The following is a 72,089-nucleotide window of genomic DNA, read 5'->3' as shown; positions in this document are numbered from 1 at the left end:
GTCAAACCTTTGATGTCGTGATTTGATTCTATGCAAAGTAGTGTATCTGTAATTTAAAGTTCTTTGTCCCATTTGGAGGGAACAGAACTTATTGTATGTAATTGTAATTTTGTGTGAATAATTTTTTGTAGAAGTGTCAATATGTGAAAATGTTCTGTTTTATTTAATGTATTTGTTTGCTGTTATGTAAATTGCTGATCCTCACTTAGGGTTCTTAGTTAGTTTGTATGTAAATGGTGTAGTGGTTCCCCTCTGGAACGGAAATGTGTAGCGCGCGCAAATTGTGGTTGGCATAGGTGGGAAAGGTGGAACTGATAGTCAGTCGGAGACGAGCAGTCAGTCGGAGACGAGCCAGCAGTCGGAGACGAGCAGTCAGTCGGAGACGATCTAAGAGTCCGTGCACTGCCATTGTAAAGGTGCGTATTGTGCTGATTCAGAGACAGGCTTTTCCTGCTTCTTTCCAATGCCTCGGATGGGTGGATAAATAGCTGGAACTATTCTGGAATTTGTATTTATCATCGCCACCAAGAAATGACAGAGTCCAGCAATTCTACCTGCAATTCCACCTACCAACATGCAGTTGCCACCACATTGCGCAATCATTGTATCGGAATACTGCATTGATGTACAGTGAAGGATCAGCCTAATGGATTTGTTAATGTGCTGAAATATAAGGTAATTCATATCGGAATTTATGTACCTACCTTGATTTTACTCCTCATCATAACACCTCTCAGGGTCCTCTCCGTTTGAAGTAAAGTGATTACCGAGTGTCCTTACTGAAAGTACATTGAAGCCTAGAGCTCTGTTAATTAATGCCTCTTGAACTTAGTAAAGAGAAAGTTAAAATCAATAATGCTTGCTGAAATAATTTACCTAGTAAAACTGCTTACTAAAGTGCTGTTACCAACTTCAAACTTTAGGCTGAGTCTTATAAAGTAAATGATCACGTTGTTGTCTGTGGTAAATTCTAAAAGGTGAGTCAGTTTCTTGCAATTTTGTCAACATTGTGTTTCGTTGTAGTAAAAGTGAGAAAGCTGCAGTTGTGAAACGTTACATTCTCATGTTTGCCAAGTGTTTGTCTCTCTTGTGTATTAGAAGTGCGCGTTAATAATAATGTTATAAAGACCATTCACTTTGTGTATACCCTGAACGTAATAGTGTGTTTCGGTATCTGTTATAATTTTGAAAATAGTTCCTACTGCTCTAACTGTTAGCTTCAATCTTAAAACATATGTGCATCAGAGTTCATTGCACTGGCGTGTTACTAAGTCTAGGTTGTGTTTGTTGTGTTGTCCATTATAGTTACTTATACCTACTTTCATAAACGAGAATGTTAATCTTTCTCTTGCCTAATTAGGCTGGCGACCGTTTCCCTTATTCTAGGAATAGTATGTTGTTGTTGTTGTGGTCTTCAGTCCTGAGACTGGTTTGATGCAGCTCTCCATGCTACTCTATCCTGTGCAAGCTTCTTCATCTCCCAGTATCTACTGCAACCTACATCCTTCTGAATCTGCTTAGTGTATTCATCTCTTGGTCTCCCTCTACGATTTTTACCCTCCACACTGCCCTCCAATGCTAAATTTGTGATCCCTTGATGCCTCAAAACATGTCCTACCAACCGATCCCTTCTTCTAGTCAAGTTGTGCCACAAACTTCTCTTCTCCCCAATCCTATTCAATACCTCCTCATTAGTTACGTGATCTACCCACCTTATCTTCAGCATTCTTCTGTAGCACCACATTTCGAAAGCTTCTATTCTCTTCTTGTCCAAACTAGTTATCGTCCATGTTTCACTTCCATACATGGCTACACTCCATACAAATACTTTCAGAAACGACTTCCTGACACTTAAATCTACACTCGATGTTAACAGATTCCTCTTCTTGAGAAACGCTTTCCTTGCCATTGCCAGTCTACATTTTATATCCTCTCTACTTCGACCATCATCGGTTATTTTACTCCCTAAATAGCAAAACTCCTTTACTACTTTAAGTGTCTCATTTCCTAATCTAATTCCCTCAGCATCACCCGACTTAATTTGACTACATTCCATTATCCTCGTTTTGCTTTTGTTGATGTTCATCTTATATCCTCCTTTCACGACACTGTCCATTCCGTTCAACTGCTCTTCCAAGTCCTTTGCTGTCTCTGACAGAATTACAATGTCATCGGCGAACTTCAAAGTTTTTACTTCTTCTCCATGAATTTTAATACCTACTCCGAATTTTTCTTTTGTTTCCTTTACTGCTTGCTCAATATACAGATTGAATAACATCGGGGAGAGGCTACAACCCTGTCTTACTCCTTTCCCAACCACTGCTTCTCTTTCATGCCCCTCGACTCTTATAACTGCCATCTGGTTTCTGTACAAACTGTAAATAGCCTTTCGCTCCCTGTATTTTACCCCTGCCACCTTCAGAATTTGAAAGAGACTATTCCAGTTAACATTGTCAAAAGCTTTCTCTAAGTCTACAAATGCCAGAAACGTAGGTTTGCCTTTTCTTAATCTTTCTTCTAAGATAACTCGTAAGGTCAGTATTGCCTCACGTGTTCCAACATTTCTACGGAATCCAAACTGATCTTCCCCGAGGTCAGCTTCTACCAGTTTTTCCATTCGTCTGTATAGAATTCGCGTTAGTATTTTGCAGCTGTGACTTATTAAACTGATAGTTCGGTAATTTTCACATCTGTCAACACCTGCTTTCTTTGGGATTGGAATTATTATATTCTTCTTGAAGTCTGAGGGTATTTCGCCTGTCTCATACATCGTGCTCACCAGATGGTAGAGTTTTGTCATGACTGGCTCTCCCGAGGCCATCAGTAGTTCAAATGGAATGTTGTCTACTCCCGGGGCCTTGTTTCGACTCAGGTCTTTCAGTGCTCTGTCAAACTCTTCACGCAGTATCTTATCTCCCATTTCGTCTTCATCTACATCCTCTTCCATTTCCATAATATTATCCTCAAGTACATCGCCCTTGTATAAACCCTCTATATACTCCTTCCACCTTTCTGCCTTCCCTTCTTTGCTTAGAACTGGGTTGCCATCTGAGCTCTTGATATTCATACAAGTGGTTCTCTTCTCTCCAAAGGTCTCTTTAATTTTCCTGTAAGCAGTATCTATCTTACCCCTAGCGAGACAAGCCTCTACATCCTTACATTTGTCCTCTAGCCATCCCTGCTTAGCCATTTTGCACTTCCTGTCGATCTCATTTTTGAGATGTTTGTATTCCTTTTTGCCTGCTTCACTTACTGCATTTTTATATTTTCTCCTTTCATCAATTAAATTCAATATTTCTTCTGTTACCCAAGGATTTCTATTAGCCCTCGTCTTTTTACCTACTTGATCCTCTGCTGCCTTCACTACTTCATCCCTCAGAGCTACCCATTCTTCTTCTACTGTATTTCTTTCCCCCATTCCTGTCAATTGTTCCCTTATGCTCTCCCTGAAACTCTCTACAACCTCTGGTTCTTTCAGTTTATCCAGGTCCCATCTCCTTAAATTCCCACCTTTTTGCAGTTTCTTCAGTTTCAATCTGCAGTTCATAACCAATAGATTGTGGTCAGAATCCACATCTGCCCCAGGAAATGTCTTACAATTTAAAACCTGGTTCCTAAATCTCTGTCTTACCATTATATAATCTATCTGATACCTGCTAGTATCTCCAGGATTCTTCCAGGTATACAACCTTCTTTTATGATTCTTGAACCAAGTGTTGGCTATGATTAAGTTATGCTCTGTGCAAAATTCTACAAGGCGGCTTCCTCTTTCATTCCTTCCCCCCAATCCATATTCACCTACTATGTTTCCTTCTCTCCCTTTTCCTACTGACGAATTCCAGTCACCCATGACTATTAAATTTTCGTCTCCTTTCACTACCTGAATAATTTCTTTTATCTCGTCATACATTTCATCTATTTCTTCATCATCTGCAGAGGTAGTTGGCATATAAACTTGTACTACTGTAGTAGGCATGGGCTTTGTGTCTATCTTGGCCACAATAATGCGTTCACTACGCTGTTTGTAGTAGCTAACTCGCACTCCTATTTTTTTATTCATTATTAAACCTACTCCTGCATTACCCCTATTTGATTTTGTATTTATAACCCTGTAATCACCTGACCAAAAGTCTTGTCCCTCCTGCCACCGAACTTCACTAATTCCCACTATATCTAACTTTAACCTATCCATTTCCCTTTTTAAATTTTCTAACCTACCTGCCCGATTAAGGGATCTGACATTCCACGCTCCGATCCGTAGAACGCCAGTTTTCTTTCTGCTGATAACGACGTCCTCCTGAGCAGTCCCCGCCCGGAGATCCGAATGGGGGACTATTTTACCTCCGGAATATTTTACCCAAGAGGACGCCATCATCATTTAATCATACAGTAGAGCTGCATGTCCTCGGGAAAAATTACGGCTGTAGATTCCCCTTGCTTTCAGCCGTTCGCAGTACCAGCACAGCAAGGCCGTTTTGGTTAATGTTACAAGGCCAGATCAGTCAATCATCCAGACTGTTGCCCCTGCAACTACTGAAAAGGCTGCTGCCCCTCTTCAGGAACCACATGTTTGTCTGGCCTCTCAACAGATACCCCTCCGTTGTGGTTGCACCTACGGTACGGCCATCTGTATCGCTGAGGCACGCAAGCCTCCCCACCAGCGGCAAGGTCCATGGTTCATGGGGGGGAGGAATAGTATAGCTAGGCAAAATTTTGTTTGTCACTATTCCAATATTTACGTAATTCTGACTTTCATATCCGATAAGCCACTTCCGTTAGGAATGACACGGTCAATTTAACAAAATTCCTCTCAGAGGGTAACACTGTTCTGTTGCTTTGTGCCATAGTTGCTTTCACAAAATTGTTTTATGTCACAATCTACTTCTAGCGTTGAGGTTATGGTACAGTGGTAGCAGACAAGGGAGTGTTATAACATCACACACATCCATGCCCGAGGCAGGATTCGAACCTGTATCGAACTTATATACATTTACATACATCATTTATGGCACATAAAATCTCCCGCATGTGACAGCGTCGCTCTGCCTCTGCTGAAACTCTGACTGTGTAGCGTCCCTTCGCGTGTGGCGAAACCTAACTGCGCAACGTCTCTTCACGTCTGCTAAAGATATAAGTGGGCTGCTTCTGTGTTGGCAGCGCTGTGTACCGCTTTGAGTTAGATCTCTGACTGCGCTTTCTTTGTAAGAGACTCTGTGGCTGGTTGGACTCGTTGTTGGAAGTTAATCGCTAGTAGTGTTGGGCAGTTGGAAGTTAGTCGCCAGCAGTGATGTAATTACTGTTGGGCAGTTGGAGGTGAACGGCCAGCAGTGATGGATGTTAGATGTGAGAAGTTAGCACTGATGGAGGGTAGATGTCTGAAGTGTTACGGTACGCTAACGATCGGTACATGTTCGACTTGGAGACTGAATATTATTCGTGATTATATACATTTGTACTAGATGTCAATGAGGATTTATATTCGTGTCTGAACTGGGTGTCACATTATTAAGGTAAAAAAAATACGTTATTTGGTTTGCAACAAAACCTTTGCTTTGCTAACCACACGCCTATTAGCAGTTAGTGGCATTAATAGTTAGAATCCTTTATTTAGCTGGCAGTATTGACGCTCGCTGTATTGCAGTAGTTCGCGTAGTGAAGATTTTTGTGAGGTAAGTGCTAAATGAAATGTATAGGTTACTGTTTGTTAGGATTTCTTTTTAATCAGGTCCATTCTGTTTTTTTTTTTTTTTTTTTTTTTTTTTTTTTTTTTTTTTTTTTTTTTTTAGTCAGATTGCCTTGCGCTAGGATATTGTGAGTGTCTCAGTCATTCAGCAATTTAAGTAGAGCCACACTCATTTAAAGAAGGAAGTTTCAACAACTCATCAACTACCATGGCTTCTAGCTCATTGCGTCGTTGCATCTGGATACTTACGAAAATTAAGCTTCAATACCCTTCTCTGCATCAGGACAACTACGGTCAATGATATGTCCAGTGTACCTCTTCTTTCTAGCTTCTGCACCATCTTCTTGATCCTTTCTGTCACTAGTGTTGCTTATGCCGTATAAAACTTCTCCTTTAACGGTATGTTTACTTTGCTTCATAGGATTATCTCACGTTAATACTATCTTTCCTTCGTTATACCCGACTGGAGACTAAATACTACGTCTCGGTTCTATTTTCTGTTACTTTTTATTCGTTAAATATTTTAATGTGCAAAATATGATATTTTCCTATTGTTTTATGACTCTGTAATATTCCCAATTCCGCGATGTTATAGTGTACAATATTTTGTACTCGGTAAGGTCTGCAAATTGTATAGAAAATTTTCCTATTCAAATACTAGTTCATCTCTGATCTTTTCCCGGAACTCAGTAAAACTTTATCTAAGCGTGATGATTTTCTCTCTTCTGCATTACTGACGGAACATTGTTGTTGATAATTCTTCCGGGTTATATGGTCGTGGTCCATGGAATTCTTCTATTCCTAACGTTTCGTCCAATAGTACGTTGGACATCCTCAGAGGTATGGCTGGTCCTGCAGGACTCCCGTTAAAGTAGGGGCGATCTTGGTTCAGGCGAGACATCTACTGAAGTACTTGTAGACGCTTTATATTTCTAAGGCATTTTTATCCCTAGTCAAAAATGTTGAAATCAGGCTTGACGAACTGTTATATTCGCAGAAGAACAAATACGAAAAATTTAAACAAGTGGAAAGCAACGTTTCTTCCAATACTACGTTGGACATCCTCAGAGGTATGGCTGGTCCTGCAGGACTCAGCAGAACCAGCCATAACTCTGAGGATGTCCAACGTAGTATTGGACGAAACGTTAGGAATAGAAGAATTCCATGCACCACGGCCATATAACCCGGAAGAATTATCAACAACAGTACCATATGGTCGTGAGAGCCTTCATTGTATGACGGAACATTGTTCTTCTCTTACATTATAGGAAACCTTAACTAGCGCGACCGTGCTACACTCACCATGTTCCTGATATTCCCAGCTCACATCCTTCCTTTAGTTCTTCTTTCATAAGCCATGTATTTTCTCGTCTATGCTCTGCACTAGCGATATCACAAAAGCCACTTGATGTATGATTCTGACTGGGTGACAATGAGTCCCATGGCTGTGGAAAAAAGTTTTATTCTATCGTACTAGAGGAAAAAGCTGAACACATTTTTCTATTCAAGAAAACGATTTCATAAAGATATTCAACGCGACAAAATGAAAACACAGACCAACTTACTGGAAGCTGTTTATTGAAGTTCCTAAAAAAGAGAGGATAGATGACTCGGATTTAACGTCCCGTTTAAGACGAGGTCAGAAGAGAAGCGGCATAAGCTCGAACTGGGGAAGCAAATCGGCGGTGTCCTTTGGAAAGGAACCATTCCGCCATCTGTGTTAGTTATCTTGGATAGAGAGCCATCGTTACATATAGAAGTAAATTCAGCAAGAAACAGGGAAGACTGTCGGGGAATTTATTGTTCATGTTGTACATTAATTTCATTCCAGACAGTTTTATTAGCAGATTCAGACCTCAGGGAGAAGGCCATTTATCTATAATCATCTAATATCTGAAAATAATCTGCATAAATATTCGGTGAGATCTTGAGAGTAGTTGAAAGTAGTGTAATTACTGACTACTTCCAAGAAGGTTTAGAAATATGAACTTGTGCACTTCACAAGAGGCAAATAATAGTAGCCTATGAGTGCAACACCGATAAGTAACAACTGGTATTACTGAACCAAAACAAATGGCTGTTTGTAACAAGTTGTGAGGATATGAAATACAACGATCGCATGGGCTCAGTCGTAGCTACAGTATAAGAAAAGTGCAGCCAAAGTAGAAAGGAGATTACTTACAAACCAACATCGATCCTATAACAATGCTCGAATGTGCGTGATCCGTACCAAAAAGGACTAACTGGGAATACTGAATGTATACAAAGAAGGACGTCACGACTGTTCACAGGTTTATTTGAATCGCGGGAGAGTGGCACAAAAATGCTGAAAAACCAGAATTGACGGACGCTTGAAAATGAAATCCAAGTGTCCCGCGAAAGCAGACTTAGACCATTTCAGTAGCAAGTGTTGAGGGCGAAATCTTGGAATGTACTACAACTCCAAAGGATCTGGAGGTACTACATCAGACGAATTACAAGTTTTTACTGGTGTCTGAATATTTGATCCCTTCAGTGGTCTGTTCTTCTAGGGTCGAACAACCTAAGATTTAAATTTTCTCTCTATTACGACACTTTCAGGTGGATCAACATCATACTCCCATCCAACAAACGGGCGTGGCGGATGATACTTCTGGCCCACTAAATGGTAGCTCCTTTCCTGTTCCACTCGCGAACGCGCGTGGGAGGAATAATTGTTAGTAAATCTCTGCATTAGCTTTCATTTCTCGAATTTTATTGAAGTGGTCATTTCGCGAGATGTATGTGGGAGGAAGTAATACGTTGTCCGACGCTTCCTGGGAAGTGCTCGCTCGAAATTTCAGCAGTAAGCCACTGCCTTATACACAGCTCCGGCGATTTGGACTCTCGTTCTGGTCCTCTTTCCCCCTCTGTGAATCTGTTTTCCTACGTCGGTTTTAATGGATATTTTGATTCAGTTTTAGATCTTATGTAAGGCTGAATGGGTCTAGCTGTAACCTATACATTAATTTTCTGCTAGTGCCTCAGATACTGCTCGTGGTACCAATTTGTGCCATTTCGCAGGTCCGATGTTCCGAACCTACTGTAACTATCTGTTCATATCTTGAATAGTATCCGCTTGGCTGCTCTTGTAAGAAATTTGTTTAACGACCGGTTTCGTAGCTGAGAATCCACATCATAATGTTAGGTACATTAAAACATGAGACATGGACGGGGCAGAACATTCCTTGTCTATGAATAAAAAGATGCAACTATCGATTCGTCAGACTAATTGTGTCATTTGTTAATAGACAAAGAATATTCATCCCGTTAAAGTAGGGGTGTTCTTGGTTCAGGCGAGACATTTACTGAAGTGCTTGTAGACGCTTAAAAAGGCATTTTTATCCCTAGTCAAAAATGTTGAAATCAGGCTTGACGAACTGCTAAATTCGCAGAAGAACAAATACGAAAAATTTAAACAAGTGGAAAGCTAACTCAACCTCGTGCGACTCACGAAATACAGAACAAGTGCAGATCATCAACCAGTGAAAAAAAATTTTAAAAAAATAAATAAAGAAAGAAAACACTAAAATTGCACACTGGCTTTGTTCGGGCGTACTTCTGCTCTTACTTAAAAAGTATGGATCAAGTGCTCCAACTACTTTCATCGTTTACCTCCTTTTCGCGCCCGGGTTCCTGGGTTCGAATCCCGGCGGGGTCAGGGATTTTCTCTGCCTCGTAATGGCTGGGTCTTGTGTGATGTCCTTAGGTTAGTTAGGTTTAAGTAGTTCTAACTTCTAGGGGACTGATGACCATAGATGTTAAGTCCCATAGTGCTCAGAGCCATTTTTTGAACCTTATTTTTCCTTCAGTGTGGGGAGTCTTGATCAAAGCCATCCCTAAGTATTAGACTGAGTTATCCCATCTTGTCGCTACTTCTAGTTGCTTGCGCATTATTGGCCTCCTCATTGAGTATATATATCTGAATGTTATTGTTATTTGGTTTTCCGACTAATTACATTGCACACAGAGGCATTTCAGCTGTATTCCTCCATCGATCCGTTCGCGGATGGTGCTGTAAGAACACTAATATGTGAGCGGTAGCTCAGCGTGCTTGGTGTTTGGTCAAAGGGTTGGCTGCCCCCTGTAGTTAAAAGAAAATAAATAAAAATAAAAATAAAAACTCAGTGAATGGATCAACGATGAACTCGGACGGGTGTCATGGGACGGCCTCCCCGAACAATAATGAGCAAAATGAGATCACAAAAAAGTTACTAATACATGTTTGTGCGGTGGCGTTCGACCTGGGATAAACCGGTTCGAATCCTGGCGGTGTAAAACATTTTCACCACCGGTTTTTGGTCGGCAAGGAAAGGAGCGGTAGTGGCATGAAGTTTCTGATCAGCCGACTTCGCGCCAGTGTCCTGGTTTAAATACCAAACCTCTGCTCCAAGCTGGATTATGGGAGCTTCGTACACTCCTCTGCACGGCCATCCATCTTACGCCGCCTCAACTCCATACAACATCGGGGTTTACGTCTTGCGATCGCAGCGTTTTATACTAGTCCCGTCGAGAGTCTTCATGCTGACGCTGGTGAATTGCGACTCACCTACCGGCGCGATATACTGCTTTGTCGGTGTGCCTGTCGGCTACTGTCAATGCCCGAACACCCGTCTTATCGTTCCTTTTTTGACGACTCCCTCGACCGTCAATACGGGTTGTATGTCTCTGCCCTGCTACCCCCTGGAGTTCGCTTTCGTCGCCTCCTTCAACACCTTAATTTTTCACTCCCTGCAACCTTTAGAGTGGGCGAGAGCCACACGCCACCTTGGCTCCAGGCTCCGGTTCGCGTTCACCTTGACCTCAGCTCGCCCCCCAAAGGTGGTTACCCCCAGTTCGGTCTACCACTCCCGTTTTGTCGAACTTCGTTCGAAGTTCATTAATATGACCTTCATTTATACAGATGGCTTTAAGACCAATGACGGGGTCGGGTGTTCTTTTATTGTCGGGGCACAAAGTTTCAAATACCGGCTCCATGGCCATTGTTCGGTCTTCACAGCTGAGCTCTTTGCCCTCTACCAGGCTGTTCTTTACATATGCCGCCACCGACATTCTGCTTATGTCATCTGCTCCGATTCCCTGAGCGCCATTCGGAGTCTCAGTGATCCGTATCCGGTTCACCCTTTGGTGCACCGGATCCAACGCTCTCTTCAGCAGCTGGTGGACGTCGGTTCTCCGGTTAACTTTATGTGGGTTCCTGGCCATGTCGGTATCCCTGGGAACGAAGCTACAGATGCCGCGGCCAAGGCTGCGGTCCTCCAGCCTCGGACAGCTTCTTGTTGTGTCCCTTTGTCAGATTGTAGAAGGGTCATTTGTCGGCGCATTTTATCGCTGTGGCATGCCGATTGGGCTGCACTTACGGACAACAAGCTTCGGGCCTTGAAACCTCTTCCCGTGGCTTGGACGTCCTCCTCCCGCCCTTCTCGGCGGGAGGAGGTCGTTTTGCCCCGGTTACGAATTGGACACTGCCGGTTCAGCCATCGCCATCTGCTGACGGCTGCGCCGGCGCCGTTCTGCCCATGTGGGCAAATGCTGACGGTCCACCACATTTTAATGTCCTGCCCGGATTTTAACACACTGCGTCTTGATCTTGGCCTGCCATCTACTCTAGATGCCATTTTAGCGGATGACCCACGAGCAACTGCTCGCGTTCTTCGTTTTATCAACTTGACCAACCTCTCTAAGGACCTTTGATTATGCTGGTCTTTTTTTAATCCTATGCCTGTCAGTCTGTCTTTTATCGTGTTTTCCCTTTTAGTTGCTGTTTTAAACTTGTGCCTCGCGGTGCATTCCTAACGTAGTCTGGGCGCTAATAACCATTGAAGTTGTGCGCCCTAAAACCATAAAAAAAAACCTCTCTGCAGGGTCTCATGTTAAGTGAGGGCACGTCACACTATTCTTGGTGACCAGTCCGTCAGGAGGGGACGTTAAGCTTGGCGGCCCCCTTGGGACAGCCCGCGAGCAACAGGCCAAGTGTTGGCACCGGGTTTCAGCCTCTCCCTTCTCTCATCATCATCATCACCGTCATCACCATCAGCATACAACACAAACCTTACACTACACTCCACACACACACAGTACATAACTTAATATTAGAAATACTGTAATGGAGCATGTCATAAATAAATAAACAAAAAATGTGTAGTACAACGAGAAGTGTCGTTGCCGCACACATCACAGTGAATTGCTGATGGATGGAGAGGGAAAGCAGAGGAAAAATAAATCGGGGTGGCCAGACGGGAAATCGAACCTCACCCCCTCTCCACACCCACCACCCTCCTCTGAATGCGATCTGGGGCCCTATTCTGTATCGTTCATACCGATCGGTGTAGTATGTTAGTCTCGGAAGTGACGTCATTTTCGGTTCTTTATCGAAATATCCTATCCAGTAAGCTTCTGAGACTTGTTACTGAACGGTCCTCCCACCGATTTTGCGATAATTGCAACGAGAGGTTTTGGAATTCTGTCTGGCCCTGTCGATCGGTGAGCAGTGGTTTATGTACACCTATTATTTGTTATTTTGAACATATTTAGCGGTTTTAGCTTTGGATTTAGTATTTGTGTTACTAAAGAATCACCAGAGGACGCATCTGGTTCGAAAGTGAGTTCATAATGTGGTGTCACCGCCAGACACCACACTTTCTAGGTGGTAGCTTTTAAATCGGCCGCGGTCCGCTAGTATACGACGGACCCGCGTGTCACCACTGTCAGTAATTGCAGACCGAGCGCCACTACACGGCAGGTCTAGAGAGACGTACTAGCACTCGCCCCAGTTGTACAGCCGACGTTGCTAGCCATGGTTCACTGAGAATTACGCTCTCATTTGCCGAGACGATAGTAGCATAGCCTTCAGCTACATTTGCTACGACCTAGCAAGGCGCCATTACCAGTATAGATATTGAGATTCTATTAATGTATCATCAAGAGCGATGTTCTACAAATGTGGATTAAAGTTAAGTATTCCAGAAGCTACGTACTTTTCTTTATAGCATTCATTACGTATCCTGTTTCAGACCTCACGCCAGCCTGCGTGAGTTTAAGCGCGTGCCTTTCGGCTTCCTCGCATTGTGTCTAGGCTGTCTTGTCTAGACACAACACATAATAGACTATTTTCCTTTGTTAGATATATGGTTAGGTTAGGTTGTTACTGTGAATGATGACATCCAAAAAAAAAAAAGACGTTTTCGGTCAATATTCTCTCAAAATACGTGTTATTTTTATGCAAATAAGAGTTTGCAGATCATTAAATATCAAGACATCGGCACTGCTTACGTATATTACACGAGTGTGAACTGACGTTCTTAGTGCCTTTGTCTACTTTTTCCCACAAATAGGTTAGTTAGTAATTGTCTAAAAGTGTTTAGAACTTTCAAGTAACAATGGGAAGCAATTATGTGAAGCCTGATATTGGAAACCTTCCAAACTATCACACATTTATGACCTTCGCAGCACCGTTTGGCAACCAAGTCAGCCTACGTTCCTCTATACAATAACTGAGTGAACGGACCAACAAAGCACCTGAATGGATGCCATCGGACGTCCGCCCCGAAAAAATTAAACGAACAATATGGAACAAAATGAGATTTTTTTTACAAAAAAAAAGTGATTAGCGCGCGGGAATGCGATACGAAAGGGCAAGGGTTCGCGCATGGCTGGAAGCAAAAAAATTTTTTTTTCCACTTCATACATGCAACACATTCTGAGACATTGTTATTCGTGTAAGTTAAGATTTTTCTGCAATATTCGTTATTACTTACATGTACGAGCATACTTCCTCAGTAATGATTTCGTGATTTCTGTGTGTTTAAAATACGAAATATGAAATTGCTGGAGACGAAATTGCGGTGAGTGAAACAACCGACAGTGACCTTTATATATTTTTCCGAATATGTAGCGATTTCTGAGCATGCGTTTAGACAGGAATCTGAGAACACAACTTAAATTACTGGGAATGTAACTAGCAGCAGTCATCTTCATAATCTTGCTTGTCACACGTATTTATCTGCGATCGAACCCTCAACCACAGTAGACAGAGATTTTTAGACTGTAGCACCATATACGAAACATTTTCATTCATGAGAAGCATGTTATAAACAAGAGCTCTCGAAAATGCGTTTTTTTTTCAATTTTGTTTTTAAGACCCAAATCATTGACGTGTCATATAGGGAAGTGGGCTACGTAATCATTTGGATCTCTAGGAGCGAGTTATAATCACATTCTGTTCGTCTTCTAATTCTTTGAAACTCTCAGAATCAATTTATCGTGTGTTTTTATAGATGTATTAGTACAATGTTGTACTATACACTATTCCTAACTAATTTTCCGAAACGTAAAATCCAAAACACGATGTCAGTGTGAATGAGAATGACATAATGCTGCATTTACGACGATCTGCAGATTACAGTCAAATACGCTATCGTTATTACGCTTGCACGGAAACATGTGGTCAGAGGAACTGTAAAAATTCTTATGCATTTCAGCTGAGAATCATGGAAATGGCTATACTGCGCCTGATACTGTTGAGGAGGAGGCAAGGGCGATGAAGGCGGGCACGTCAGCTCGATGGAATGCTGGCGTCATGTGTTATGGCGACGTAAACTCAATTTTCGGTAGCGCGATTTTGTCGCCTGCTAGCCGCTTTGTGTTCGTGGTAGACTTGGCCACTGTTTCTATGTTTCGATACAGTGTATCGATACCTGGAACTGTTTCAGTGTTTCGGAACGGCTATGGTGTTTCATTCCGCCCCTGTCTCGGATCTCGAGCCAAACACAGAAACTGTATCGTTGTTTCAAAATAAGATTGTTGCAGTCCACCTGCGCCTGGAACGGACTAATTGTATCGAAACAGTGATGTTTCATTCCGCTCTGTGCCGGACGAGATTCGGGCTCGGCACAGGTACTGAAACACAACATACCACTTCATGAAACACTTTCAAGAGTGTCGAAATCTTTTGACAATCAATAGCATGAAGCTTAAGATATCCGAAAATAAAGCTACGTTTCTAGCTGACTGTCCTATTCCGAAATGGCGTAACATCTGCTTTATAAACACTAGCCAAACAATAAAACAACGCATACTATTCACATTCAAAATAATAAATATGTGAAAATCATTCAGTTAAATTACACTTTTTTTATAACATACGCTTTTCTGTTAGTGTACAGTAATCATATTAAGAAACGCAAGTAAGACTTCAACATTTTAAATAAAAAAAAGGCGTAGAGTGACAGTTATTAGACATGTACATAAATTTGATGTAGGTATAATTGCAAGCAATCTGTTTGACATATCACTGATAGTGTAATGGTGAACGGGAAGCATCGTAAATTTATAGTTACGGTTCGAAACACCTTGAAACACAAAATTTTTTTCTGTTATATTTTGTTATTTATTCGAATTATTTGGCGTTATTTGTGAGTCTATAGTCACTGTGTCTATTATCCACAATGATTCCCTTTGTGTGCATGGATATTAGCAGGATGGGTATATAAGCCATACTAATGGAATGTGGGAATCCCAGTAGCATATCTGTTGTTTCAGCAGTTTGCGCCCACCTCCAGTTCTGTTCGTGGTGGTTCTTCTGTCTTCAGCTAAGGTTTTCCTCAGCCAATTGAAAAGTATGAAAGTCATGTGACACAAAAGCAGCGCATTTGCTGCAGGAAATACGAAACTGCCAAGACGCCTAAGTGATAGTTTCATACTTTCTGCGATATGATTAGCGCTTTCGCACCTCACTTGTGTTTATATGGACATACTTATACAGTAGTCATTCAAGATGATAAAATGTGTAGGTTTATTAGATTACAAAACACAAACTGTTTCACTGTTTCGAAACACCGTATCGAAACATTACATTATACTGTTTCATTTGTTTCGAAACATTTACGTGTTTCAGTTTGCCCATCTCTAGTTCGTGGCGCTGTGCGCGCTGCAGTGCGCATGCGCGGATCTGCGGCTGCTTACTTCTGATTGGCTTGCGCGACACGAACCGACAGCTGCGCTTCGGTTCTCTGCACCCGAACGGCATTGCTACCGAAATGCATACTGAATAACGCAGGGACTCTAATTCGAGTACTAGACCGTTCGGTGCTCCTGAGTAGCGAAACGATCGGCACAATGGCGGGAAGATACAGAATAGGCCCCCTGAGCTCTGCGTCACCTCGCTCCATATTTGAACGCTAAGCACGCGCTAGCGCAGATCCCAGCAGACTTGCGAAGAGACGCAGATAAGCTGGTCAGCGGCCGCTGGGCGGTCGATGGGGTGCCAGGGACTTTTCGCCACCCGGCCCGGCACCTGGTAACTGCTCGTGCGACACGGCGGCGAGCAGCACAATGCGTGCGTGAGCGACGTGCCGCGATTCCAGGGACACCGGCCCACTGGGCGCTGCCAAAGCGGCTAACGGTGCCCGCCGAGAACAATACGGCTGCTGGAAGATGGGCGCCGCCCACACAATGAGTGCGCCGTTCGGAATGCGCTGTGACAACAGCCCCCCGTCTCGCGATCTCAGCGCGTGGCTAGCGCCGTCTGAGGGCGTGGGAACGGCGGCCGAGGTCCATGCGCTTCCCCTCTGTTCCCCTGCGTCCCGCCGTACAGTAGAGAAATCTCACGTTTGAAACACGTCAGTGTGATGCCTCGATGACTCGGTACTTGAGTTATCCAGACACGACTCAATGACACGCCGCTAAAGCTACACTTCTACCGCTGATTTCTTAATAGTGAGCTCCACTTGGTACGTTACCAGTGAGGTTATACTAAAATGGTAAGGTGCATGCCATGCGACTAAGCTACATAATTTATGTCTCAACTGTGGACTAGCGAATACATTAATACACCGAAATAGGAGCAAGAGTTCACAGCATAATATGGAACGATACACATGGCGATTCAATTAGGCTATTCACCTCAGACATTTCCGAACCGTTTAAAATATCGTAATTCTGTTTTCTTCTAGATGAAATGTGAGAAAGTTCTCACTAAACTAAGTATACTCTCTTTGCAATTCAGAGGTGTAGATATCAACTTAGCTTCTTCAATTGGAACCATAGTAATTTCTGCTGCTAGCGTTGTGCTTCTAAAAGAGACGAATTCACGAATTCACTCTTCAGAATCAGATTGAGAAGGCTGTAGTATGCAATAGTTATTATAAAATGAAGAGGCTCACACGGAACAGAGTAACATGGAGAGCTGCATCAAACCAGTTCGGAATGAAGATCACAACAGACAGTGCACTCTTGTTACAGTTTCACGTTGAACTATTCGTACATAAAACGGCCGCTGAAAACACGATTTACATTTTAGGGTCGATACATACAGAACTGTCGCCAAAGAGCTCTCTCAAAAACGGACTTAAATTTCTTACAAAACGTTCATACTCATGACTGAAATATAATGTTTTACAGTGTGCAAAATTAATAAAAGGAATTCATTCCTTTTACTGTCAGGTGATTGGGTAAATAGTGGAGTTACTGAATAAAATGAAGCAAAGATCGAAAGATCTGGGGGTTCGATCTCTGGTCAGGTTTAGGATTTTTATCTGCTGTTAGTTGATTCTTTCATGTCTGTCAATGTAATGTTGATAATGTGAAATATAAGAGCCCTCCACCGTGGTTTGGGGTCCACGTTGAAAGATAGGTCCCCAGGTAACTGGTTGGTTAATTTAGTTTGAAGAGTGGAGGGAGGCAAAGGGGGTATAGCTTCCAATAGGAACCTGCATAGTAAACCACCTAAACTAATGTGGCTTTTAAATCACTTCTCTTTTAGTGACAACGCTGCCTTTCTGGTGTGTGATCTTACCACTTGCACTTGTGTTAATCTGGTCTGCACTATGTCTTTGCACGTGCTGTATTTGACTCATTACTCTGAAACGCGGGAAGAAATATTGTCGTATGTGTAGCTGAAGAAACTGGGAATGTATAAAATGAGTGGAAATCACGCTATTAAATACTTAATATTTATTACAAGGGCAGTTCAATAAGTAATGCAACACATTTTTTTTCTCGGCCAATTTTGGTTGAAAAAACCGGAAATTTCTTGTGGAATATTTTCAAACATTTCCGCTTCGTCTCGTATAGTTTCATTGACTTCCGACAGGTGGCAGCGCTGTACGGAGCTGTTAAAATGGCGTCTGTAACGGATGTGCGTTGCAAACAATGGGCAGTGATCGAGTTTCTTTTGGTGGAAAACCAGGGCATCTCAGATATTCATAGGCGCTTGCAGAATGTCTACGGTGATCTGGCAGTGGACAAAAGCACGGTGAGTCGTTGGGCAAAGCGTGTGTCATCATCGCCGCAAGGTCAAGCAAGACTGTCTGATCTCCCGCGTGCGGGCCGGCCGTGCACAGCTGTGACTCCTGCAATGGCGGAGCGTGTGAACACACTCGTTCGAGATGATCGACGGATCACCATCAAACAACTCAGTGCTCAACTTGACATCTCTGTTGGTAGTGCTGTCACAATTGTTCACCAGTTGGGATATTCAAAGGTTTGTTCCCGCTGGGTCCCTCGTTGTCTAACCGAACACCATAAAGAGCAAAGGAGAACCATCTGTGCGGAATTGCTTGCTCGTCATGTGGCTGAGGGTGACAATTTCTTGTCAAATATTGTTACAGGCGATGAAACATGGGTTCATCACTTCGAACCTGAAACAAAACGGCAATCAATGGAGTGGCGCCACACCCACTGCCCTACCAAGAAAAAGTTTAAAGCCATACCCTCAGCTGGTAAAGTCACGGTTACAGTCTTCTGGGACGCTGAAGGGGTTATTCTGTTCGATGTCCTTCCCCATGGTCAAACGATCAACTCGGAAGTGTATTGTGCTACTCTTCAGAAATTGAAGGAACGACTTCAGCGTGTTCGTAGGCACAAAAATCTGAACGAACTTCTCCTTCTTCATGACAACGCAAGACCTCACACAAGTCTTCGCACCCGAGAGGAGCTCACAAAACTTCAGTGGACTGTTCTTCCTCATGCACCCTACAGCCCCGATCTCGCACCGTCGGATTTCCATATGTTTGGCCCAATGAAGGACGCAATCCGTGGAATGCACTACGCGGATGATGAAGAAGTTATTGATGCAGTACGACGTTGGCTCCGACATCGACCAGTGGAATGGTACCGTGCAGGCATACAGGCCCTCATTTCAAAGTGGCGTAAGGCCGTAGCATTGAATGGAGATTACGTTGAAAAATAGTGTTGTGTAGCTAAAAGAGTGGGGAATAACCTGGTGTATTTCAATGCTGAATAAAACAACCCCTGTTTCAGAAAAAAAATGTGTTGCATTACTTATTGAACTGCCCTCGTATATGAGCTTTGAAAGTAGTATGGCGTGACGTAAAATGAACCGCAATGGCCACAACAAAAACGAAACAACCCAAGAAGTTATAGAGCAGTTTTCCAAATCGGGGCATAAAAGCCACCACATATGATTTTTCAGAAACAGGACCCAAGTAAAAGACAATCTTAATATGTGAAGTCCTGTTTGTGTGTTGCATTAGCAAGTACGTTCAGCTGCGTATTGTGACGTCTCAGGCGTTGGCTAGAGTCCTAATTATCCGTTGAGCTGGATACAGTGAGGTGTTAGGCGTCGAGTAGAGCTTCTGTCGGCCCCAGAACTGTCCCTTGCTGCATGTTGCAGCACAGCAATCGAGACACACAAGAAGGAGGTTTCAATGGTCGCCAAGATATAGTGTAATTCCTTTCTGGAGCCGTCGAGGCAGATTTATTACTGGAAGAAATGTATTTCGAATTGTGAATACTATTAGTCTGCTGCTGCACAATTTATTAGTGACAAATGAAAATTTGTGACCAAGCGAAACTCGAACCCGGATACCCCACTTTTCGCGAGCGGTCGCCTTAGCAGATGCCGCTATCCGAGTACCCCTCGAGGACCGACCCTGATCTCCATATGTCTCTCAGTGTCTACGTCCCGCACTCACAAAGTTACTGTCACATCCTCACAGGGAGAGACTTCATTGTCACTGTCGCGGCCTCTTTAGGCACGCAATACTGGGGTAAAGTTGCGGTAATCATACCACAGCCTAAGTTGTACTTCACTAATATCTTGTCCCACATTTATAAAATGCGACATCTGGTGGAGTAAAATTGATCTCAATAGTCGTGCCAGTAAGCAAAACAAGTGAACCGACCGCTGGCTGTCGTGACAGAAAAGTAATTAACAAATAAGTTCGGCTGACTGTTTGTTATTACACTCATTTGTAAGCAATTTCAGAGAAGAATGTTATGATAATGTAATTAGTTTGTATCATGTCCATTTTCTTGGTACTCTGCCAGTCATTTAAGCATAATCAAACGGTAGAAAATGTTGAGGTTATGCCTGCAGATCTGGTTGGAAACGGTAGAGATCTCAGTGCCCAAGTCGTACGTGTAGGAAAGTCATCAATCGTACCGGTACAACTTGGGCGGTGACGCAAATTACATATCAACTAAAAGAGTTTTAGAATGAGATTTTCACTCTGCAGCGGAGTGTGCGCTGATATGAAACTTCCTGGCAGATTAAAACTGTGTGCTGGACCGAGACTCGAGCTCGGGACCTTTGCCTTTCGCGGGCAAGTGCTCTACCAACTGATCTACCCATGCACGACTCACGCCCGGTCCTCCCAGCTTTTTATCTGCCAGTACCTCGTCTTCTACCTTCCAAACTTTACGGAAGCTCTCCTGCAAACCTTGTTTCAGCTGATCATTACGACGGCGCGAGTTTAGAATAAGTGGAAGGAGGATATGGACGAAGCTTTTCTGAAACATCGGGATGGTGAAACTGGAATTAATGAAGCATGAAGATACAATATACCAAACCCGACACTGCGTGGTCATTTGAAGGGCTCAAATAAAACTTCAGAATTTGGAAGACCTAATGAAATGACAGCGGAGATGGAAGACGAATTAGCACAGCATATCATTAATTTAGAGCCTAGTTTTTTCAGCGTAACTATTACTGAATTACGGAAACCTGCCTACCAACTGGCTGAGAAATATCACATGCCGCATCGCTTCAATCAAGAAAGATATCCGATAAAAATGGTGTTACAGGCTTCTTGAAAGATCATTTGACTTGGTCCTTGCGAGTTCCCGAAGCAGAATCGATAGCACGAAGGAACGGTTTTAATGAAGAGCGTGTTAATGAGGTTTTTTTTACTTGAGGAAATACCAGATAAATATAAGTTAACCTGGATGAAATCGCAATATCCACAGTTCAAAAACCATCTAAAATAATTGCCCGACAAGGCAAACAGTAAGTGGCGCAATAAAGGAGAAAGGAGTCTTGCAATGACGTGTGCATGTGCAATGAATGCAGCTGGCGAATTCATACTTCAGATGTTAATATTTAAGCACAGCAGAATGAATGGTGTCTTAAATAGGGGAGCCCCACCAAACATAGCTTTTGGATGCTAGATTAATGCATGGATAACATCAGAACTGTTTGTCCGATGACTAGAACATTTCATAAAACATACAAAAGTAGAAAGGAGAGGCCAAAAACCAAGTTTGCTTTTACTGGATGGACGTAGCACAAACACCAATCATTTAGAGGCAATGCAGCGGACTCTTTATTGTGGTACAATCACGCTATCGTTTCCTGCTCACTCGACTCATCTACTACAGCCATTGGATAAATCATTCTTCAAACGCTAAGACACGGCTACAGTGAAGCGGAATCTTGTGGCTACATTCAAATCAAGGTAGGTCATAAAAAAGCTAACATTGCGGAACTGAATAATGCATACACAAGATCCTTTTGTATGGACGTAGCACTAAACCGTTTGTAGCCCCCTAACAGATAAAATTCCGAAACCTCCCTACAGTAAAAGTATAATTATTTATATCACTAACATTCAGCGTAACCTCCCAATAAATAAATTCCGTAACCTACCAATAATACAATGTGACTAACCTCCTAATCAAAAAATCTGACTCACATACAACCTTTCATTTATTGACTGACTGTGAATCTAAACTGGTACGTTTTAACATCAGCAGTGCTGCGTCATGGCCCTGAAAGATCATACTGAATAAATTGAAAATTCTTACTTCAATTAAGTCGCCGGATAGCGCATATATATCCTCTCCTGTATGAAACTAAACTTTCCTGGCACAGCCCTGTGCAATGCTGGCCGATAGATTTGTCATGTATAATAAGAAACAACTGATTTTTATTTACAATAATCAGGATAACCATGAATTGGAGAAATTAGTAAATTCTTTAAATTGAGATGAATAATTGTCAAAAGCTAATTTTTTATGAGAAAGATTATTATTAAGAGATTTTTTAAACATTTTACATGGGACCTGATATAACAACAGAAAATATGCTGCTTTTATCTTGTACTACAAGGCTCAGGCTCCGCCATCGCTCCCCACGAGCGGCCCAGCCAACTCCACACACACGACTGCTCGCTACTACTACTCCTACTACTATAGACACTGCTCTTACTACATGCAACACTGCTCTCTGGTCTGAGATTCTCTTATAGCTTACTTATCGCAGGCAGCGCGTGAGCAATTGATCGAAATTACATCTGCTCGAGTGCGCTAGCAACAAATTCTTTAATCATGGACCTCTTACATAACCCTCCACCAGGGGAGGGGGGGGGGGGAAATTAGCAGCGATGGTGAGTCAATTGGACTTCCATGAGCAACAATTTTTTCTATAATCTATTTAGTTTACTAAGTCTGCAGTCAGAGAATATATATATATATATATATATATATATATATATATATATATATATATATAATATAACATTACTGATAAATAATATAAGTACAGAACATATTAAGAAATGAAATAGAGTGCACATGCACTAAGTACAAAATATATTAACAAATGACATAAAGTGCTGTATAAGTCTTTACCATTTTACAAGAACTAGGAAAGGAATGGGAAGGATAGCATCATGGTTGTAGCACAGTGAGTTGCATGTAGCTGTGCTGAAAGTCCATATCTTTCTACAGAAGCACAACACCAAGTGAGACAATCTGAATTTCTCTTCCCTGAAGTGTTTAATAGTGTAGCCAAGATACTGAAATATTTTATTAATATTGTATGTTATCATTTTGGTAGTACATTAGGTACACCAAACGGTAGAACCATTATTATGTCTCCATCGTTCAAGTTGGTGGACAGCTTGATATATCAACACCACATTCTTGTAGAATCCATACTCTTACATCAATGTAGAATTAGTGCAAAAACCAAATATAGTGCTCCATGATCATGAGGATGGACAGGAGATATGGATATTGCTGTAATTGCTGGTAATTAGGTCAGAAAGTGAAGGACATTAAGTCTTATGTTAGTCATCATTCAGAATTACACTAGTGTATCAACCAATTTGAATAATTATTGGCGCTCATTGGCCATTGGAGTATTACAGAACATCACTCATAAGTCATCTTATTACAGTAATTATAGGCATCGCATTTATGCATAAGTCATCTCATTATAATAATCATTGGCATACCATTTATGCAGGATTACAAAACATCATTCATAACTCATCTCATTACAGTAATTATTGCCATCATGTCATCTCATTACAGTAATCATTGGCATTCAGTTATGCATAAGTTATCTCATTCCAGTAATCATCAGTATTATTGAGAAGTCATCATTCAAAACAGGAGTTATTGGGTGTAGCATCAAGCTGCTAGTGTTTATATATGATATCATGCAAGTGACATAATACATGATTAAAATGTAACACATTGTAACTATTACTCAAGGTCTGTAGTCCCATAATATATAGACATAAGGGAATCAGTACATCAGGAAAATTTGTATTATATTTAGGACTAGTAATATACCTTAAACTGGTAGTATTATTTAGTTGTATACTGGTAATAGTTGGGACTGATAATAAAAAAGTTTTTGTGCAAGCAATGCATTGCGTTTGGGTCGATAATTAAATGCTGGGTCATGAAAATATTTGCTTTTGACTTATTGCTGGAAATAAGAATTAATAACATCATTCGTCATGAGTCAGCTGTAGCAAGGTTATGAAACAAGGACAGTATATGTGACCACATTTATAAATGATAGACACAACTGGGTACAAAAATGCAAGTATTAGAACAGGTTTCATAATTAATTGCTTATAGCATATTAATATCATGAAAAGCTTCTCCTTGAAAAAATACAAAATAGATTATTGACCCGAAACAAGAAATGTATATTGTGCTGAAAAGTAGTAAACTTCGAATTAACAGGTAATGAAACGTGTACTTAATATGTATGTACTCTAGCTGTCTTTCCCAAAACATTCAGTCTATGTGACATAAGACATACAGTCAAAAGGAACAGCAACAAATATGTAAATAACTACATAGCATTTCTTAACTAACAGAAAATATATAAACTTCATCATTATCCTCATCTGCAAAGAAAAACGATATTATTAATATTACCATATTCTTCATATGACTATTCATCATCACTTATTATCATCTGCAAAGAAAAACTTCATTATTCATATTACCATATTCTTCATATAACTATTCATCATCATTTATTATCATCTGCAAAAAACAGACACTTCATTATTCATATTCATATTACCATTTCCTTCATACAACTAGTCATTGTCATTCATTATTTCATATAGTATAGAGTTTCTTACTTCTAGCATATTTCATCACTAAAATTAACATGTGTAGTTCTGTCTGACAGCCTGCAATAATCGCCTCGTATTCTGAAAGAAAAATAATTAGTCAAGACTGCTATCGTATGATGTGTATAGTATATTGTTGTTAATGCTTGTTAAATCTGATCTATTTACTCTTCATGACAGGTTATTGCAGTTTCTTTCGTTCATTCCGAAGGTGAAATTCCCATTTCACAGTAAACCACTGTGGTTTGTTTAATTTATTTCTTACACATGGTATTGCTTTCTGAAAACGTTGAATATGGAATAATACCTTGCATTTAAATCACATACCCATTAAATGAAAATTTATTTCTAGTGATATAACTAAGCATACAGTATAGCATGACAGAAAACGTATTAGCTCAAAACCATTGACAATTTTCAAGTGCAAAAATGTACACACAGTATCATAATGTAGTAGCAAAAAATGTAGAATAGTCAAGATATTGAGGTATCATAAGGAAAAAAGTCAAAGTCAAGTGGTGTTTGTTATTTGTTAAGGATTTCATAGTGCATACAGACAAAATTCTACTTTTGTTAGGAAAACAATCATACATACACAAAAAATGGAAAATGTGCTCTGTCTGATGTATAACAACAAAAAAAGCGACCTGCTAACCTTACCTTACAGGGCACTTGCCAAGAAAAAATATGTTCATCATCAGTAAGTGGTCATATAAATATCTGGAAATGGCATTACAGTGTGATAAATCATGAAGTATGTTCATTCAATAAATGGTTTAATATTGGAAATATGGTGAGTGCCCTTGCTTTTTCTTGTTCTCAAAGTTTCGACATGTACTACATTGGGGTGAGGAATGCTGCGAATTCTATATGGACCTACGTAGAGAAGCTCAAATTTACTGCATCTACTTTTTCCTGTGTTGGATAAATAATGTGTGCGTACTAATATCTTCTGACCAATGTGAAAGTCACGGCGTGTACAAACATGTTTTTGCTGTCTTCTCTGGCGCTCTGCGGCACGTTTGATATTGTTGAGCGCAATGTCAATTATTTCATGATGGCGTAGTCGGCGAGATGTAAGATAAAATACTAATTCTTTAATTTTGTTGGGTGGTTCAACATTTTAATAATCGGAGATAGCATAGTAGATTCATTTGTTATGGAGTTAATTACATCCTGGAATGAGAGTATGTGTGTATCCCAATCAATATGTTTTTTATGACAGTATATTCTACATAGTTTACCGATTTCTTTCATTAGTCGTTCACAAGGGTTCGAAGAAGCGTGATACTTGGATATATAGATCGGAGAAATGTTTCTAGCTCGTAACATACGTGTCCATATTACAGATCGAAATTGTGGTCCATTGTCGGAAATTACTTTCAATACATTTCCTACATGAAACAGAAAATGTTTTACAAATGCATCCGAAATAGATTAATCAGTAGCTTTGCGTAACGGAGTGAAGGTAACAAATTTCGAAGTGAGTTCAACAGCGACAAAGATGCAACAAAAACCTCTATTAGATCTGGGAATCGGACCAAAAATATCTACAGCGTCCGTGTGTCTCAATTTAAAGAGTGCAATGGGATGTAACGGAGGAATATGTGTAGTTGTGTCTGATTTAGCTTTCTGGCAGATTTTATACGACGCTAAAACTCGTCGAATACGTTTCTCCATGTTGGCAAAATAACAGTTCTATCTCAGCATAAGAAAACTTTTTCTGGCTCCATAATGTGCGTAACTTAAATGAGTACACCAAATTAATTTGTTAACAAGTTCGTCTGGAATACAAAACAACCAATTGTGGCTGTCAGGGTGAGAGCGGCGAAACAGAATGTTCTTGCGTACAGTATAATGGTTTCTAATGGTAACGTTATTCCTATCTTGCTAAAGGTGTTTAATTTCTTTCCATACGTTGTCTTTGCTCTGCTCTTGTGCCATGTCTCGTAATGACAACGAAATTAAATTTTCAAATGCAACTTGTTGAATATCCATGACGCTAGAATTTGCTTGGCAGAGATTTGTTGCGATAATGTTGCTGATTGTTGCGTCTGCTACAATATTTTCTTTACGGATATTCGGAATAGGATAATGTTTAGCTTTAAATGTGTCGTGCTGTTTAACTTTAAAGTCATACATAAAACCGGTCATAGTACCAGGGATGTAGTTAAAAACTGGAGCTTGCTGTAAAAGAATTTTGCGTTGTTGCGTACGTTCGTCGTCTGTATTTGCACTGCTTCGTTTTACTTTATCAGAAATCATTTGCATAACGTCATAGTCGGCTTTGTCTGGTGTATTATAGTTGCGTACGTACGTATCTGTGAACAATGTGGAATCACAGCCCGTGTTACGCGATGTAGAAAAGACCTCTGTTCGATTATTTGCCTGTTCATCTGCAGATAAAGAGTGCTGAAATTCTAATGCCAGTTGTACATTTTCATCCTTTAACATTAAATAGGAATTTTTAAAGTCAATAATTGCGTCGTGTTGTTCCAAAAAATTCGTACCTAAAATAACGTCTGTTGTCAATAAGGGAACAACCCAAAAATTTGAGAGGAATGTCTGACCTGCAATACAAAATGATAAGTGTGTCTGTAATTTTACATCTACTCCGTTACCAGATACAGCTCCTTTTACTTTAGTTTTGCCTAATGGTAACGTAGGATAGGTTTTCTCTTTGTTACATTCGTTGAAAGTTTCTTCATGTATAACTGACGTAGGTGATCCAAAATCGATTACTGCTGAAAATGTGGATGCTCCAATCTTTACTTCAATTACAGGGTGAGAAATGTTTTTTTTGTATAATTGGTTTCTCATGCTAAAGTGTGTCACGGATGTCGTCAAAAGTAATAGCATTTTCGTGAACAAGATATTGTGTGTCAAAAGTATTGTTTACGTTGCTGGAAGATGCAACCTGTACTATATCTAGTCAAATTCTTTCTGACGTACTGTCATTTGCGGGAGGATGCTGTGGCATTTCGACTATTTGTACTGTTCCGTTATTTCTTCTTGACGTATTAGGTTCGGGATGATACCGACCGTCTGGTTCATTCATGATAATCTGTTGTGGTTGATTCTGCTGCTGGTAAGACCTACTGTTATTAAACGTAGGCTGAAAACTGTGCTCTTTACTTTTACGTCTGTCATAATAATCGTTGCTATACGGCGCATTGCGATAGGAGTTCAAATGATGTGTTTTCTGTACGTAGTAATTTCCTTGTTGCGGTGCGTTACTATTTGATGGAGCCGACGCTATACGTGGAGGCGGCGAAACATTAAAGCTTGGTTGACCTTGTACATTACATTGTTGGCTAGGTATGCTAACCGACCGGTTTTATTGCTGTTGTGGGGAAAAACCTCTATTTTTACCAAAATGAGTTTGCGATTGCTGAAAATTTTTTACATACAAATGATTAAAATTTTGTCTGTTATTAAAGTTCTGGTGGTTGTCATTTCTGGAGCGTATAATGAAAACTGCCACTTTCGGTAAAACTTGTCATATCAGGTTTTCTTTACTCATTTCTAATCCTAGGTAGGTCGACAGTTGAAGAGTTGTTTTGATAGATGTAAAGGATAGTGAAAGAGTAGACAGCAGTGCAGAAAACTAAAGAAGAAATAGCACTACTACGGCTCGGGGCCCTGTGCACGCTACGGCACGCTACGTGCTGCAAATAAATTTTAGTTTCTGCATTACAGGCCAAGCCGGTGGAAATGCGAAAACAAATTGTTGTATCCATTCCAAAGGGTGAATCTGTGGTCTGTCATTATTAAGTACCTTTAATTTCCTAACGGATAGAAAGTGCTTATAATCAAAATTACCGCCTCTGAATGTCTGAACTGGTTAAGGATTGTATGATAATCAGTTTGTCTGTGTCTCTTCGGAATCTAAGTCACGTACTCTCTGTAAATTACCTAAATTATACTGGCTGTGTGAGTGTGAGACATGTTCGGAATGTGCCGTATGCTGCGTCGTGTTAGAGGCTGAAGTATTTTTCATCTCCGTCACTTCGTGCTGCAGAGATGACAATTTTCTACGTAATATATTATTGGACGAACCTATCCCACTGATTGTCTGCTGTAAATTTTGGAATTCGGGTGTTTGATTAAACGAAACTGCTGACGTATCGTCTGATTTGGTGTCATTGTTATTTTCGATAACGTCAATACGACTGGCCAATTCATCATATTTTTCAGTCAGTGCTTTTACATGATCGTCATTTTTAGTGTCACAAGCATTAATTTGTTTTTGCATTTTACGTGTGGCTTTGTTTAATGGCATCAGGATCTTGTATTAAATCCAATTGTTCAAGTCTGTTGGTCACTGTCTGAGAGTCTACTGTGTGCGTATCTGTTTTTGTTTTAAGATCGGAGATTTCATCATGCAATTCGGTGTTCAACTGCTTGATTTTGTCTGATATTGTAGCAATATTGTTGTCTACGTATATGTTTTTGCTTTCATAAACAATTTACGCTTATCTTCCTGTCTCTGTGCAGTCATTGTTTCCATGATTTGTTTCTTTATTTTGTTTTGTTCCTGTATGAATTTACGGTAACATGTTTCACTGTTTTGTAGGTGGTGATTAAAACGTTCCTCAATTTGGCAGTTCTGTTCGTCAAATTTCTTGTCTACTTTCGCATCTAGTGTGCGTGAAAGTTCAGCTGACATTAATTTATACTCGTTGCGTAACTGTGTTGCGTTTTCTGAACATTGTTTAGCAACTGCACTAATTTCATCTCTAAGTAATTTTGTTGTAGCTGCATGTGTATTACATATTTCTTGTGCAACGGACCTAGTTTCTTTACTACTATTCCTAGCACTAGCCTTAATTTCTTCACGTAACTGTTTTTTAGTTTCGTTACGTTGCTCGGCAACGGCTGTAATCTGTTCAATAAGTTGTTCAGTACCGGTGTCAAGTTTTTCATTAATCTGAGATTTTCATTAAGTTTTCCATAATTGTTGTCTTGTTTTTCATTAAGTTGTTTGAAATTGTTGTTTTGTTTTTCATTCGACTTTTGAGATTGCATTAAGTTCTTGTTTGACATTTTCATTAAATTGTAGCAATAATGGCATAACTTGATCCATACCAAAATTAGCTGCTGTATCCTCTGTGCTGTGTGATGGTGTCTCTACGTTTGTCACGTTCTATGTAACCATTTGGTTATTCTTTGATTCTTGAAAAGGTTTGGCAGTTGGATATGCACTGTTGGTCACTACACCGGAATCAAATAAATCTGACGTACTTCGTTAGGAACATTTATCTGTTCGCTATGTAAATTTTGCAAATCAGGCGTGTCAAACTGGACAGTGTTCACTGACGGAACGTGCCGCGTCATCAATTGTTAAATTTACTGTGGACATAATTGAATTTCTTTGCTCATCATTTAGATTAGAATCATTACTGGTGGTCGGTACGCACTGATTATCTGTAATTGGAGGAATATCATTATGAAACTGAGAGTCGTTACTATTATTATCTGTCAAATTATTGAATTCCTCTTTTTCACTCACTGCGCACCGCGATGTACTGTTAGCAGTTTTTCGCGGAATTTTTACAAGTCGAAGGTAAGCACAAAATCAAACAAAGACAAAGCAAAAATGGAACAAATACAATAACAACAAAGAGCAATAAATTGCTGATGATCTGTGAAAGAAAGAGTGACAAATTAGTAAATGCGTTGCGCCAGATGCAAACTACATTTAACAATAGTGTAAATAAGAGCAGATATATGACTACTTCTCAGACATTCACAAAAATACGATCGTGGCCGGTTGTCGACAAGTATAACCTCCCAACAGATAAAATTCCGAAACCTCCCTACAGTATAAATATAATTATTTATATCATTCACATTCAGCGTAACCTCCCAATAAATAAATTCCGTAACCTACCAATAATACAATGTGACTAACCTCCTAATAAAAAAAATCTGACTCACATACAACCTTTCAATTATTGACTGGCTGTGAATCTAAACTGGTAAATTTTAACGTCAGCAGTGCTGCGTCATGGCCCTGAAAGATCATACTGAATAAATTGAAAATTGTTACTTCAATTAAGTCGCCGGATAGCGCATATATATCCTCTCCTATATGAAACTAAACTTTTCTGGCACAGCCCTGTGCAATGCTGGGCGATAGATTTGTCATGTATAAAAAGAAACAACTGATTTTTCTTTACAATAATCAGGATAACCATGGATTGGAGAAATTAGTACCGGCCCAGCCAACTCCACACACACGACTGCTCACTACTACTACTCCTGCTACTACAGACACTGCTCTTACTACATGCAACACTGCTCTCTGGTCTGAGATTCTCTTATAGCTTACTTATCGCAGGCAGCGCGTGGGCAATCCATCGAAATTACATCTGCTCGAGTGCGCTAGCAACAAATTCTTTAATCATGGACCTCTTACACGTTTTGATGCAACAGGCTCCTGCCCATGGTATAGAAATGCCCCAAAGAAGAGGTCATTTTAGCTACTAGTGAAGATTCTGTAGATTAATAAAATCAAAAAACGGCAGATGGAATTAAAGTAACAACGATAAAACCTGGAAGGTCGCCTAACGTTCTAACAGCATTCAATGATCAGTCTGGTCATTCTATAATGTGTCAAGGAGGCGAACCCGAAAACAATATTGATTCTGTTGCCTATATTGACAGTCAACAAATAAAGTCTTACTTGAACGCTTTATGTATCCTGTGTATAATAACAGTTACAAGGGAAATACGAAACGACCTAAGTAACATCACTTCATTACGGAAAGGAAATGGAAGCCAAGCATAAAACAAATAAAAAGAAGAAGCCTGTGCACAGATCTATGAAAAAGAGAAAGACAGTCCAAAACTTCAAATAAGAACAAAAAACGAAATGATGAAGTTAGTTAACTGTGTAAGGAAGATCGAAAAGGAGAGATGATTTAGTGTATGGAATGTAAATGTTAAGTACATGACCTTTACTGTGGTGTGGAAAAATTAAGCTTAAGAAATACTTCTATGATATCTGTGTTCAAACCAAGTGATTTTCAATTTTCCAATTTAAGCAACTCAGTTCATTTAAATAACTATGGAAATAACGTTACGTTTATAGTTTGTAATTTGTTGTTAGGATGTCTCATTATTACAGGGATTCATTATGTCGTCGCTGGTTTATTTCCTAAGTACGACTTAGACTATAGGCGATACGGCTTAGGAAACCAGGCGCCTTAATCATACTGAGGGTGCAGGTTTGAAAAAGGATAAAAATTCAATCTGAAGAACGATTTTTGTATTTGTGTTGAAGCTAGTTGATAGCTTAACAAAAAAAAAATCAGCGTATGCAAAACAAAAAATGCAGTCATTCTCCAATAAGGGGTACGAACTGAGCAACCTTACCCAATCTGCAATGTGTGTATTTAACGATGTACATTGCACAGCACTTCGTTAAACTCAGAAACTTCAAATAGTTTATGAGAAACTAAATTAAGTGTGTGAGCGGTGTTGTTCAGCATCAAGCCTTGAGTTCATGTTGAAATTACAGAATTTAGACTCTTTCGCCTGGTCAAGGTATTCAAGCCCGAGAAACACTATATTAGATCTATAGGTCACAACAAAGTTGGAATACAGTGCGGTACCTTGTCTCACCCCGTCAGTTACCAGAATGTATGTAAAAAGCTGCATGCAAAAGCGTGAGGACGTTTACCTCCGAATGCAAGTTCATTTGAAATTAAACAGTATTTCACACACAAATACAACGGAGAGCCAAAGAAACTGGTACACCTGGCTAGTACCGTGTAGGACCCCCGCGAGCACGCAGAACTGCGCAGCACGGCGTGTCATGGAGTCGGCTAATGTCTGACGTAGAGCTGGAGGTAACTGACTAAATAAATCCTGCAGGGTTGTCCATAAATCCGTAAGAGTACAAGGGAGTGGAGATCCCCTTTGAAAAGCACGTTGCTCTATAATGCTCTTGTCTGGCGTGTTCGGTGGCCAGCGGAAATGTTTAGTCTCAGAATAGTGTTCCTGGAGTCACTCTGTAGCAGTTCTGAACATGTGGGGTGTCGCATTGTCCTGCTGAAATTTCCCAAGTCCGTCGTAATGGACATGAATGGATTCAGATGGTCAGGCAGAATGCTTACGCACGTGTCACTTGTCAGAGTCGTATCTAGACGTATCAGGGGTCACACAACAGTACACGCACCCCACCATTACAGAGCCTCCTCCACTTTGAACAGTCCCCTGCTGACATGCAGGGTCCATGGATTCATAAGGTTTTCTCCACACCCCTATACGTCCATCCGCTCAATACAATGTGAAACGCGACTCGTCCGACCTGGCAACATGTTCCAGTCATGACCAGTCCAATATCGGTGACGACGGGCCCAGGCGAGGCGTAAAGTTTTGTGTCGTACAGTCATCAAGAGTACACGAGTGGGCCCTCGGCTGCGAAAGCCAATATCGATGATGTTTCATTGAATGGTTTGCACGCTGACATTTGCTGATGGCCCAGCATTGAAATCTGGAGCAATTTGCGGATGGGTTGCACTTCTGTCACGCTGAATGATTCTCTTCAGTTGTCGTTGGTCCTGTTCTTGCAGGATCTTTTTCCGGACGCAGCGATGTTGGAAATTTGATGTCTTACCGGATTCCTGATATTCACGGTACATTCGTGAAATGGTCGTACGGGAAAATCCCCGCTTCAGCACTGCCTCGGAGATCCTGTGTCCCATCGGTCGTGCACCGACTGTAACACTACGTTCAAACTCACATAACCTGCCATTGTAGCAGCAGTAAGCGATGTAACAACTGAGCCAGACACTTGTTGTCTTATACAGTAGTCGCCGACCGCAGTGACTTATTCTGCCTGTTTACGTATCTCTGTGTTTGAATACGCATGCGTACACTAGCATCTTTGCGCTTCAGTGTATATTATTCCTATCACGTTCCTAGAACACTTTTACCGAAGAGAAGCTAAAGATTTTTACTGTATGGAAAGAATGCAATTTGTGTCTTACTACGAATACCGAGCGAGGTGGTGCAGTGGTTAGCACATTGGACTCGCATTCGGGAAGACTACGGTTCAATCCCGCGTCCGGCCATCCTGATTTAGGTTTTCCATAGTTTCCCTAAATCGCTCCAGGCAAATGCCGGGATGGTTCCTTTCAAAGGGCACGGCCAACTTCCTTCCCCGTCCATCCCTAATCCGATAAGACCGGTGACCTAACTGTTTGATATCTTCCCCCAAATAACCCAACCCACTTCCAACCCCTATTACTACGAATAAAAATCTTGGCAGTATTTAGAAAAAATAAAAAATAAACTGAATTTCTCTCGTCATAGTTGGTGAAACAGCATAAAAATATTATTTATTAGGTACATTTAATCACACACTATACACTTCAGCAGAACTGTCATGTCACCGAATGGAACGCCTCTTAAGTGTACTGTTTTACGGAAAGACCAGTCCAGCACTTTCTCTCACTTCTACCTCAAAACTGTTTGGATACTATCGTGGGGCAATGAGAAATCATTATTTCACTTTAAGCATCACATTGCGTTGCATTTGTTGTACTAAGTTTTTGATTATTTATAGTTTCACATTTAACTCTGGTTATATTATCTTTCATACTAACACACTGCTTGTCAAAAAAAGTGAAGAATTCAGAAGACTTAGTCGGATGTCAATGTAAGTTCGTTCATGTGGACACCATTGGCAGCTACCGTTAACACCACAACACAAACGGCTGCTTCTGGAGATGCGTGGTGACCGGGAAGCATGGACTACTTGAACCGTAAAATTACTACTGGTTCACCAAAGGTTATTAATCTCAATCAATACACGAAATGTAAAGTGGAAGTAGGTGCCCAGGAATAACTGGTGAAATTACACGTGGTGCAAGACTTTACGATATTTTAAGAAAAGACCAACTATCATTTAACAAATAATTCACAATTTACGATAGGAAAGGACTTTTAAATTATTAAATTATTATAAAAAATTTCACGCCAGTAAAAGGCAAGTACAGGCGAGCAATTAACGTATACAACGCGACGCTGTATAATATTTCAAGCTCAGCTAAATTACAGGTGAATTTCACTCAATTCATTAAATGGCGCAGAATCTAACTTGTCTGCAACATCTAAAGACAATCCTGTTTACAAAAGTTCTCAAAATAGAAAAACCAAAATGCATGTGTCATGCACATGGAGGGGGGGGGGACACACAGTTATTAACATTGACATTTCCAAAGTATATAAAAAGACAAATTTTACAAATTTCTGCCAGTTAATTTACGGCAAACACACACGCTCGCCAGGTAGGGCTTGCGGACTTTTACAACGTTCTCCTTTCATAGCAACAATTTCTTCCCATAATGAAATGGCAAAGTTTTGCATGGCAAGAAAACACACTGATAGCCAACTACCTGTATAAAACACTTAAGTACATTGAGTAAAAGCCTTAAAAGGTATTGAATTGGAAAACACACAACAATTTTTTGGTGACTAGAAACAATATAAAAAATCCACTACAGCGTACATTAACAACCTTGCTTATTGTAGCCAAATATACATAAACACAAATTTACGTAAGTTACAGCTTCCAGATGAGGAGGAGTTCGTTATGCAATTGGCTAGTTCTTACCAAGAGGCAAAATGAATTTTTCTTCTTTATTAGAGTACCTTTTACACGTGAATCTAGTAATACTAGTTACGGCAGGCGAGAGAATGGATCAGGTGTTAGTGCCTTGCATTTTAAACAGTACAGCCATTGGTGCCTTAGACTTTCACAGACATAGCAGAGGCTAACAGTCGAATAAACCCGTAGGTAAGCTGGGAGGGGAAAGAAGCAATTCGAACCACAGATTTACTCTGACCCCCCCCCCCCCCCTTTCGTCCTCAAAAGGGGACAAACGGACCACCCATTCTAATATTACCACCTTCCCGCCGGTGGGCAGACGAGAATGAATGGCGGGAAACCCCTAAAAGGTACGGCTGGTATAATTAACAGGAATAGGTACATTGAATTCAATTAAACCTCATAAAATCTGTTAACAAACAATACATAACTTCTGGTGCGTGACGATTCCCAGGACTGAACCAACGCAGCACCTCCGCTCTGCCGAGCCGCCCGCTGCCAGCCGTTTCAACGGACGCAGGAAGGCGCGCCGATTTTCTGAAGCTCCTCGCCGGTCGACAGCATACTGCCCAACTGCAGATTAGGCCCCGCTATCCCCTCGCTGAGGAAGACTCCTTTCGCGACGAGCAGTTAACGCCCCATACCACGGAGCCGCTGCTCGCGTCCCATAAGCCGTCGGCACACGGACCGTGCTGTCGAACGTTAACGTTGAGCGTGCCAAGTTCAACGTGCTCCTGAACGCTCAGGAACGATGCGACTTGTGCATACGGTACGTGGGCCCCAACGTGGTATACGCGATCGCAACGCACTCCAGCGGCAGTTGAGGGATGTTTCTAGTTCGTAAAACACACTGTTTACTCAACGGGCGCGTGTAAAATTCCCACGTTATCTCTATTAAAACGCACATTTCCTCCATCGTCCACGAAAAGGAAAGTACCATATTCAATCAATAAAGTTCCATGACAAACAGTGCGGTACAAAAAGTGGTTCAAATGGCTCTGAGCACTATAGGACTTAACATCTATGGTCATCAGTCCCCTAGAACTTAGAACTACTTAAACCTAACTAACCTAAGGACATCACACAACACCCAGTCATCACGAGGCAGAGAAAATCCCTGACCCCGCGGAGTGCGGTACAAATTCAGAATACTTCTCCGCGTAGGGTAAACATTATTTCATCATTCCCACATTTTAGTAAAACCCTAAGGTCATATTACTTGATCACTGTTCCTACCTAGTGGCAGAATCTTTTCGACATGTGAATTACGAAGCGCCGGCCACAGTGGCCGAGCGGTTCTAGGCGCTACAGTCTGAAACCGCGCTCTGCTACGGTCACAAGTTCGAATCCTGCCTCGGGCATGGATGTGTGTGATGTCCTTAGGTTAGTTAGGTTTAAGTAGTTCTAAGTTCTAGGGGACTGATGACCTCAGAAGTTAAGTCCCATAGTGCTCAGAGCCATTTCAATCATTTGAACCAATTACGAAGCGTAAAAGAAAAAGGAGCAAAATATCTTTATACAAGTAGCGCAAGCTGTCCTGTAGATTAAGCTAATCGAACAAAGTCGCCCCTCAAAAAAAGGTTAACATAATATCAAATATTATAGTATATACTTATATTAAACTAATAATAAAGTGTCAGAACCTAGTAAAAACGCGAATGTTAAGAAAAAAATTTGGAAGCATTAAGACGCGAACCACTTCCCCAACAAACAACTCCATACAGCCACTCATTACGCTTTTTTTTTTTTTATCGTTGTGTTTGGTCGTTGCGGACGTCACCTGACATCCGTTCAAGTTAGGTTTCTTGATCGTTTTTTTATTACAGAGATCAACCAGCTCTCTGACCGAACACGCTGAGCTACCGTGCCGGCGTTCAAATAGCCTACTCCCATAATAGGCAAGTTACAGTAATTGTTTTGCCACGAGTATGATGTTTCTCATTATTTTATTGGAACGAATCACACAGTTAACAACGGTTTTTTCCAGTGATTCTCAATTTGCTGGTGCTCAGAAACGGCATATATACATATAGGCTTGAAATGAATGCCAATATGGCGCCTCACAACTCTGTACTGAAGGGCGACGGCGTGCGTGTGACGTAGATGGCGTTGTGCCATCACATTGGTCGACACTCAGACGCAAGCTCAGAGTATCTGAGATGCGAGATATTGCCCTGCACGTTCGGAAAGACTCCCGAGCGTGCTATTCCACGCTATGACGTCAGAAACTCGGCACGCTCAACGTTCGGATGCTCGGTCCGTGTGCCGACGGCTTTACGCTGATGCCGCGGTCTGCGTGCTGTCCCTCTAGCACCGGCAGAGAAGTCGCTTCTAGATTCCCCGACTGCCAACTCTCCACGAGAGCCCATACAGCCACCTCTTAAGCCATGGAGGTAAGAATAGAGGGAGACGCCGTAACGTCACAGCTGTGAAGCTATGTGAATCCGCCATCTCAATCCGACCAAAACATTGCTGCTGTAAGCTTGCGTGCATAGGCTTGTCGCTCGCTGTTGGAAGGATTTTGCGCTATTATGGTGACTTGTGTGGTGTTCGGATGTACGAATCGTTCTGATTGTGATGCGAAATCGAAGGGTATACCATTTCATGTGTAAGTTGTCTCGTTAAGTGTGGTTTTACAACTTCATTGTGAATGAACGTGTGTTACATCGGTACTTGTACTATAGCGTGTTTTTCTCCTGTATGATTTTAGATTTCCTAAAACTGAAAGTCCGAAAGCTCTGTGGGAGAATGCCGTGAGGAGGAAGAATTGGCGTGCGTCTAAATGGAGCACTATTTGTTCTCTGCATTTCCGAGAAGAGGACATAGACCGAACTTCCCTTTCAACAGTAAGGCTCCGAGAAAATGCTGTACCATCAGTTTTCCCTACACACCCAAAACATTTGCAAAAGGTATGTTAATTCAAAGAAATAAATTCTTAGTTTTCAAGTTCACGTTTGAGTATAATACGTACGTATCGTCGGTAATCGAAGTGTTGAGTAACTCACTTTGTCTTTATCATGTACCAAATTAAATGCTAACACTACAGTAACTGGCGTAAAGTATAGGCCTAAACAGGACACTGTGTAGATTTGCCATTCTATGTACCGTATTTCAGTAAATATTGGTGGTAATGAACAGTGTTTCCCAGTAGTGTAACGTAACTGAAATGTCCCAGTACGTATTACAAACAAGATGTATTTATGGGGCTTTGGAGGGAGGGTATAGCTAACTTAGTTTTCAGTTTCTATTATTTAGTTTGTGATACACGTTTATTACTGAATTAACAAAATTGTATCGTTTACATTGAAGGCTAGCTATTCGTAATATTACATTAAAAACTAATTTTAATCAGAAGAAACGCGGAATTTCGCCTTTACGAGATTTTATTTTAAACAAAAACTTTGAAACAACCAATCTGATGACGTTACAAGCGTATATGGTGCAATTAGCGACTGTAATACACGCAGCGCTATAGCACACTGGCAATGTTTTGGTCAGAGTGTCATGGCAGCGAGCCACGCCCCCATGGCTTAAAAACGTATTACTGCTAGGGTACGCAGCGCCATCTCCCCTTATTCTTGCCTCCATGTCTTAAACGCACGTTAACAGCCCACTTTTCCCCTTTCCCGCTAGAGGGAGACACCGAGGCCTTGAATTGCGACAACGGCGCCACCGCTAGAGAACGGGGGGCGACTGCTTCACGCGCTGCGGCGCGCTTTTCAAAGGTAACTTCACCACGGCGCAATGCTGATTACAGGCGCTGCACTACCGCGGGTGACCATCACTAGCAGGTGACCTGGGAAGAACTGTCATTCTCCAAACTTTTTGGCGAGCCACAGCGGGGTTACTCCTCCCACCACGGTATTGGGTACCGTCAGCTGTGACTTCCGGTCACGGCTGGCAGTGATGAGGCAACTCCGATAGTACAGGGTGATTCAAAAAGAATACCACAACTTTAAAAATGTGTATTTAATGAAAGAAACATAATATAACCTTCTGTTATACATCATTACAAAGAGTATTTAAAAAGGTTTTTTTTTTCACTCAAAAACAAGTTCAGGGATGTTCAATATGGCCCCCTCCAGACACTCGAGCAATATCAACCCGATACTCCAACTCGTTCCACACTCTCTATAGCATATCAGGCGTAACAGTTTGGATAGCTGCTGTTATTTCTCGTTTAAAATCATCAATGGTGGCTGGGAGAGGTGGCCGAAACACCATATCCTTAACATACCCCCATAAGAAAAAATCGCAGGGGGTAAGATCAGGGCTTCTTGGAGGCCAGTGATGAAGTGCTCTGTCACGGGCTGCCTGGCGGCCGATCCATCGCCTCGGGTAGTTGACGTTCAGGTAGTTACGGACAGATAAGTGCCTATGTGGTGGCGCTCCGTCCTGCTGAAATATGAATTGTTGTGCTTCTTGTTCGAGCTGAGGGAACAGCCAATTCTCTAACATCTCCAGATACTGTAGTCCAGTTACAGTAGCACCTTCGAAGAAAAAGGGACCAAAAACTTTATTGGCTGAAATGGCACAGAAAACGTTCACCTTAGGCGAGTCACGTTCATACTGAGTTGTTTCCCGCGGATTCTCAATGCCCCATATACAGACATTGTGACGGTTGACTTTCCCGTTAGTGTGGAAAGTTGCTTCATCACTAAACACAATCTTCAACTGACGCTGACGCCTAGTCAACAGCGCCTCAAGCGAACAAATGTACAACTAAATGAAACTTTATAGCTCCCTTAATTCGCCGACAGATAGTGCTTAGCTCTGCCTTTTGTCGTTGCAGAGTTTTAAATTCCTAAAGTTGTGGTATTCTTTTTGAATCACCCTGCACAGTTGTACACCAAAGACGTCCCGCGTACTCATGTGTTATCTCCCATACAACAGCATCGTGGTGCTAGTTTTCAACTCGATTGTTTATGTTCAGATTCTCCTGTGGCCTGGTGGATCCCAAGATCTTTCCCCAGTAGAACTTGTGGGATCAGCTCTGACTTCAGTTCCGCCCCAGCGCCAGTACCCAGGCTGTCAACGTCCAGTTTAAACATATGTCGGACAGCTTGCTTCGAGAGACAATACAACGGTTTTATGACACCCTTCCAGCAGAAGCAGTGGGCAGAGGGGATGCAACATCAAACTCACAAATGAGCTCATATTGCCGAGTTATTTGTAAATTTTACTAGACATTTGTGGTGTGCATACTGTAAGACCTTCGATACACACACCATCAGATTATTTGACTTGTCGGTCTAGCGAAGTAGGCGAGTGTCAGCAATATGTCTCATGGTCTCATCGTGGCGTGTTTATCTTCTGCCGTTAGGTCAGACGACAGAAATGCCACTTGCACGCTTAGAGTAGCAGATTGACGGTGACCAACTTTAAAAAGAACTTGATTAATTTTCAAACACATTTATTAAAATAATAAGGATAGACATTAAGTAACTTAATTCTGGATGCTGTTTACAATTGACAATCTGAAGTTCCTTTGGTCTTGGTACGTTAATCTTATTCTCACATATCTCTGATACTTCACAAAGCGTCTGTACATTTATCTGCATGGCTATGTACAGGAATATGGTAATCTTATTAGGTGCAGACTGAAACTTGACTACAGACTAATGTAGACTGACTAGTCTGTACACTCGCTATAATACCTTGCGCGTTCAGGTACCACTGCGCGAGTGTGATCCGCGAAAAGAAAAGGTTCTACCTTAGCAGCAATCTCATTGGTAGCGTTACATATTAATACGCGGATCGACAGAAGCAGAATTTGGTCCGTCTCTAAGACAGCGCCATCTCGTAGTGCGGAGCCGGGCGAGCGCTGCGCCTGCGCTGTTGTGCTTAGCGGGGCGCGCTCTAGTGGGAAAGTTGTGTACGTGCTGACTACGCGGAACTACGTACACAACAATATTGAAATCACTGATACGTGGGGAGGCGCCGGCGCCAGTTGCTTTCTCCGTTCGGTTCACCCGGATTGATTGTTTCCCTCTGGCGTTGCTTATCTTTGCCTCGTTGGCCGGTGGTGGTGCTGGTGGGCCAGTGGGCAGACTGGGTTTTGGCTTCGGAACAGGCGGTACGCGTCGCTGCTCAGAGGGTGAAACTTGCATTTGCGTGGAGTTAGCTGGATTTGACTGGTGTGTGTGTGGCTCGGAGTTCGGAAGCGGGCCTGTTATTGCAAGTTCTTGAGGCGTGACTGGGCAAACTTCTACACAGGATGCTGAGCAGTGTGTTATTCATTTTGGCTAGTGGAGTTGAACTCGGGCCTACCAGTGTTATCACTAGCTTCTACCTTTTCTCATGAGTGTCAATACTGTATTGGAACTGTGACGTACTGGTGTAATAATATTATGCCTTGTATTATCGTTGCCCTTTTAAAACTAGTCTGTTTGTGCTGGGGCAATTTTGCATATTTTGTAATGTGAAGTCTACAGTTAACGCTTTTAACCATTCTTAATTTGCCTTTGTCTTGATGTGATCTGTCTTTGCAGAATTTTACCTTACTATACTCTGGGGCTGTTAATATACTTTCTTTTGGCTGTGGCTGTGTGTTTGTGATTTCTTGTTGCACCACTGCAGCGGGCACCCAGTCCGTGTCTGAATCGATGTCCGGAGTACGACGCCTTGGCCGACCAGTACCAGAGGGAACGGAGGTTCTTTTGGCCGCGGCTAAAATGGCAACCGTTACGGCGGCCACTGAGTTCTTCAGGTTGCAGTGAGTGAGGATCTTGCATTAAGTTAAGTTTCCTCTGTATTGGGGCGCCAAGGCGTCTGTTTTGTTTGCTATACTGAATTATACCTTACGTGCAGCGGGAGTTGAACTCATGTACATGTTAAAGAGAAATACTTGATGGGTAGCGGAAATTGGAAATTATGTTAATTGCCTATTGCGCTTGCCCAGGTGGCCTATTTAAAAGAAACTTATTTCACCTTTATTATTCAAGTGCCCTTTGTTAAATGAAACTCATTTTACCTTTTATTATTGGAGTGGTTACAGTTAATATAGAAGTTATAAGAATTTCTGGTGTGCAAGTATTTCAATCAGAAAGGTTTTGTGTATTGTATTTTTTGACTTGTGTATCGTGTTCCAAAAAAACTTATTTCACCTTTATTATTGAAGTGCCCTTGTTAAATGAAACTGATTTTACCTTCTATTATTGAAGCGCTTGCAGTTAGTAGGAAAGTTATAAGAAGTTCTTGTTTGCACCTAATTCAATTAGAAAGGTACTGTGTAATGTGTTTCTCTGACTTGTGGATAAGACACAATTTCTGGGTAAATACTGTGCCCTTTGGGTTAAACTATTGACCAGTAATAAATTAGTTGTATCTTGCAAGTCCTCTGTACTTATTATTTCAATTGTCACCGGTTTGCACGTAACCACCACGTTGCAATCACTGTATTAATATTACATACCCTATCAAACCACCAACTTTCATTTCGCTGCCCCATATCCGTCTAAGTGCTTGATTTCTTTCGTAGGTATTGTGATATGTTAATTCTTTGTTAAAATAACTCTACCTACAGCATTCAGCGTCGGAGAAAGTCTTGTATGCACGAAGAACATCAATTTCTAATGAAATATAATTAATCTATGTAACTTTGTCTATACGATGACGATTTTGTGAGTGGGTGGTTAAGCAGTATGGAATCGGTATGAAACGCTCAACCCACTTAACTTTCATAAGATCAAGTCCCATGTTCTAGGACAAATCACCATAAATGAAAGAATGAAATGTATATTTCTGTGAATGTACCTTCCAGTAAGATATTTAAGAAAATTTCTGTCTCTGCACTTGGTTTTCCGATATTTCCACAAATTTTATAAGTTCAAAAATACGTGACAGTCATAAATCCAGCAATTACACCTAATTTGGCATCCATAATTGAATAAGACAATCGACACAAAATAACGAACAGTAAATACAAAGTAAAAACAAACTTTCACAGAGTACAGATCGCTCCACGAAATTTCGGGAGAACTGCCGGATAGTTGCAACTTCCTGCCACTGTATTTCGGCAGTGAGTCTTCTGGCCATCTTCAGGTGACTATTGTCGAAAATGCTCTGAGCTCTTGTATTTAAGACCCCGTCGCCAAATGCGTTATGTATTCAGCTGGCGTTGCGCGTACGCTGCCTGCGCGCATTCGCTTCTGCTGCATGTCTGTGCGCTGCGCCATACATCCTCCGTGGAGAAAGCTAGCGGCGTCGATATCAGTTCGCAGAACAATGCTCGCTACCGCAGAGCACTAAGATTTCCTAAGCCATTATTACATTGACTCACACAGACGTATTTCCTCTGACTCACTAGTGATGGAGCCCAAAAATCTGATGTATGGCCACAATTTTGTTTCATTGTATTTCATCAAATTATCAATCGCAATAAGATGTTCGGCGGTCGCGAACTTATTGGCTTCAATGATGCGAGTCTGTTCTACAATGCGATCCTGCACAGTTGCAGGACTGCTTGTCCACCATATGTATACTGGGAATGTTTCAGCGAAAATAGGCAGAATATTAAGAAGCTATGAAGTTCAAGTAATCATTCGTCCTCCTTCCAAACTCTCGACGCATTTTGATTCTGCTAAAGACGACTTAGAGTTGCACAGGGCAGGTATTTACAGGATTCCGTGTGAGTGCGGCAAATATTATATTCAGCCAACGACCTGCACTATACAGAATCGCACTGTATAACAGTATAGGGCATACTCGCCTCGTACAAGCCAATAAGTCCGCTATCGCCGAACACTGTATTTACACTTATTATTTGATGAAATATAATGAAAAAATATTATGGCTTGTGCTAAAGCTTTTGGAGTTCCATCGTCAATGGTGCAATAGAATTACGACTGACTAAGTCTCTTATTAATCGCGACTGTGGTCTCCAGTTAAATTTTCCTTGGAATCCTGTTCTAGAACGAATTCGTGATCTGCGTAGCTGGCGACGTTCTACGGTTGTATCGTGCGAAGACAGTCGAACAGATATCGAAGCAGCTAGCTTTCACCACGAGGTGCGTGCGACGCAGCTCACAGATTTGCAGAACGCCAGCTGAATACTCAACGCATGTACCGACGGGTCGCAAATACGTGATCTCAGAGCACTTTCGTCGGTACTCACCTGAAGATAGCGGGAAGTTGTGGACATCTAGCAGTTCTCCCAAAATATTACGGAACACGAAATAAAATTACACAATTAGGAATGCATTTTTAAATAATGCCGTCACAGGATATGCGATTAATAAATTCAGTTTTTACTTTTGGGTTTGTGCGTCTGATTCAGGTAGGGGAAAGTCTTGTCTATTACATCACATTTACTTTTACAGATAAATCACGATCGATCACACAAAACCATTAACCACAACCGTTCTTCCCCATATATTAAAGAAATCACAATTACATAACATGACAGACACTAACTTTATCCCATCCACTACCAGGGAAAAAGTGAATATTTCAAGCCTTTTCCTCTACATATAATGGTATATCTGACTTCTAAATATAGTTGTAGGTGTGAGCTTTCAAAACAATATGCATCAGATACATTCTAGATGTATTATTTTTTCTATTTTCTGTAAATAACATATTTTAACTGCCACCTTTCTTATAACATAATAATCCCATCTAGTGATTAATGTAGCATTGTGGTTCATTCATCCTGGAGTCTCTCTCGTCACTTACAAAATATCAGAAGTTATTAATGCCATTTATTAATTTATCGTAAAAAGAAAGACCATAGTACTGAGAACATAGGAAGCAAATGTGTTAATATTGTCTTATTAACTACTGCGCGCATCCTGAAAATGTCATAATAGTTCAGAACGATGTTAATATGTATTCATTCGAGTGCATTCGCCTGCACTCGAAAGACAAAGATGTGAAAATTTAATCGATCATAAAAAATAAACACATACTGGAATGAAAATGTTTAAGAAAATGACAAAAAATTACCAAACTACGGGGAAAAAGTCCGCTTTTATAAATTATACCAGGCTGGTTCACCACAGTGGCTAAAGTGAAACACGTTAGATAGGTGTGCAGTAACTTCATCATTTCTGAACATCAGGCAAGTGTTGCTGTTTAATGCATATAATAAAATTAACAATACGCGGAAGGCAATAACAATAATTATTGCTGTTAATAAAATTAACTGAATTACCCGTCAATGGTTGTCAGGACATGACACAAATATTAATTAGGAAACACTGTGCTAACCTTCTGCAAAATATTATTTATTTGGTCAAGAAATTGTTTTCGGCTTCTAAAGTCCTCATCATGTGTTACTATCCTCCTAAAGTACTTGTGCACGAAATGTCACTCCTTGGGACAGACAGTGCGTGCCTTTCTCCCACTAATTGTTGTCGTGAGTTATTCGGTTCACTCACAGGTTATTTCCACTAACAACGTCCCGATTTTTATAATTGACTGTATGGCAGCTTAATAATTTTAAGCCAAAAACTATTAACTCACTGAATAAAATACATGTAAACTGATGTTAGTATATGACCTACTAAGTAGTAAATGAAGGGCAGGACGTGTTAATTCCACTGAATACGGAACAAATCAAGTGCACCTAACGCAGCGAATACTCATGTACTTCGTCTTATAACTGGTACTGGGACACCTGTTTCTAACATAACCTTTTTTTTATAGAACTAGCCGATACCAGGATTAATCTCGAATCCGGTATAGGTGAACATTCTCGACTGTTTCACCGAGAATTTCATTTGATTTGTATATGTATTAAATTTCAGACTAAAATGTATAAAAAGAAATTAACATTTTACACTGCGTATGTGCGGTTAAAATTATTCTTCTTTTAGAAATATTTGAAATTAAGAAATATCTGTCATACTTGAAATTCATATTATTAATTGCACAATATAAAGCTAATTATTAAATTTATTTCTGGATTCTTTTATAAAAGAATGTTGAATCTTGGTGATGATTCTACTTTTCTCAAGAAAGTCTGTTAAATTGTACGCTTTGTAAACTCTCTGGAATACAGTTAGTACCGCAGAATGTAGAGAGTAGTGGGCTTGTCTCTGATGTAAACGCAAGTGTTTTTTAATTTTGTCTACAACAATGTAATTGATGGTCCTATGAATACGGAGATTGTGAAGTCAATGTGATATAGAAGAATAGGATAAAATAAAAAGTCTTAGCAACAGAAAGAAATTCATCAGTTATTCAGTTCAACAGGAACCCACAACGTTATAAAAATTACAGCCTCAATAATGTACCCTGCAGCCAACAACAACGAGATAATGAAGATTAGTAAAAAGTTTTTCTTTTGTATATCTTACGCCTCTCGGAGCTTTCAAAACTTGTGCGGAGACAGAGAACTTTAATATTGATGTGTGGGAGGATAAGATTAAAAACTCAAATAACCATTTACACTACATATATTTAATTGTATATTCAAACTTCTCCTCTTCCTGAAGATACATCAAACGTAATAACGAATACTGTGACAATGCCTAACAGCGATGAAGATACCATCAAATGTTATTTGATTATTGGCGCAGATAGCCTGGCGTTACATTATATCTTGGTATACTTAGTTATCTTTCCCAATTACTATTAGGACTTTTTGCAGATATTCTATTCAGAATAAATAACATTTCCCGGTACTTTATAAGACAGAAATCAGTGGGAGAAGGCACGTACTATCTGCCCTAATGAGTAACATTATGCGCAGGAGAATTTTAGGAGGATAGTTACAAATGATGGGGACGTTAGAAGTCGAAAACTAGTTCTTTCTGTATCTGGCTGCATCATTTTGATTATAAATAATAACTCTCGTAGCCAACAACTGGGAGTATGTTGTATAATCTCTGACCCTCGTCATTTCCCTATGGAAAAGTGATTTGCTGTAAACTTGCACTTCTATAAAGTGTGGGGGCAAGGGTGGGAGTGGGGGGGGGGGGGAGGGTGAGCCATTGTCAGATTACTCGTCCTTAATCCTGGATATAAGAGACCTAACGGAGGACAGGGCAGAGACATTAATTAGGAAGTATTTGAGACTCTTATAGATACGTTTAGCTGGTAAGTATAATAATAATAAAGTAATTAACTACAGACATATTTCTCAGAAAATAGCTATTGAGTAAAATTACAGAATAATATTTATTATAAATAAATGAGAATTTAGTTTACTGGTAAAAGTCCTATATGTATATCAGCAGTAAATAAATGGCTAAAAGTTGGATGGTGAAGGTGGAAAAAACACGGAATTACTCATAGTATGAAACATGAAGTGAATGGTATAAGTTGGCTGGGCATTCAAGATATGGGAGCTGTTTCTAATTGTTGTTCCCTGCATAATCAATCCATAGTTTCCCAATGGCGTGTTCAAGAATCAACGAACATCGTGATGGAGTCGGGGAAGGAAAGTATTATGTTGGTACATGAGGCAGACACTTTCTGGCTGCCGCATGCGACAATTTGGCTGCAGGTGCGTTTCCAGTAATGATCGGTTCCATGAAGAAGGAGAACCCGAGATGTGAAACTGCCTGATCGTACAGAATGCATTTTTTAGTTTATCGTTGTAATAATAATTCTTACTGTATTGTAAACTCAATTGTAAATGGGGTATACAAGTGTTCAGAATAGAGATCACCAATCCTAATTGCTTAAAGTAATGAACTAAATGTGAACATTCCGTAGACAAGTGTTGTAACACCATAAACAGCAAAAGATTAATAAAATCTTAAACCTTCATATGATTACACAGTTTGGAATTGGAAACATGAAAGCCGAGTAATAGTACGATCTTCAGAATACGTTTTAAATCGTAGGATAGCTCAGATATTAAGAATGCCTGCAGAAGTGGTCGCTTGGGCTATAAATTTAATTTCAAATACCGTCACGTTTCTGCTATTCGAAGGCAAAACAACCTTTGATGAGTATCAGTTGACGACGGACGGCGACGGGTTTCGTTAAATAACGACCGTTGGATTATCGTTTGAATAATCAGAATTTAGTTTCGAAGCGGCGCTTTGAGCGTCGACGTTCACATTTTCTTCTGGGAATTTCACTTAAATATAATGATCCTTGCTGTCGGACGGGTGGCTGCTGAGTAGTAACTTACGCTCGCACATAAAGTTGGAAGTGCTCACCATATATTTAGTTATTTTATTCTTTTTAAGAATCCAACCGTCTTTCGATTAGTCTCAAACTGTGTTTCTGTTTTGCACTAGTCTCTCAGTCTCTATAATCCTGAAGTATCCCACGTGTTCAGCAACGGGCAAGGCGTACTATAATCATTCTCTTCAGCTACAGTTTTTTGCTCCTTATTTACTATCGTCATTGCCAGTGAATACAAAAGAAAATATTCTGTCTAGCTTAGCTTAAATCCTTTGTCTACCACATCACCATTCGTTTAACATTAATTTTCAATAAGAGATGGAGTTTACCTACATCATTTATTATTTGCTGATGATCAAGTAGTCGTAGCACAAGATGGGGAGGATGCTAACTATATGTGCAATCAACTAGCAGTAGCATACAAAACTTGGGGTTTGAAGATTAATTACCAAAAAACAGAATACTTGACTAATGATTCAGATGAGCTATACATTGAAGGAAAGAAAATCAAAAAGATAAACACTTTCTGTTATTTAGGATCCATTTTAGAAATCGAGGGAAAATCAGAGTCAGAAATCAATAAAAGAATTAGTAGCGGACGGAGGGTCATTGGGATGCTTAACTCAGTCTTATGGAGCAGGAATGTAATGAGCAGAACTAAAAAACTAATACAGAAATCCATATTAGAGAGTGTGGTTCTGTATGGAACGGAGACCTGGACAATTAACATGAAGCACATTAAAAAATTACAAGCTCTAGAGATGGACTTTTGGAGAAGATCGGCAAGAATCTCCAGGAAAGAAAAGATAAGGAACACCGAAGTAATAAGGAGAATGGAAATAAAAGAAAGAATATATGACGTAATGGATAGGAAGAAATTACAGTGGTACGGGCATATACGACGAATGGAGAAAACCAGAATACCAAAATTGATACTGGAGTGGGAACCGGAGGGGAGAAGAAGAAGAGGACGACCTATGACAACCTGGCTCCAAAATGTATAGCACACAATGAAGAGAATGGGCGCAGAGGAAGAGGACACACAAGATCGAAACACCTGGAGAAATATTTTGAGATTATAGTTTAAGAACGTTTATTGTTTGTATTGTAATTTCCAAGTAAATTATTATGTTGGAGATAAGCCTCTGTAATGAGGAAAAGCTCAAAATAAAAAAATCTTACTTTCACTTAAAAATATAAGGTCACTCGAAGATCAGCCTTGGCACCAGTCGTAATGCGTTTCTATTCGTGGAACAACTGTAGCTTCGGTACACCGGGAACAAGGAACTGTACAATATCGCACATACAGATTGGCATCTGTCGAATTCATCTTCTGTTCGGTCATTGCACATTTCTTCTTCAAAACGGCTCTGAGCACTATGCGACTTAACTTCTGAGGTCATCAGTCGCCTAGAACTTAGAACTAATTAAACCCAACTAACCTAAGGACATCACACACATCCATGCCCGAGGCAGGATTCGAACCTGCGACCGTAGCGGTCACGCGGTTCCAGACTGAAGCGCCTAGAAACGCACGGCCACACCGGCCGGCTCTTCTTCTTCTTCCCAGATGTTAACTCTTTTGTTCGCTTAAGGTAATCCTTTATTCGACATTAGCTGCACATGATTCCGCCATTTGCTTGTGTTATCTGTGATCTTATCTTACTCAGATATAACACTCGATTCTCGTCGTATCTTGACTATCCTGTCTAGAAGTCAGTACCATCTTATGAAGAAAACTCCTTTACTAGTTGCAAAGAGAACATTTTAACAAAAACGTAACGAATAACATCGATGCTTACGCTGATTCAACAGAAGCGCTCTCTCTCCAGTTTCACACTTTCAGTGATTCTACACCACTTTTGAATAATTTATCATCTGTAAGATTACTCAGTTCCTTTGTTCCTTAAAACCATCAACAGGTTAATGCACTCCATGTAACTTTCCGACGGCTTTAATTTTTTGTTTTGTTATAATTTAGTAACCGCGATAAGCACGGTCCGGATTTTCTGTCGTTTTTGTTGATGTGATTTGCTCTGCGTTTGTACACATTTTGAGTTGCACACATGTAACTCCTGCTTAGTATACAAAAGTTACCTGGCAGATATTTTTAATTCAGTAATTACAGAACTCCACGGTTGGTAACATTCTGTATACTTGAAAACTACTTGTTCTACAACTACATCTACATCTACATTTATACTCCGCAGGCCACCCAACGGTGTGTGGCACTTTACGTGCCACTGTCTTTGCCTCCCTTTCCTGTTCCAGTCGCGTATGGTTCGCGGGATGAACGACTGCCGAAAAGCCTCCGTGCGCACTCGAATCCCTCAAATCTTACGTTCGTGATCTCTTCGGGAGGTATAAGTAGGGGGAAGCAATATAATGGATACCTCATCTAGAAACGCACCCTCTCCAAACCTGGACAGCAAGCTACACCGCGATACAGAGCGCCTCTCTTGCCGAGTCTGCCACTTGAGTTTGCTAAACATCTCCGTTTTCACCAAATAACCCTGTGACGAAACGCGCCGCTCTTCTTTGGATCTTCTCTATCTCTTCTGTCAACCCGACCTGGTACGGATCCCACACGGATGAGCAATACTCAAGCATAGGTCGAACGAGTGTTTTGTAAGCCACCTCCTTTGTTGATGGACTACATTTTCTAAGGACTCTCCAAATGAATCTCAACCTGGCACCCGCCTTACCACAAATTAATTTTATATGATCATTCTACTTCAAATCGTTCCGTATGCATGCTCCCAGATATTTTACAGAAGTAACTGCTGCCAGTGTTCCTTCTGCTATCATATAATCATACAATAAAGAATCCTTCTTTGTACGTACTCTCAATACATTACATTTGTCTATGTTAAGGGTCAGTTGCCACTCCCTGCACCTAGTGCCTGACCGCTGCAGATCTTCCTGCATTTCTCTGCAATTTTCTAATGCTGCAACCTCTCTGTATACTACAGCAACATCCGCGAAAAGCCGCATGGAACTTCCGACACTATCTACTAGGTCATTTACATATATTGCGAAAAGCAATGGTCCCATAACACTCCCCTGTGGCACGCCAGAGGTTACTTTAACGTCTGTAGACGTCTCTCCATTGATAACTCTTCAATCCAGTCACACAGCTGGTCTGATATTCCGTAGGTTCTTACTTTGTTCATTAGGCGACAGTGCGGAACTGTATCGAACGCCTTCCGGAAGTCAAGGAAAATGGCATCTACCTGGGAGCCTGTATCTGATATTTTCTGGGTCTCACGAACAAATTAATCGAGTTGGGTCTCACATGAATTCCGGAGTTCGTGTTGATTCCTACAGAGTAGATTCTGGGTTTCCAGAAATGACATGATACGCGAGCAAAAAACATGTTCTAAAATTCTACAAGAGATCGATGTCTTAGATATAGGCCTATAGTTTCGCGCATCAGCTCGACAACCCTTCTTGAAAACTGCAACTACGTGTGCTCTTTTCCAATCATTTGGAACCTTCCGTTCCTCTAGAGACTTGCGGTACACGGCAGTTAGAAGGGGGGGCAAGTTCTTTCGCGTACTCTGTGTAGAATCGAAGTGGTATCCCGTCAAGTCCAGTGGACTTTCCTCTGTTGAGTGATTTCAGTTGCTTCTCTATTCCTTTTCACTTATTTCGATGTGAGCCATTTTATCGTTCGTGCGAGGATTTAGAGAAGGAACTGCAGTGCGGCCTTCCTCTGTGAAACAGCTTTGGAAAAAGGTGTTCAGTATTTCAGCTTTATGCGTGTCATCCTCTGTTTCGATGCCATTATCATCCCAGAGTGTCTGCATATGCTGTTTCGATCCATTTACTGATTTAACGTAAGACCAGAACTTCCTAGGATTTCCTGTCAAGTCTGTACATAGAATATTACTTTCGAATTCACTGAACGCTTCAGGCATAACCCTCCTTAAGCTAACTTTTACATCGTTTAGCTTCTGTTTGTCTGAGGGGTTTTGGCTGCGTTTAAATTTGCAGTGAAGCTCTCTTTGCTTTCGCAGTAGTCTCCTAACTTTGTTGTTGAACCACGGTGGGTTTTTCCCGTCGCTCAGAGTTTTACTCGGCACGTACCTCTCTAAAACGGATTTTACGATTGCCTTGAGCTTTTTCATAAAGACTCAACATTGTCGGTGTCGGAACAGAAATTTTCGTTTTTATCTGTTAGGTAGTCTGAAATCTGTTAAGTCACACCTCGGCGGCCGTGCACCATTTCGTACTTTGAAACGGCCTCCATCATGGAACATACGATATTTGCAAATCGACTAGGTTCCTGCAATACCTTAACAAGTTTATTTGTTTTTTTGAAAAGGAAATTTGTGTTAGTTTCCAATAGTATGCATCTCAAAACCTATTTAAATTGTAAATGGTTTTGTATAATATTTATTTTACATCGGCTTCATTTACTGGATATTTTTGTTATCACGGTAATAATGTAAGATATGGACTATAGAATACTATATTGTAAGATTTTCACGACAGCTACACTTCTAAATTTCAGTAGAGTATTTGTTCCTAGGTACATGACCATACCCTTACAGGAAGTCGGAATATTTTATCACATTGGTAAGTCCTTACTATTTCCTTAGCAATTTCAGAAAAATACTGCAGCATACAGTGACTGTTATCATTTAAAAACTGAATAAGAATATACATTAAGTTTCTGTTACAAGGCTGACAAGAGGCGAGAGTGTGAAAAGTGTTCCACACTGCTAGACTCTCTCATGCCATTATAGTGAAAAATTCACAAGCGTGAAGTATGAATTTGATCTTACATTAAAACGTACTGTATTTCTTTTTGAGTGATACGACAAAAATATCTGGAAATTGACGTCAGAAGTGGTGCCGATTTACCTTTTTGAGACAAGACGTTGTCCGCAGTTAATGATTCCGTGATATATATCACTTTTTGATGAATCGAGCACGCATTTTCCAAGTTTCAGAGAGTATAATAACGAGTGGTGAAGTTTTCCACAGTCATAGTTAGCAGAATTCCAGTGTTTTGATGCATTTAGTATACCACTCCCTGACATGCTCACTTAAAGAGTATTATCTGATCATATGAGACAGTTTACATTATGAGTCAGACCGTAATTCGCAACTGGTTCGTCATGTGGAATGCACAGCTCCCCGAGGACTCCCCGAGCCATAATGCTCCATTTAGCAAGGAGCTGCGATAACAAAGACCCTGCATTGCGGAATGATAATACATTTTCTGATGAGAGGAAACTCAACTTGCTTTCAACAAAAGGAGGAACTGTAGTGTGTTGAAAGTGAAATATAGGCTAAACATTTGCAGCCTACTGTAAAAAATAAATTTACTTACAGCATTATTGGCAGGGAGGCCCAGTATGGCACCAACGTATTCGACAATACGGATGATACATACACTCCTGGAAATGGAAAAAAGAACACATTGACACCGGTGTGTCAGACCCACCATACTTGCTCCGGACACTGCGAGAGGGCTGTACAAGCAATGATCACACGCACGGCACAGCGGACACACCAGGAACCGCGGTGTTGGCCGTCGAATGGCGCTAGCTGCGCAGCATTTGTGCACCGCCGCCGTCAGTGTCAGCCAGTTTGCCGTGGCATACGGAGCTCCATCGCAGTCTTTAACACTGGTAGCATGCCGCGACAGCTTGGATGTGAACCGTATGTGCAGTTGACGGACTTTGAGCGAGGGCGTATAGTGGGCATGCGGGAGGCCGGGTGGACGTACCGCCGAATTGCTCAACACGTGGGGCGTGAGGTCTCCACAGTACATCGATGTTGTCGCCAGTGGTCGGCGGAAGGTGCACGTGCCCGTCGACCTGGGACCGGACCGCAGCGACGCACGGATGCACGCCAAGACCGTAGGATCCTACGCAGTGCCGTAGGGGACCGCACCGCCACTTCCCAGCAAATTAGGGACACTGTTGCTCCTGGGGTATCGGCGAGGACCATTCGCAACCGTCTCCATGAAGCTGGGCTACGGTCCCGCACACCGTTAGGCCGTCTTCCGCTCACGCCCCAACATCGTGCAGCCCGCCTCCAGTGGTGTCGCGACAGGCGTGAATGGAGGGACGAATGGAGACGTGTCGTCTTCAGCGATGAGAGTCGCTTCTGCCTTGGTGCCAATGATGGTCGTATGCGTGTTTGGCGCCGTGCAGGTGAGCGCCACAATCAGGACTGCATACGACCGAGGCACACAGGGCCAACACCCGGCATCATGGTGTGGGGAGCGATCTCCTACACTGGCCGTACACCACTGGTGATCGTCGAGGGGACCCTGAATAGTGCACGGTACATCCAAACCGTCATCGAACCCATCGTTCTACCATTCCTAGACCGGCAAGGGAAGTTGCTGTTCCAACAGGACAATGCACGTCCGCATGTATCCCGTGCCACCCAACGTGCTCTAGAAGGTGTAAGTCAACTACCCTGGCCAGCAAGATCTCCGGATCTGTCCCCCATTGAGCATGTTTGGGACTGGATGAAGCGTCGTCTCACGCGGTCTGCACGTCCAGCACGAACGCTGGTCCAACTGAGGCGCCAGGTGGAAATGGCATGGCAAGCCGTTCCACTGGACTACATCCAGCATCTCTACGATCGTCTCCATGGGAGAATAGCAGCCTGCATTGCTGCGAAAGGTGGATATACACTGTACTAGTGCCGACATTGTGCATGCTCTGTTGCCTGTGTCTATGTGCCTGTGGTTCTGTCAGTGTGATCATGTGATGTATCTGACCCCAGGAATGTGTCAATAAAGTTTCCCCTTCCTGGGACAATGAATTCACGGTGTTCTTATTTCAATTTCCAGGAGTGTAGTTCTGGTGTGGGACCGTTTTTCTTCACCTGGTGTATGAGGGATTACTTTCATTGACAGCTGGTTAAAAAAGGAGGGAGCATTCAGAAACTAAATTTGCATGAGAGTACAGGAAACTTCGGGATTATATCTACATTCAAACATATCTTGAAAATGAGCTCAACGTACACATGATACATTGTAAAAGTATGGCTTCTTTATAACTGTCCGAAGACATTCGTATATCACCAGTCTCCAGAGGCTAATTCCACGTAAAATTCCGAAATCAGCATGCTAAGAGAGATAAGAGAAGCACAATCAACTCGAAAGAGTAACTGAAAAGAAGTTGGAGGAGCAATGGGAAGTGACTAGATTTGAGCAAACCGTAATAACCTTTGCTAACATGTGAGAGTGTTTGAAAGCATTTTAAAGCAGAACGGAGATCACGTGAATTATTGAGTTTCAACAGTCCTCCTGTGTAAAGATAAACTTACCTATTGACCAATATTAAATACTATAGTGTTAATCAGTGAAATACTATCGAACAAAATATTGATTTATTCTGTTACTTAAGAAAGTATATGCATTTTTCGTTTCTTGCCATTTAATTTGTAAGTTTGATGTACATATGAAAATAAAAAATTAATTACTAGAGATAGTGAAGTAATCGATTATTAACGTCGGCAACTGTAGAGTTTCAATTTGTTTGTTTTCAGCATTTTGCCACAAGTCCTAAATGTCGTAAAAGTTATTGCCAATGTTCCTTGTGTGTTCCTATGAGAGATTTTTTTAAGGAGAAAATGCTCAAGTTTTCATTGATAATTAATTATGTTGTTCTTATGGTCTTCGGTCCGAATAACTATTGGACGAAGCTCTCCGTCCTAGCGTGTGACGTACATCCCTGTTAATCTCTGCATAACTACTCCATCTCACATCCGTTTGAAACTGCAACTGTTGTGAAACCATAGTCACCATCTACAGTCGTCCCCCCCCCCTCCCAAATTTCACACTTTGAGGGTGCAGTATTCATACAGGCAATTAATATATTTCGCATATTATATTAATCGGTTAGAACAAAGATACTGTAAAAATACTAATACACAATGCTATATGCTCGAATGACGTCCGCTGGAACCGGTTAGTGGATGTGGAGAAGACGTTGCACCTGCATAATAATATTCACTATTCCTTGGTACCTCAGGATGTATCCTCCAACCAATCCCTTCTTTTAGTCAAATTCTGACATAAATTACTTTTTCCCCGATGTAATTCAGTGCTTCCTCAATGATTAACCTTTCTACCCTTCTAAACTTCAGCATTCTCCTGCTACAGCACCATCAAAAAGCTTTAACTCTCTTCTTGTCTCAACTGTTATCTGTTATTCCGTAATCTGGGGTATCGAATAAATCAGTTGAGTGGAGTATGATGGTACAATGCATTTCAGTCAAAACATAAGTCATTAAATGTAAATCCTTACACAGGTTATCAATACCTTGAACTCGTTATTCAGGGGTCAAAATATCTAAGAGTTCCGCTGAAATGGTAATTATGTAAACCAACATGTACCTAAATATTAATAAGTAGTAACATCTCAAGAGTTGTTACAAACATGCCAGAATTGCACCTCGTAGCTTACTAGCGTCCACATCAAGCACTAGTGTGTAGGGAAACAAAAATTGAAAACAAAGATCCTCTCCACAACTCTGATTGTTAGGTTATGACATCAGGTAAGACATTTCAAATAGAACGCCCCTCACTCACATTATGAACGAAACTTGCTAAATTATGAGTTAAGTTACAATTCACGAGATGAATTGCGTCAAACACAGCTAACAGAGAAAATGAACAGTGTTACGGATGAAATAGCAAACTTAATAAACACAACAAAGTAATGCATTATAACAATTCTATTGCGGTGGTACTCATTAGGATTGACGTCAGTGAGTGTGTGAGTGTCTGACCGGATCAATTGAAGCTTAAGATTTGGGATGTGCTCAGGTGTAACTGATCATGTTCTACTCTAAATACATCTTTACCTCACCAGCCTGTAATCAGCTAATTTTTTTCCTTTGTCGGTTGTCTGTAGCACATCTCTGTTGACTTTGTATCTATCATCCTCCTTCAGCAGTGATCAGATTCACCTCTACAATATGTTACTATACTTTTCTATACAATCCTTAGTATCACATTCATACAATTTGTATATTTCATATTGAAGAGCCAATGAAACTGGAACACCTGCCTAATGTCGTGTAGGGCCACACGAGCTCGCAGAAGTGCCCCAACACGTGGCATGGTATCAATTAATATCTGAAGTAGTGCTGGAGGAAAGTGACACCATTAATCCTGCAGGGCTGTCCATAAATCCGTAAGAGTACGAGGGGTGGAGATCTCCTCTGAAACAGCACGTTGAAAGGCATCCCAGATATGCTCAACAGTGTTCACGTCTGGAGAGTTTGGTGGCCAGCGGAAGTGTTTTAGCTCGGAACATTGGTCCTGGAGCTACGTTTATAGATTCTGGACATGTGGGATGTCGCATTCTCCTGCTGGAATTGCCCAAGTCCGTCGGAATGCGCAATGGGCGTGAATGGGTGCAGGTATTCAGACAGGATGCTTACGTACGTGTCACGTGTCAGAGTCGTATCGAGACGCATCAGGGGCCCATAACAGTCGAACTGCAACTACCCACACAATTACAGAGCCTCCACCAGCTTGAACAGTCCCCTGCTTACATGCAGGGTCCATGGATTTATGAGGTTCTCTCCAGAGTCGTGCACATCCATCCGCTCAATACAATTTGGAAAGAGACTCGTCCGTCCAGGCAACACGTTTCCAGTCATCAACAATCCAGTGTCGGTGTTGACGGGCCCAGGCGAGGCGCAAAGATTCGTGTCGTGCTGTTATGAAGGGGCAGTCGGCTTCGAAAGCCCATATCGATGATGTTTCGTTGAATGGTTCGCACGCTGACACTTGTTGATGGTCCAGGATTGAAATCTGCAGCAATCTGCGGAAGAGTTAAACTTCTGTCACACTAACGATTCTCTTCAGTCGTCGTTGGTCCCGTTCTCGCAGGATCATTTTCCGGCCGCATCAATGTCGGGGATTTGATGTTTTAACGGTTTCCCGATATTCACGGTACACTCGGACATGGTCGTACAGGAAAATCCCCACTTCATCGCTACATCGGAGATGCTGTGTCCCGTCGATCATGCGCCGACTATAACACCACGTTTAAAGTCACTTTAAATCTTGTAAAGTTGCCATTGTAGCAACAGTAACCGATCTACCAACTCCGGCAGACACTTGTTGTCTTATATAGACGTTGCCGACCGCAGTGTCGTATTCTGCCTGTTTACATACACTCCTGGAAATTGAAATAAGAACACCGTGAATTCATTGTCCCAGGAAGGGGAAACTTTATTGACACATTCCTGGGGTCAGATACATCACATGATCACACTGACAGAACCACAGGCACATAGACACAGGCAACAGAGCATGCACAATGTCGGCACTAGTACAGTGTATATCCACCTTTCGCAGCAATGCAGGCTGCTATTCTCCCATGGAGACGATCGTAGAGATGCTGGATGTAGTCCAGTGGAACGGCTTGCCATGCCATTTCCACCTGGCGCCTCAGTTGGACCAGCGTTCGTGCTGGACGTGCAGACCGCGTGAGACGACGCTTCATCCAGTCCCAAACATGCTCAATGGGGGACAGATCCGGAGATCTTGCTGGCCAGGGTAGTTGACTTACACCTTCTAGAGCACGTTGGGTGGCACGGGATACATGCGGACGTGCATTGTCCTGTTGGAACAGCAACTTCCCTTGCCGGTCTAGGAATGGTAGAACGATGGGTTCGATGACGGTTTGGATGTACCGTGCACTATTCAGGGTCCCCTCGACGATCACCAGTGGTGTACGGCCAGTGTAGGAGATCGCTCCCCACACCATGATGCCGGGTGTTGGCCCTGTGTGCCTCGGTCGTATGCAGTCCTGATTGTGGCGCTCACCTGCACGGCGCCAAACACGCATACGACCATCATTGGCACCAAGGCAGAAGCGACTCTCATCGCTGAAGACGACACGTCTCCATTCGTCCCTCCATTCACGCCTGTCGCGACACCACTGGAGGCGGGCTGCACGATGTTGGGGCGTGAGCTACGCTGTCGCGGCATGCTACCAGTGTTAAAGACTGCGATGGAGCTCCGTATGCCACGGCAAACTGGCTGACACTGACGGCGGCGGTGCACAAATGCTGCGCAGCTAGCGCCATTCGACGGCCAACACCGCGGTTCCTGGTGTGTCCGCTGTGCCGTGCGTGTGATCATTGCTTGTACAGCCCTCTCGCAGTGTCCGGAGCAAGTATGGTGGGTCTGACACACCGGTGTCAATGTGTTCTTTTTTCCATTTCCAGGAGTGTAGTATAGGAGAACGGGGGTCATTATATGACGATGGTTTTTTGTTGCCAGGTGGGTTCGCGTCAGAGATATGAAGGTCAAGTTTTTTTTCTGATAGTGGCTATCGAGACGAATCCAATGATGTGTAACTGTAAGGTCTTTGAAGGTCATCGAAGGTCACAAAGGTCCAACAGTCCATTTATAGATGGTGTTCGAAGTGATGACCATTGTTATCAATGCAGTGCTGCAATCTTCTTATCATGGATTGAGTGGAATTCCTTATTACATCGGCACTTAGGCGAAGCACATGCTCTGACAATTCTCTCGCATATCTTCAGTTGTAGGTGGAACGTGTTTATAAACAATGTCTTTTACGAATCCCCACAAGAAAAAATCCAGAGGCGTCAAGCGTGGCGAACTAGCCGGCCACGACACATCTCCTCTGCGTCCAATCCAACACTCTGGATATTGTCTCCGCAACCCATTTCCAGCCATCATCGAAAAATGTGCCGGATACCCATCGTGTTGATATCACATTCTGTTCCTACCTCCTAAAGATATTTCTTCCATTAACAGACCTAATGTTCCTTGCAGGAATGTCGTGTACTTCCTACCATTAAGATTTCCTTCGATGAAATAGGAGACTATAATTCTGTCCTCCAGAATCCTACGCCATACATTCACCGATCACGGTTTTTTGTCTGCAACTTGCTGTACCCAACATGGATTTTCAGTTGCCCAATAGTACATCTTATGCAAATTAACATTCCCATAATTCGTGAATGTAGCATCGTCAGTAAACAAAATCAAATTAATAAATGTGTCATCCCTCTGAATCTGAAGTTGAGACCGAGCGAGGTGGCGCAGTGGTTAGCACACTGGACTCGCATTCGGGAGGACGACGGTTCAATCCCGTCTCCGGCCATCCTGATTTAGGTTTTCCGTGATTTCCCTAAATCCTTTCAGGCAAATGCCGGGATGGTTCCTTTGAAATGGCACGGCCGATTTCCTTACCCGTCCTTCCCTAATCCGAGCTTGTGCTCCGTCTCTAATGACCTCGTTGTCGACGGGACGTTAAACACTAATCTCCTCCTCCTCCTCCTCTGAAGTTGAGCCCATCGCCAGAATTCAATGCGACGCATGCAGTCCGTACCAGTTAATTCTTGGTGGAGACTGATATAGTAAGCATGATATTTATGGCAATGGAGAACACGAACAACACTACTCTGGCTCATGCTAGATTCCCTTGTGATTTGACGCGAACTAACCCAATGATCTCGAACCACAGTGACAAGAGTACCAGTTCCCATTTCCTCGTTAGTAACTCTCCTTGGCACATATGTTTCCGATGCGTTAAAGATCCAGTTGTCCTCAATTTATCGTACACATATTTAAATGCACGACGTGTAGGGTGGGTACATCGAGGATATCTTTCAGCGTATAAGTCTCTAGCTCTAACTAAATTTCATTGGCATTCTCCGTAAATAAGAGGCATATCGACTTCTTCTTCGAAGGAATACATAATCCACATTCGCTTGATTCGACGATGGTAGTCTTACCGTTCCTATTAGTGTTGTATTGGGAATCCGTGGAATGGTATTTACATGTCAATGGCACGTTAGATGGATACACCGTATTCGGCGAATATTTACTGTATGTACGATATACGAGACAGAATCGTCAGACCATGTGCTTCGATAGTAATAAGGAATACCGCTCAATCCATGACAAGACGATTGCAGCACTGCATTGATACCAAAGGTCATCACTTCGAACACCTTCTGTAAATGGACGTTCATGCCACCTTTTTGACTTTCGTTGACCTTTAAAGACCTTACTATTCCACATCACTGTATTCGTCTCGATAGCCACTATCAGAAAATAAGTACCAAACTATAGCATCAAATTTTAAAAAACAAAATTGACCTTCATATTTCTGACGCGACCCCACCTGCTAACAAAAAACCAACGTCATATTATGGCCCCCGTTGTGCCATGCAAAATTTGTCCCTCTACTATCATACTTTCGGTCATATTCTAGGTGGCAATACGTAGTGACACAGCCCGTATAATCGCTTGCGAAAGAATTGATATTACTTTCGCTCACCCTATATGGTGGCAAACGGATAATCAGGAGTTTATTTCTGTTCAATATCGTCAAAACAAAAATTAATCAAAGGAATAAATGGGTAAGACAGGAGGTCATTCAATAGTCGTAATAAATATGAGCTTTCAATTCTCGTCTCATGTAACTGCCTTTCCAGGTAAGCACTAATTCGATTATACAGTATTATTTCTGAATTTATTTTCAACTTTAATTAATGACCGTGACTTCATTAGTTATTCCTGTTATCTGAACTGCAAGGAATGTAACAAGAACGTGGTACATGATTTCGCATTTAAACACGTAATCTGCTGTATTACTGTGAAAAATGCAAGTACCTTTCTCTTCAGGCATCTGTACTCCTCCAAAGACTTCGAATGGGTGGGCTTTTACAATAGCCGTAACTAATTTAATACTATTCCTTAGTGACTAGTCAAACACTTCAACATTGGCAAAAGTTCCTATTCCACATCCACGACTTTTCTGTAAAATTACGTCTTCTCTGGTCAACACCACAGCTAAAAATGCAGATATCTTTCTCTACAGACAACTGCACTCCTAAAAAGACTTTGAATGGCTCCGACTTTACAATAGCCGTAATTAATTTTACAGTACTCCTTAGTGACCAATCAGTCATGTCAACATTTGCAAGACTTCATATTCCGTACCTACGATTTCTCTGTGAAATTACGTCACCTCTGCCCAACAAAATGGTTCAAATGGCTCTGAGCACCATGGGACTTAACTTCTGAGGTCATCAGTCCCCTAGAACTTAGAACTACTTAAACCTAACTAACCTAAGGACAGCACACACATCCATGCCCGAGGCAGGATTCGAATCTGCGACCGTAGCGGTCGCGCGGTTCCGGACTGTAGCGCCTGGAATCGCTCGGCCACGCCAGCCGGCTCTGCCCAACACCAGTTTCATAGGATATATATCGTATAGCCCCTTTTAACAGAAGTCTTTATTTAAGCAATAAACAAGGCTGAATTCATTCTTAGATAACTCGTTGGTTTTTTTAAGTATCATTATTTTGGCCTTTCTTTTTGCTTTTCTTTGCTCTAGCGGGGACTTTTGCAACACGAAGATAGTCTTCCATTTTTCTTTCAAGAGTGCCTTTTCTTTCGATTATAGTGAGTTCAAAAATTTAGATTATATTCGTTATTCCCTTTTACAAAAATTTTCTTTTTAGGTATGACTTTGGCGCTGTCTATCTGTATCGACTTACTTTATACATAGTATGAGGGACGTGATTACCACCAGAAGGAGGTTCTTACTCATTGGTCTGAAGATGACCACAGTAGTGGTCGAAACCGGTCATCGTAATAAATAAATTGTGATCAAGATTGTTTTGATAGCAAATATCTGTAACGTATTGATCACTGTTCACTCCAACAATGTATTCAAAAGTAACCAGTTCGGTTTGTTTCGTCTGTATTGTGGCAGTTGCGGCCACTCGTTGTGTTTACTGTAGCTTGTATAAACTGGGTTGTACCGGTTATCATGGTTTCTCCGTTTCCTATTGTTAAATTTACTGTCTTGATTTTGCACGTAATTTGCATTTACATTGCGCTGGTCACTTGGAACATTATGTATTCCATTGTTGTGAGCTGTGCAATCATCAAGAGTTGTATTTTTTCGATTTTCGTATCCGCCGAATCGTCCATTGTTGAAAGTTGTATAAGATCGATTGAATCCAGTAGCGATAAGAACTCTTTTAAATTTTTGTTATGGTCTATATTGCATTGATTCAGATGTAGCATTACTTTTCGAATCAAGCACATTGAACTGATCATCCATTCTGGTGTTTTCTATTTCTTCGATTTCCTTCTTGACATCTTTAGCTGTTCTTTGACAGTATCTTTTCATATGGGCAGATCCTGACGTAATCTCCATAGCTCACAGCCTACGGATCATCAGAACTGTTATATTCCTCCTTAATTTGGCATTAAATTTTTTCCGTTGGCCTTTGCACCCTTGTATTTATCAGCTGTACGATTTGAATGTCCTTTCAGGCAGTGAGTAGTTCACAAAATATTTGCCCTGCATTTCAGACTGATGGTTCAAAACTTGTCCTTGCTGTTTATCAAAATTATTTCTTGCTGCTTGTCAAAATTACCATTCCCACTTGAACCCAGTTACACGTTTTGGCAGAGCGGAGAAAGCGATGGTTTGATGTCATTAACCCCACCTCTTAAAGTCTGCACCTTCCCCGGAACACCTTCATGGACGCTGTTTACTCCCAATTTCTCGGCAGTTCATTCTTTCGCAATTTTGCCGGCCGGGGTGGCCGAGCGGTTCGAGGCGCTACAGTCTGGAACCGCGCGACCGCTTCTAAGTTCTAGGGGACTGATGACCTCAGAAGTTAAGTCCCATTGTGCCAAAATTTAGTTCTTCGGAGAGTGCAGTAAGCGCAGACATAAGATCGTCCCATTTCTTTCCAATCTCTGCAATCATCATTATCCCCATAGCTATAGCGTAGCGCTTTTCACAATCTTCTGAAATCTGGTTTACCAAGGCGTCTTCTTTTTGAGAATTCGTGAAATCTCGTTCGCCGTAAACACCTGAATTTTGTTCCTATGTTGTTTTGCTTGTTTGCTTTTTCTGCCATTTCTTAAAACATTGATTCTAATCTCTTCAATAATTCAATAAATGAATCTCACGGTCGTAATTCATGCGTACCGTACTCATTTCTCCTGCTTCCATGTCCGATGTGACATCACACTCATGTTCATGATCCGTTGTCATTTCTCTGGAAATCTTTACCATAACCGGATTTATTTAAAACTAAATGAGACTATCTCATGTATGAAGGTATATATTGTGGCAATCTACTACCCAGTTCTTACTCGTGTAGGAGTTCTAGTTGCTTCAAAATCGGTTAACAAGCAAAAACTATCCAACGACGCTCTTGCCTATTGTTAATTTAGCAGACGGTTACACTCACAAATTACACTTAGTTCTGAAGTATCACAAGGAAACTTCTCTATTGCGTACTTGAACATTGCACGTTAAGCTGTTCTAAGCCCTCCGAACCTGATGCAAGAAGGTTAATGAAATATACATGATAATTTTCAACTTCCTTTCTTGCTGTTTCACCAAAGATCATTTCTTCGTCAGTCGGTGTAGCACAGTATTTTGTGTTGGTTGCATTCCCACATCGCTTCTCTGTTCGTAAGTACATGAAACATAAGAAACAGACACAAACTGATTATAACTTTACATTAACATTTGTGAAATTTCCTTAACAACTGCAGTTCTCATCTCCTCCCCCAGCCCCACCCTCCATACTGACATCCTCTCCCGCATCCCCACCACCCGGTTTGGCCCCAACACCTCCCTCACCCCTGCTCCTTCCCCATCTCCTACCCACCAACCCCACCCCCCACGTTGCCCGCCGACCCTCGCCGCCATGATCACTCGGCTTAGTCCGACGATCATGGAGGAGGAGGTGTTGGCGGAGCTCAAGGCACATCTCTCACTGCAGGTGCGGGCGGTCGGCTGCATCTTGAACTCTGCTGGCCCCACCTGCCTTATGCGGGTTTTCTCATTGACCACCTTCTGAAGGACAGTGCCCTCCTCTTCCACCAGAGATACAAGTTCGACCCCTCCCGTTCCCCTCCTCAATCCCTCCACTGCCAGAGTTGTCTGTGCTACAACACACACACAACAGCTGAGTGCTGCGAGGCCACCACCTGCCCGCATTGTAAGCAAGCGCACTTCCTCAGGCAGTAGTGCCCTAACCTTCAGTCCTCTCCCTCCTGTAATACCTGCAGTCTCCCGCATCCCACCTACTCCCAAAAATGTAAGGCCCGACCCCATCCGACCACTCCTGAACTAATCGTCCCTGTCCGGCCTCTGGACGCCCCCACCCCTCCTGGCAATTCCCTTCATCCCCCTCCCACCGCTGAGGACATTATCGGGTTCCTCATCATTGTACTACAAAATTTCCACCCCTTTCAGCGCCCTCACACCCTCCAACAGATATCCCTCGCCGCCCATTCCGACTTTCACCCAAAAATGTGTGCCACCTACTCCCACAACCAGGCCCATTTCATCTTCTCCCGTCTCGACACCCTCATCTAAATCCCTGTCATGGCACGCCAGCACCATATCCTGTTCAACAAGATCCGTTCCCTTCCTGCCAACAAGAACCTCTTCACGCACAACCTTGCCACCCACCGCGTGGATGCCTTCCTCCTCAATGAAACCTTTCTTCAACCCCACCACACCCTCCACACTTCACCACTCCAATAATCCCTTCCTGATACCGCTTGGCGGAGTTGCCATTAGTCACCACCGCCAAATCCCAGTTCGGCTCCAACCTTTCCTTCCCGACCCCACCAAACACGTGATCCTTAGTCTCTTCTTTCCTGGCCTTACCATCACCTGCGCCACCATCTATGTCCACCCTAACACCTCTATTCCTTTTGACTTCCACATTGACCGTACCTTCTCCTCCTACGTTATCGCCATGGACCTCAACATCCATAGTCGTTCCGCCACCCAGTCACAGCGGTGGTATCGGTTCCTTTCCTCCCTCCAAGGCGACCTCGGCCCCATTCCCCAGCACACCTGCCCTGAATCCATCTCCACTCCTGATGTCGTCCTCGCCTCCCCTAACCACCTTGGCCGCATAACATTGGATGTCCTGGACCCCATTGATAGTGACCACCTCCCTGTCCTCCTCACTGTTTCAGGCGGTCATGACCCTCCCCCGAAGTATGTCCATGATTATTCCCGTGCCGACTGAAATGCCTACAGGGATACCCTCTCCACCCAAGTCGAAGGCCACCCCTTCACCTACCACCACCCTGACGATGTTACCCATGCCGCCTCCTTTCTCTAGCAGACCTTGTCTGATGCCGTGGAGGCCCATGTCCATTCTATCGCCTACCTTACCCCCGCAGGCCGTCCTCCTCCTCCTCCATGAATCCCGCCGTCTCTACCGTGCCTTCCTCTGCACGTGTGACCCGAACACACTACGACGCCACCAGCAACTCCAGAGACACATCCATAACTTGCTCGAGGCTAAGAAACGGCAGGACTGGGGACAGACATGCACCCGTTTAAACGCTACCCTTCCTATCAACTCGTCCAAGTACTGGTCTGCCTTCCGCCACCTTACCGGATCTAAGCCCCCCCTTCTATCCTCTCCTTCATGACAACCAACCCTTCCCTGACGCCATTAGTAAGGCCAATTACTTTGCTTCCTACCTCTCTGATGTCGTTACCATTCCTGACGATCCCCAGTTCGATTAATCCCTCTTCCCAGATGTCCGTGATCAAACTGACACTTCTGTCCCTCCCCTCGCACCTGATTTCCAGTACTTGGAGAACATTGCACACACAGGACTCAATGCCCCTATCACTACACAGGATCTCATCGCTACACTCCGCACGAAATGCAACACCGCTCCTGGTCACGATCGTATCACCTATCGTCACCTTCGTGAAGCTCCTTCCTTTCCACCCTGGCCAGGCTCTACAATGTAGTCCTGTACACCAGCTACTACCCCGACCTGTGGAAAACCTCCCATTTCCTGATGTTCCTTAAACTCGGTAAACCGCCATCCGCTGTCTCCTCCTACCATCCCGTGAGCCTTACCTCGGTCTTCAGCAAGGTCCTGGAAACCATCCTCACCCGATGCATCCACGAGCATCTCCGCCAGCACTGCCTCCTACCCGTTACCCAGTGTGACTTTCGGCCATCCTTCTCTTCCGATGACCTTCTCCTACACCTCACTCATCTCCTCTCCGAACAGCTTAATTCCCATCGATCCGCTCCCTTGACCTCGAACGAGCCTATGAGCGTGCGTGGCATTCCAGTCTCCTCTTCAAGCTCCAAACCTTCACCTTTCCTATTAACTACATCCGTGTGATCGGCTCCTTTCTTTCCCACCGTCCTTCCTGTGTCACCATCCACAACATGAATTCCTACACCTTTTTCCCCTCTGCCGGTGTGCCCCAGGGCTCTATCCTCTCCCCTCGTCTGTAGCTCTTGTATACGGCGGACATTCCGCCGCATTCACCCCCCGTTCACCTTCTCCAGTATGCCAATGACACTGCCTTCCTTGCCCTTGCCCCCACCACCCTGCAGTGCTCCCAACACCTTCTCCAATCCCTTGATCGGTTCATCGCTTGGTGCAAGCAGTGGTTGCTTAAGGTCAATCCTGCCAATTCCCAGGCGATCATAGTAGGCAAAACCACTCCTTCCTTCCGCCTCCTCGATTTCTACATCACCATCTATGGCCATCCTATCGCCCTCACCCCCACCCTTAAGTACCTTGGTGTCACCCTTGACTGTCACCTCTCCTGGAACCCCCACCTCCAGACTATTCAAGCCAACGCACGCTCCCACCTCTGTCTCCTCAAACTCCTCTCCGGTCGAACTTGGGGTCTGGACCCCTCTACCATCCTCCATACCTACCTCATTCGCCCTATCCTTTGCTATGCCACATTACCTGGATCTCCACTCCCCCTTCCTTTTACAAATCCCTTCAGATCCTGGAACCCCATGCTCTTCGTTTCGCCTATCGCATCCATCTCCTCTCCCCCACGCGGATCCTGTATGACCTAATTCCCTTCCCCCACCTCCTCCTTTTCCGTGAATGGATACGGATCCTCTACACCTCCTGCAAACTGGATCCTCCTCACCTGCTGGTCTCTCCCATCCTCTCCCGCCAACGGCCGCTGCCGCACCTGTACTACCATGTCCCACCTGCTCTCCATCTCTCCACTCTCTACACCCTCTCCCAAGGTGGCTTCCGCCAGCTCCCCCTCCTTGATGATGCCCTCGTCCCCTCCATCTACCCCTCCCTCTTCCTGTGTTTGTTTCCTTTGGGCACCCTCTCTCACTTCTGTCCCCCTTCCCTCCCTCCTCCCTTTTTCCCCACTCCTCCCCTGGGATTCCCCTCCAGCCCTTCCTCCGTTCCTACTACCGTCTCCTCCGCCATTGGCATCCTTGCTCACCCCTCTCTCTCCCACTCCCCCTTCTTCCCCTCTTGGAAGGTCCCCCATCTCGTACACGCTATGTGGACATTCGCATTCCGGAGATCGTCGCCATCAGTTTCGCGTGTGTGTGTGCCGTCGTTTTGTGTTTTTAGTATGCGCCGTCACGCTCATACGTTCACCTGTGCCGTCGAATTCATCAGTGCTATGCGCGCCGTGTCAACATGTTTTCAGTGTCGCTATCGTCGAGTGTGAACGGCTCCGTGTTTTTTGTATTTCTGTGTCCACTATTTTTTGCCCATCACTATGTATATTCTGGATCTTCTTTCTGTGTTCTATCATTGTCAACGGTAAGGCTGAACAGCGGCATAGCATGCTGCTGCCAGCCTACCTGATTGTACAGGTACAAAAGTAACAATTAAGGGAAAAAAATAAATGAAACAAAAAGAATATACGTATTTCGAATGCATGTATTTATTAACCTTTAAGATATACGAATATGAAATTTTACACACACTTTTAGGAACCTCTCAAGATCAGCTTACAGATGTTCAATATAATATGCCCTCCATAAGCGACACAAATAGTATCACATCGATTCTCAAATTCCTTCCATACTCGGGCAAACATGTCCTTCGTCACTGTTGTTATGGCATTACGGATCCTGTTCTTCAACTCTTCCAGGTTCTGTGGGAGTCTTTAACGAAACCGCACAGGAAGAAGTCAGAGGTGACAAATCCAGTGACCGTGGAGCCCAGCTGAGACATGCTATGTCGCCAGCTCCTTGACGACCAATCCAACGCTTCGGTAGAGTTTCATTCAGATGGCGGCCAGGACACTTTCCTTGACATACACATCATGTATCAAGAAACAGTCGATACCATCTGCGAATTTTCCACCAATTCGGTGGATCAGTTTGGTACCTCAATCTGAAACGTCTTTGCACTGCAGTCACGGAATTACACTTCGCAAACTCGAGAACACAAAATGATTTCTCCCGCGGAGTAGCCATTTTAAACATATGACGGTTACCAAGCAAAACAGAAGACAGCTGACATACAGCAGATATTAGTATAAACTAGACTACGTATTCGTTTCTCCAATAGCCGAGCTTAGGACAAAATAATATTTTGTAATACGTGTATTCTTTTTGAAACACCTTGTATATATTTTATGCATTCGTTTCTCCAATAGCCGAGCTTAGGACAAAATAATATTTTGTAATACGTGTATTCTTTTTGAAACACCTTGTATATATTTTATGCATTAGAATCATATATTTCTGTTATTATTATCATAGGAACTTACCAATTTTGTAAAATTGGAAAGACTGCGAATTCAGAAAACATTTCTAATAACCCTTTTACTCATTTAACTTACAGATCATAAGCCTGGCGTTTCCGATGAGTTGCAATAGTTGAACAAAGTGTCCAGAAAAAATATAAAGCAATCGATTTTACTTATAACCTTGTATGAGGCGTTGTTATTTCTTGTTTGTATGTGTCAAGGTATATAAATGTGTCGAAGTATACAAATAAACTGCCAAAACTTTAACGACTTACAGAATTCTTTTTATATTAGCAGCACACCCTGTTATGCCAGGGATAATAAGGGCTCCTGTCAGGGCACAAAAAAGGCGAATATAGTCCTCTTTAAAAGACTGTGACAGAAAAGTGGGGAACCAGCTACCTCACCCCTCTTCCCTCCAATCTCTCCAACAATTGCGGCATGCGAACATTTTCGCGCTTTTTTGTGCTGAAAGACAGAGCAGAGAGATGTGAAAGAGAGAGAAGACAGTGCGATCGGGAGTGAAAGAGAAAGGAAACATTGACGGCAGGCGAGAGAAAATGGCAATGAAAGAGAAAGAAATATGTACGATGACAATAGCAGTAGGAGTCAAAGAGAGAAAAAGTATTGATTGTCAGTGAGAGAGAATGACAGTATAAGAGAAATGGAAACGGTTGAAAACAGAATCTGTTGGAAGAGAGAGGAGACATTGGAAGATCATTGGAGATCATACGTAGATTTCGGGGGGGGGGGGGGGGGTGGGGGCGGGGAGATTGTGCACTCCCAGACGGACGAACTTTAACACATAGTTATAGAGGAGGGCACATTTCTGACTGAAATTTTAAACACGTCGGTAAGTGGAAAAATAAATATGCCTCCAGAATTTCTGAGCTGCCGAAATGTGGTGGAGGTGATGGCACTGGGAAAGAAAGACAAAAGTAACCAGTGTAGGTTGGCGAGGAGACATTGTCGGTGTGATACGATATAAATCAATGGGAAAATTAAGAGACAGTTGGGGAGAGACAGACAGATAGTGGCAGTGGAAGGTAGACGCTGAGTATGAAGGCTTAACTGCAAAGGAAGGTTGAGTAAAAAGATTTAAAATGTTCTGTGTGAAAAGGGTGCGAATATGTTCCAGCGTCCAAATTTTTGGTGAGAAAGACGGAATGACGTTTTAGGCGACTGGTTCCCCACTTTTCGTCAAAGTCTTTTAAAGTAGGGCATATTCACCTTTTTGTGCACACCTACATCTTTATATCAGCTGTTATCTTCACCATTAGCATACACGATACACGTAATGACCTTTAATGATGTTAGCACTAAATATCATCATTAACGTTCATTTAATGGAAAATAGTCAAATAATTACCAGCCGTTTCCATCCACGACAATTCTTGTTAATCATTTTATCATGCAAATATGCCTATCCTATTCTGACGGAAAGCTGTGGCCACTTGTAAGGTTACCTTTTATTTACTATTCCTGAGGACTAAACCACTGATTATGCGACCAAATCATATAAGTATTACTTAAATTTTACGTGCATGACCGTCATCATTCTTGCTAACCAGCGAAGGGAGAGCGGAAAAGTGTCACTTTATTCCCTGTATGAGACCGTACTCGTGGTCTAGGGGTAGCGTCTATGATTCATAATCAAAACGTCGTCAGTCCCGGGTTCAACCCCTCCTCTGCCTAAATTTTGATAAATAATCAGCATTGGCGGCCGAACACTTCCGGCGTAAGAAGTCAGCCTCATTCTGCCAACGGCCTTGTCAAAGAGGGCGGAGGAGTGGATAGAGGTTCAGGGCACTCTCTTGTCCTAGGGGTGGGAAATTGCCCCTAAAGGCGGAAGAATCAGCAATGATCAACGACATGAGGATGCAGACACGTAACGTGTATCCACAGGACATGTGACCTGTAATTGAAGAAGTGTCATGATGATTTCTCCATTGGCAAAAGATTCCGGAATAGTGCCCCATTCGGATCTCCGGGACGGGACTACCAAGGGGGAGGTTACCATAAGAAAAAGATTGAATAATCAACGAAAGGATAACGTTCTACGAGTCGGGGCGTGGAATGTCAGAAGCTTGAACGTGGTAGGGAAACTAGAAATTCTGAAAAGGGAAATGCAAAGGCTCAATCTAGATATAGTAGGGGTCAGTGAAGTGAAGTGGAAGGAAGACAAGGATTTCTGACCTTCGGAAAAGCATCATCCACACAGTTCCGAAGACGGTAAGATCTGACAAGTGCGAGAATTATCGCACAATCAGCTTAACAGCTCATGCATCGAAGCTGCTTACAAGAATAATATACAGAAGAATGGAAAAGAAAATTGAGAATACGCTACGAGACGATCAGTTTGGCTTCGGGAAAAGTAAAGGGACGAGAGAGGCAATTCTGACGTTACGGCTAATAATGGAAGCAAGCCTAAAGAAAAATTAAGACACTTTCATAGGATTTGTCGACCTGGAAAAAGCGTTCGACAATATAAAATGGTGCAAGCTGTTCGAGA

Source organism: Schistocerca cancellata, chromosome 8, assembly GCF_023864275.1.
Source record: "Schistocerca cancellata isolate TAMUIC-IGC-003103 chromosome 8, iqSchCanc2.1, whole genome shotgun sequence".
Taxonomy (NCBI): domain Eukaryota; kingdom Metazoa; phylum Arthropoda; class Insecta; order Orthoptera; family Acrididae; genus Schistocerca; species Schistocerca cancellata.
This window is presented reverse-complemented; position numbering follows the sequence as displayed.